Source organism: Ambystoma mexicanum, chromosome 5q (genome assembly GCF_040938575.1).
Source record: "Ambystoma mexicanum isolate Mex_15411 chromosome 5q, UKY_AmexF1_1, whole genome shotgun sequence".
NCBI lineage: Eukaryota > Metazoa > Chordata > Amphibia > Caudata > Ambystomatidae > Ambystoma > Ambystoma mexicanum.
The window spans coordinates 892881871-892953959 of NC_090933.1; positions in this window are offsets into that span (position 1 = coordinate 892881871).

Here is a 72089-nt window from a genome sequence, read left to right on the forward strand (position 1 = left end):
CTCCTAACTGGGTAAACTCATCTGATCCTTTGATTTTTACTACAACCTCATTGATATGACACAATGATCGTATTCTCCTCTCCCACTTTCAACCTTGCTATCTCTAAGTGAATTATCAACAGACTCATGCTGTCCACCATTTGAGGTCTCTACACTGACTGATTCTAAACTGCTTCAACATGGAAGTCATATTTCACCCTGTCTTCTTTTTTGTAAGGTACTTACACAGTCTAAATGCTAGATGACTGAGGGTGGCGGAAAAGTGAAAGGCTACAAGGTACTGTACAACGCTCATAATAGATAGGTGTTTGGCACTGTTCAGAGTTTTATATGAATGGGTTTGTGGTGAAGATTCAACAGAAGTTTGTTCCATAGTGTCAGATTTCCCTTAAACGCAGACCTGTGAGTGGCTCCATGGCCAAAAAGATATCGATGTGCCCTGTACATGCACCTATAAAGATGGTCGAGGCAGTGCTTCTCTTCTGCTCCTCGTTCTTCAATGGCAGCTTCTGTGGCTGAAACTAGTGGACTTGCAGCATCTCCACCTCACTTTCCCTATGAGGGCACTTCTGGCACATGTGGCTGCCATTCCCTTATCTTCTCAGCCTGTGCTCCTCTATCGTCTGCAGCTGGCCACTCCTAATATACATAGTTGCCATTTCTTGATTTCCACCACCCACACTTGTCCTATTCTTGTCAGCATCCACTCTTAGCAGAAGGGGCAGCCATTATTGGGGTACCCCTGCCTTGATAATGGTCCACATTGTCGGCAGCTACTCCTGGCAAATACAGCCACTGCCAAGATCACACATTTGTCTTCTGTTCTGCCTGGTCCCATTCACTAACAGTCAGTCCTTCTGCTCAGGACTTCCTGTTTTAGAACCTCATTATCCAGAATGTGTCTGACTTTGAAGGCTCTGTAGTTAAGGTAGCTGTATGAATGTGTATGTTTATGTGCACAAACCAGGGATAAAATGCAAGCCTCGCTTTCCTCTTCTCTTTTTGGCCTTCTAGAAATCTACTTAACCTAGCCCAAGGTAGGCCTTTCCTCCTCTCTGATTCTTCCTTTAACTGTGCAGAGCCTTAGTAGGTGAACCTCCTGCATGGGATACTCTCAAAGAGCCTGTCAGGCTGGAAGCTCCCTCCATGATCCTGTTAGTGGTGCTGCTTGCCACCTGGGTAGATGTTGGGGCGTAGAGGCTCCCCAAGACATGGGAATGGAAGCAAGGGTTCACTCATTGCCTGGAAACATGCCGAAGAGCTACCTTTTATTCCCACTATCCCACTAACCAACTGGCCATGCTCCATTCCCTTTAGGTCTTCCAAACCTCTGCCCATCCTCCTTGCCCCTGGCTCCTGGGGCATTCCTGTTAGAGGTTCAGACCCTTAGGTAGGTTTCACTTCTCTGTAACTGGAAAGTGCTGTTCTGCATGGGGGTATCTCCTCTGCAAAGCCTTGTGAGTCAATTTCCAACACATAGGGAGACATCTTGGTGATGAAGTGACCAACCACCACACCTCTCATATTTTAGCTTTGGAAAGACAACATGTTTTCGGAATTCAACCTTAGGCGTTTGGCCGGTTGGTAGGAAGGTAGCATGTTGGAGATGTAAGGGGTACTTGCAGATGGATAGTTTTCTGGATAATGTTCAAGATCTTTAATTTAACTTGTTGTTCTGTCAATAGCAAACAGATGTTTTTCATGGCCTTTGAAGTATTGTTTAATTTTTACAGGAATAAGATGAGGTGAGCAGCATGATACTGTGCATTCTGGAGATCATGAAGCATTTTTACAGAGAGCTGCTGCAGATATCTTGAGAATACCTATGGTGGAACATGACTATGGATTGGGAAAATGTGATGTATTTATTTGAGTTGTAAAGTGCAGGTCATAATCAAAGGTCATGCCCAGGCAGCAGACCTGGGATTCTGGTGTTGAGGATGCACCCTTTGAAAGGGGTGTGGGTGGGTATTACAGTGGCAATTTGTCAGGATCTATTTCCCCATAAGCATGATTTCAATCTTAAGGGCTTTTTGCAAAGCCATTTCGATGCCAGTCACCCTTGGATCTGCCTGCATGAAGCTATCGCCCATTGTTTAGGACTTCTGGAGGTCTTTCAAACTTTGAGATTTAGCCTTGTGTCATTAGCAGACATCCATATGCAATCCCATAATTGAAGGGGAGTCATATAAACTATTAGAGAGAGCTGATCTCTGGTATGTTACAATAGCTTCTTGCAGAAGGGGACATAAAAAGGACTCCAATGGACATGGTGAATGTGGCCTTGCAAGAAATAATACAGGAGAAGTGATCTCAAGGGTATGCCACAACGGATTCTGACAGAAGTGGACAGAAAAGGACCCAAATTAACCTCACGAATGTGGCCTACCAAAAATGAGGCAAACAATTTGAGCGTGGTGCCTCTGATGCCATCAGGTCTTCAGAGTACTGTGATAAGCTACCATAATGCATTGTATCAAAGGCTGATTGAAAGTCAAGAAGTAACTGTTTCTCTCAATGTTTGCATAGAGCTGCCCTGAAATGACAGATCCAGGCACTTTGGTCACACACAGTGTCCTGCCATATTACAGGGGCTTGATAAGTACTGGGTATCTTCAATAGGTGTTTTCAGAATAGGGTGATGATGATGTGTTTAAAAGGAATACAAATGAGTACTTAAAGTGGTGTAATCACATTCTTGATCATTGCAAAAGAACACACCACCTTCAAATTTCACATTTCAGCTTCTGCATGGTTACACGAGGAGGTGTTTGATATCGATACATCCTCGAATTTTGCTATCCTATCTTATTCTGTCATAAAGTCATCTTTCCTTCTGTGAAAGTGCCTTTGTTTGATAATATTTTGTTTTCATCCTTCTCTGGGTCTTTGTAGAGTTGTCATGTTTCTCGAAGACCTTGTTCTTTGAAAATGATGTGTTAACAAAGGTTTGTTTTCCCTTCCAGAAATGGCAGGTGTCAGAAGAGGAGCTTCATATGTCTGATCATACACTACTTCCACCTTTCCCTAAATTGCCTTTGCACCCATTCAGCATCCATCCTAAGCAGAGTTAAGTGTGCCGCACCTTAGGGTGGCCTCTTCAATCCATAAATGTTACAACATTTAGGTTCAAAATAATCTACACTTCATGTTGACAATTATGTGCATTTTATTGCAACCTCTGTTGTTTTCGCAGTTTAATATCTTCTCGATAGGCCATTAAAATATCATCCAGCATTGAAAAATGTTCTTGTTTACATCAATGTCCTCAGTAGATCAATTTCATTTTCCCTACTTAAGCCTTTTTCCATGTCTTAAGCATCCTAAGCATTCCAATGACACTTGTTTAAGGTTTGGATCCCCCCTTAATAGCTGATCCTTAATGCTGATCTCTTTCAAAATTAGGAAACAAATACACACCGCTAACTCTATAAATTATTGGATGTTTGTCATCCCTCAAAATGTATCAATCTGTTCTTGGATAACACAGAGAGGTTCCTTACTTTTATCTGTTCTCCTCGGTTATCCACATTTTGCACCAGGTAAGGCAAATAATGCTTTAACTTATTATGTACATTTATTCATATAAATCGAAATAAATGTTAAGTGATACATATTTTTTATGATTTTCATTTTGCTGCAGAGAATAAATGTTTACTAAAAGGTTAGCAACAAAGGTTGACAGGCAGGTGGGTATGGTTCAATGGTGGTTTACTCCAGTGTCCTAATTCCGCACAGCTCAGCAATGTCAATTTGATCATGTCGCCGCCTACATGTGCTGGCCTGAAGTTGAGATGGTAGTCTGGATTTAACTAGAGCTATATTTATTAATTATTTATTATGTATTTATTAGTCATTGTTTCCAGTTGTACTTTAGCACACACCCTGCCCATGTACCTAAAACTCTCCTGAGCATATCTTGTTTAAGTCTCTTCCTTCATTGTTGCCTGCTTGGCTGCTAGGCCACCTGGTGTCTCTTTTGTGCACTGTGCAGCTCACTATTCTGACCATCTCCCGCCACTACATCGCACTATCTATCTCCCTTATCTATTCTAACTGCTATTATATCACCTATCCTAACTCTCTCACAATGTCTGGAAGAAAAAAGCATAAAAAGGCCTGCTGACCTCTAATCCAGGCCTACCTATTGCCGATACCAATGTCAATGCTTTCAGGCATTTTATTACTGACCTCCTCCTTTCTGTCCCCTCCCAGGACCAATGGACTCCACACCTGGTCTCCAATCTCTCCCCTTTCTCCTCTTCATCCATTAATGGTGGCACTAAATGGGAAGTACTCTTGGGATACATGTCATCTTCTAGGTGCTTGATTAACATCTATCACAATGCGACTATCATGGCCCAAGCTTCTCAACCTACTCTCCTCCTCCTTGACTGACACCTTCCCTCTCTCATTAACTTCCTCCAATCTCCTGCTACTCTTCCTTCCTCCTCTCCTCTAACCTCTTCGCCTCCGCTGTTAGGAGTACCATGCCCTTATACCCCTCCTCGGAAAACTTTCAAAGGTCGTAATCAGCTTCACTTAGCTACTCTGAATGCTTGTTCTGCTGTCAAATACTCCTCTGACATCTGTCTCCATCTTGAAGACTTTGATCTCGACGTCCTCGCTCTTACCGAGACGTGGTTCAATGCCAGCGCTGTCACTGCTCTTGACACTCTCTTTGCTGTGGGCTACAAAATCCTCTCCAATACAGGGCTCCACAGCTCTGGAGGTGGAGTGGCCCTCATTTTCCCTGAGTGGGTCTGTGCCTCTGTCATATCTATGCAATCCTACCCTTCTTTTGAATGCCTCGCCTGTAGGTTTGTGGTCTCTCCTACTTCCCTTGTTACCATCTACAGACCCCCCAGCCCTATCTCCCTCTATCTCACTATCCCTCCTTCCGGTCCGACCCATTCAGCCGGACACACTCTGTATGCCTTTATCTACGGAGACATTCCTATTTCTAACCCGGTCACCACCCCCCTCTCCTTGAACAACCACTCTTTTTTCTCCTCCCACTTGGGGCCCATCGGCCCACTGCCTGAGACTCCCCCCTGCAGTGCCAGCCTACTTTGCTGTCATTCGACTGATGAAGCGAGTATCAGTCACTGCTTTTGCTTTCACCTTCATCCCCACCTCTGACCCATGCCTCTGACCCCCTCTCTGAAGCTGTCCTCTCTAACCTGCACCGCTCTATCTCCAACATCCTTGACTTCCTTGCCCCTGTCTTGAGGATTCACCTGAAACCTGCCTTAAAGCACAGCATTGCTGAACGGAAGTGGCAGACCTTGGGTACATCCTCTGACAAACTGGCCTCCAGCCTCCTCCAAAGGCAATATTGTTACTCTATCCGCTCCAAGAAGAAGGCCCACATCCAAGCCTGCATCTCTGGTGCCACTTACAACACGGCAGAACTCTTCTAAAACTGCATGGAAATTGCCAATCCAACTACAGTCTGAACATCTCTCCTTCCTTCAAAGGATCTCTGCACTGCTTTGGCCTCCCATTTAACATCTAAAACTCAAGACATCCTGTTCTCACTTTCCTCCACCACCCTCCCCACTCATGTTGTCTGCTCTATGAAGGTGTCCTCCAAACAGATGCTCCCCAGCTCTTCTAGAACCATTGAGGACAACATCTCTTCTCCCGCCCTGGCTCTTGCCGACTTTTGTAACCATTTCTTTGCCTCAGACTCTCTCCCTTTCGCCCTCAAGCACTCCCTTGTTCACCCTATCTTAAAAAATCTGTCCACGATCACTCCTGCCGGCTAACTATCGCCCACAAATTTCCACTACCCCCTCCCTGGGCAAACTCTTGGAGAAGTTGGTCCTCCCACAATTGACCCTCCACACTGCACTTGTTGGTTGCCTCCATGACATCAATCTGTATTCCGGGCATCCAGAGGCATGGAAACTTCTCTCCTCAACACCCACGAAGACATGCTCACAAATCTTGACTCTAACTCTCCTGCTGTTCTCATTCTCCTCGATATCCCCTGCGCCATGGACATGGTCAACCATTGTATCCTCATAAAACGACTCTGTGACAGATCTCTTTAAGTTACGGAAACTTCTCAAAACTCTGCTTTTCTCTACCTCCTTCCTTGCTAATCACCCCACCACCGCTGAGACTGTTGGCCTGGTCCTCATGAATCTCACATGATACCACGCCCCCTACCCAATCGACACCAGCACCCCGCCCAAACCCTCACTCAGCACTGCCCCCTGTGGGCCATCTGCCTGGCAGCTGGGTATCCCACCCTAGGATTCGCCCGGCCTAGTACTTAGCTTGATGCTCTCCCCTGGCTCCCCTTGGCACTTCCCTCCTGGGCCCCACCAGAACTTGTCCATTCCTTGATATAGTCCAGTTTCCCAGGTACGTTATTTTGTTTTGTTTATAAAGGGCCAAAGCCCACAGGTATCAGGGGGCTACATATACACATCAGACAAAAAAATACTGGACAACATGCAGTTCCGGGAGAAGGTGGCAACCAATCAGGTAGATAGCATGTGTAGCATCAGTCGAATAAGTATGTCTTTAACTGCTTCCTAAACACCTCCTATCTAGTTTCTAGCCTTAGAATTCCAAGGATGGGCTGAGGGTATGTGAAAAGATTGACCAAAGCCTCTGCATTTATTGATCCTTGGTAGAGTAAGCATACCCCCAGTACTGGAACGAAGTTGTGTATAGGGGACATATGGTTTCATTTTTTCCTTTAGGTGTGTAGGGGCTTTTCCATGAATGCACTTATGGGTCAAAGTGAGTGCTTTGAAACGTATTCTAGCTGACGCCAGGAACCAATGCAGTTTTTTTGTCTGCCACCCGTAATGTGTTCCCTCTTGGAAATATCATAGATGACACATACAGCTTCATTCTGTACTATCTATAGTTCTTTAATGCTACAGATGTTGGCACCAAGCAGAAGGGCGTTGGAGTTATCCAGACGTGGCATAATGATTGCCCGGCCAACGTCATCTGATTTTTTTGCAACAAAAGAGGTTTGGCCTGCCTCAGCAGTTTTAGATGGTATTATGTACTGCTGACTATGCTATCAACGTGTGCTTCTGAACTACAGTGGCATTAATGTGTACTCCAAGTGTTTTAACTTTGTCTTTAATTTTTATGTGGTTGTTTTCGATACTCGTGTGAGAGGACTCCAAACTAAGTTTGGCTCCAACTTGTATCAAACCAAAGATCATCAGTTCTTTTTTAGATGGGTTCAAGCACATCGAGTTTTGGGTCATCCAGCCATTTATCAGGCTGCAGATATAGTTGAGCCGTGCCAAGTCAAGTTCGTGGTTTCTGCTCAGTTCCATGAGGAGCTGAGTATCATTTGCGTAGTTAGGAAAACGTATGTTTAAAGCCGTCAATAGTTCACAGAGGGGTTTGATATATAAATTGAACAATGTGGGGTTTAGGCAAGCTCCCTGTGGGACACCATCATGTACTGATTCGGATTTTAAGCCCTTGGTGTTCTCCTATCACGCTTATGGTTAAATACACAATCCATCTTCCCTGGTGGGGACTGCAGTCTGCCTTCTCATGTTCCTCGAGCTACACCTGAACCAAAGATGCTTGTTCTTGGATGGGTCTCACTTTTGGAATTGTCTTCTCTCCATAGCACAGCATTTGAGCCACTAGCTAAGCCTAACATAAAATGTTATCTTTCAAATGTTGTTCCTGGGTTAGGATTACCTCTGCTTGTCACCACAGTGAATTGAGTGTTTGATCTATGTGTTTTGCAGTTTTTCATGCTTTTATCGTCCTTAATTATGGGCCAAGATTCCTCCTGGTGGAAGCATGTTTCTTTTCAAAGGATCAGAAGATTATGTAATTGTGGCACCTTGAGGCCAGGTTACTATGATCTGGTGGAATATTGTGAGGTGGAATGAGGTGTTGTCAGAAGTGATGACAGAATGGAATAGAGTAGTATGGTCTGACTGAGGAATTGCATGATTGCCAGTTGAAGATAATAGTCACTGGGAATAGGTGGGCTGATTGGAATCTAAGATCAGGAACTTAAGCGTGCAACCCATTACCAGCAGGTACATGGCAGGCAGCTGTCAGGGAAGGTTCTATTGAAGTACTTACTTGCATTGAAGCAGGTCCCCTGACCCTTCAATAACACCAGCAGGACTTCATTGCTCTGTGGAGGCTAGAAGTGGCAGGGGAGAAGGACTGTGTAGTATGTGTTGCAACAACGAGAGAAGAAGGATGAAAATGTTGTGGCCCTTGCTTAAGAGCACTGTGGTACATGCAGGCCCAGTCAGTAAACTGGAGGTTTCTGTAGAAGAGGTCTACTGTGATTGGCATGTTGAATCTGGGGAAAAGCAGTGTGGTAGCCCAATATGCATTACATGAAAAGCATGAGAAGTGGCTCGCACTGCGGGCAGGGGGTACAGACGGTAATATGTTTTTGAAAGTGGTAGCCCAGTGTGTGCATACATTCGTTGGAAGGAAAGGACAGCAGATGGCATGGATGGTAGCTATGGAGACTGGGGTATGTGGTCTATTGTTGTGGGTCTTGTCAATGACAAGGCAGGCGTATTCCATTAAATGCCTGATGCCTGTATGCTAGATGAAGTTGCAGTTGAGGATATGGGAAACAACGTTGTGTCGTATCTCAGGGCATATACGAGTGTTAAAGGAGTACACGTGGATGTTCTGTGGCAACTCATCCAGAACAGAACTGCGAGACTTGTCCTTGGCCTCAAGCCCAGGGACCGTATCTCTCCAGGACTGAAATCTCTACACTGGCTCCCAGTGGCTGCGAGGATTAAGTTCAAAACCCTCTGCATTGTCCACAAGGCCTTCTGGGACCTGGGGCCTAAATACCTTCAACTCTCACTTCCTAAATATCTTCCTTCCCGAGCCCTTCGCTCATCCATCTCCAACTCCCTCAGGGTTAGCCGCTTCTCGAAGCAACGAGCTGGGGGTAGATCTCAATCCGCGGCAGGGGCCTCTCTCTGGAACAGCCTTCCTGCCTCCCTGAAACTTGAGGAGAACCATCTCCGGTTCCGGAAGCACCTCAAAACCTTCCTCTTTGCCTCTGCTTTCTCTCTCCCTCTCCCCTGCTAAATCCTTCACTGAAACTGCACTGAATCTGCAACTGGGCCACTCTCACCGACCTCGGTCCTGGGCCCAGCCACTCTCCACTTGCACTGCCTCCCTGGCAACCGCTGAACTGCGGGACTGTCTCTGTATCCCTACAGCCCCCCCTTCCCAGCACTTGTCGGCACTTACTTTGCACTTGCCACCAGCTGGCCCTATTTATTTATTTATTTTATTCTACTTACTTGTACTGCACTTCCCCCCTCCCCTTCCCCTTGCACTTTTCCCTTCCCCCTACCCCTGCACTTGCACGATCTGAATGACACCTGGCCTAGTAGGATCGTTGTCTGTCTTCCCCTTGTTTTCCCCCCTCCCTGCCTCATCGCGCCTTGAAACACTTGTGTATAGGCGCGTTACAAATGCCATATCATATCATATCATATCATATGTTTGCCAGTTACACAATGTTAACCAAGCGAGTGTTCATGACATGCTGTGCAGAGAGCATTCCATTGCTGGACGTTGACATAAATTCATCATCTTTTTGGGGACTGAAAATAAAGCTGGAGGACCAGTTTCAGGCTGCCTTTGTGTTCAAGGGAGGGCCTGCACAAGCAAAGGGGAATGTGACTGAAAGAAGGGTACATCAGCCCCTGGTTTTGGAACATCATAACGTATAAGAAGTTGTCTATGAAAGCAAGTGTTCCTCCAAAAGTGATCAGATTAAAATGGTATCAACATCCTCAGATTGTATACCATTGCAAATGCTCATATTCCTTCATTATGCATGTTTGGTTTAGGTGCAGACCATTCAGATGTTCGGGAAGCCTTGTAGTTGGCATACCATTAGCTCTGGATCTATATCTAAGTTAGTCCTATTAGCATCATGTGTACATCTGTGTGTGTGTGTGTGTGTGGTTTGGGTACACATCTGTGTAAGTTCAGGTTGTCTCACCTTATAGGTCTGGTTGCTATCGCAACCTATATTCATATTTTTATGTTATGATGCACATCAGCTGAGATGTGGTCTGGTTGTGCACATGTTAGTGCATGCGATCATTGTGACATGTGCAGGGTTATTGGAAGTTGTGTGCACTTGCCGAGATACCGTCAGGCAGTGCAAAAGGTAGTCAGAGTTACTGTTGTGGTGGATATATGTTTTAATATGTTATCCGGGAGAGTCTCGACCATGCTTTAGCTCACTGCGCGTTTCACAGAGGAGAAATATCCATATGCATATCAGTCTTTGTCCCACCCAAAGGCAGTCCAGCACCGAAATGGTAGGCAAACCTCCTCTGTAGTTCACTGTGCTCAGAGAGGCACAGCTCCACCTCACTGATGAGGCCCAACTAGGCTGAAACACGTGTCTGGGGTTACTGTTGATACTCTTGATCAAAGGATGATTGCCTAGCATTTCAGTGCTGGACTGTTCAAGTGGGCAGAACAAAGACTGATATGCAAATGTGTGTTCCTCCTTTGTGAAAGGTACAGTGAGCTAAAACATGTGGCTGCGGACTTTGATTAGGTACATTCCCACAGAACAGGTTATCATGCTTTGTTCTTTCTTGCAGAGGGGCGCCCTGACCTCTTTTTGAATGTTATATTATATGTCTGCAAGTATGTTTAGTATGCGTAAGCTGGATCATGTGACCTTAGGGGTGGGTGTGTGATATGTTGCACATGTATCTGGTGCAATACAGTTGAGTTACACAAGGTGGTACACGCAACCATTGTGATGGGTGCATTGGGTGTGAGGGCCTATTTTGGTAGTAACGGATTTATCACCACTTTTACCACATGGCCACATGTTCAAGATTGAATGTGAAGTTGAGTCATTAGCTCTAAAATATAACAGAAGGTAACACCTCTTGTTGAGTGACAGATGATCATGGCATCCATAGCCACTTCCCCTCCCCAAACCCAACATTGCAAAGGGGAGAAGCATTACTAACTAAGTCAACTGAACCGCTCATATCCCAGGCTGGTACAGCAGGAGATGGACATAGATTAAACTGAAGATGGCACAAGTAAAACCAAACTAACGTTGCGTTATTACATGTGCATGTATTAGACATGAAGCAAATATGCACTCACTATGAATAATCTGCACACTAGGTGAAATATGTATTGATATGATATGATATAATGTCGCATTTATAATGCGCCTGTACACAAGTGTTTCTAGGCGCGACAAGATAAGGCGGGGAAACAAGGGAGGACAAAATAACGATCTTACTAGGCCTTCTGTCATTCAGATCGCAGAAGTGTGAGGAAGAGAGAAGGGCAGAAGTGGTAGGGGGAAGGAAAGAGGGAAGTGCAGTTAACTCAGAAGTGCAGACAGCAGGTAGCTAATAAGCGCAGCGAGAAGGGACTTTAGGGTTGCAGATACAGACCCTTAAGTGCTGGGGAGCCCGGAGGCCATGCAAGGGCAACTGGAAATGCAGGAGCCTGGGCCTGAGTTCAGAGGGTGAGCAGGTCACCAGTGCACGGAGCAGTCCGGTGTATCAGCAGGGGAGAGGAAGAGAGAAAGCGGAATTGAAAAGGAAGGTCTTGAGTTGTTTCTTGAACCGGAGGTGGTTCTGCTCAAGTTTGAGAGAGACAGGGAGGCTGATCCAGAGGGAGGCTCCACCCAAGGAGATAGATCTGCCTCCAATTCTCTGCTTGGAGAAGGGTCTGACCCTCAGAGAGTTGGAGGTGGATGAGCAGAGAGCTAGAGAAGGAAGATGTTTTGGAAGAGAATCCTGTAGGTAGAGCGGTCCCAGGCCCCAGAAAGTCTTGTGGACAATGCAGAGAGTCTTGAAGTTGATCCTTGAAAAGTCTCTCAGTCCTGTACTGGATAATTTGTAAAGGTCGAAGAGTAGAAGCAGGAAGATTTAGAAAGAGGCTGTTGCAATAGTCCAGCCTAGAGAGGACCAGAGCTCTGGAATCAGTGACCTTCTGGGAGAAAGTGAGAAAAGGAAGAATACCTCTGAGGAAGTGGAGCTGATAGTTTGACTTCTAAGAGAAGTTAAAGATGTGAGAAGAAAAGAAGAGGGTGGAGTCGAAGATGACACCAAGGTTCTTAGTCTCACAGGAAGGAGCAGGAAGAGGGCCCAGAGTGGGCAGCCATAGAGAGAGAGGAAAGGAGGCAACAGGTCTCCCAATGAGGAGGATCTCAGTCTTACTGGCATTAAGGGCAAGATCATTGGTGGCACACCATTCCTGAATTGCAGCCAGACAGTCTGGTATGAGTGAAGAAGCAGAGGTGGCTGAGAGGAGCCTGAAAGAGAGCATTGAAAGTTGGAGCAGAAAGTAGTGTTGCAGTGGGAAAGAGGTGTCAGGTAGTGGTTGAAGAGACAGGGAGAGAGTATAGACCCCTGGGGAACACCACAAGAAGAGAAAGAGATAGAAGAGAGGAAAGACCCCAGTTGGACCTGAGAGGGTCGGTTGGCGAGAAAGGAGGTCAACCAGGCAAGGGCCTGATCAGTAATACTAAGGTTGTCCCGGAGACGATGGAGCAGGATGGCATGGTTGACCTTGTCAAAAGCAGAGGATAGATCAAGGAGAATGAGGACAGAAGGGAGATTAGATTAAAGATTGGAGAGCAAGTCTTCACGGGTGTTCAGGAGAGCAGTTTCCTTGCTTTTGGCAGCTTTGAAGCCAGACTGGTGGTCATAGAGGCAATCAAAAGATTCAGTATGTAGATTAAGTTGGTAGATGGCCAGATTTTGCAAGAGTTTGCCCAGGAAAGGAGTGATGGAGATCAGGCGATAGTTGGAGAGACAGGATCGGCTGAGAGCTTTTTTAGAAGGGGGGGTACAAGAGAGGGCTTAAGGAGGAGGGGAAAGTTCCAGTGGCCAAAGGAGTGATTGCAGAAATCGGCCAAGGCTGGAGCAAGGTTGTCGATGTGGTCCTTGATTGTTCTGGATGAGCAGGGGAGAACCTGCTTTGAGGAGACTTTCATAGATCGGACTTGTCTAGAAACATCATTTGGGGTGAACATGGGAAAGGAGGAGAATGGAGGAGGAGAGACGCCTCAGACGGGCCAGGAATGGTAGAGGAAGAGACAGTAGAGGAAGAGAGGGTGGACAGGATGTCCTGAGAATTAGTAGTGAAATGAGAGGCCAAGGCCGTGCAGAGGGCCTTGGAGAGAACAGGAGAGGTAGAGACTGCAATAGGATTGGCCAGCTCCTAGTAGATTTTGACAAGTTTGGGCGAGTTATCATATGCCGCAGGGATGCAGGCTTGGATGTAAGCTCTCTTCTTAGAGAGGACAGAGAGTCTGTACTGCCTTTGGAGCAGGCGGCAGGCCAGTTAGTTAGGGGGTGCGCCGGAGGCCCTCCACCTCTTCTCAACCACCCTACACTTAAGTTTAATTGTGGCGAGGTTAAACGTACCAAGAGTTGCACTTGAATTTGGGCTTCAAGCGGATCCTCATGACAGGGGCAAGGACATCCAGAGCGTTAGCGATAGATAGATGAAGTTTAGAGAGGGCTGTGTCAGGGTGTGAGTCAGCTAAAGTTGAAGCAGGAGGAGAGAAAGTGGGGGCAAAAGCCTCAACTGACACACGCTTCATGGTTCGGATGGCTGAGAAGGTAGGTGGCAGTGCTGGAGTCAGCTTGAACTGTGGGGAAGAGAGAGAGAGGTGAGAAGAAAGGAGAAAGTGATCACTCCAAGAGAGGGGAGGGTTAGAGAAGAGGAGGTCTTGGAGATCAGAACATCCAGGGTGTGCCCTGCAGACTGAGTCGGACCAGAGGGAAGAATATATAGAGAGAGAGAATTGCAGAGGGTATGCAAGAGTCCTGAAGAAGGGCTGGTAGCATCCAGGTGGATGTTCAAGTCTCTAAGGAGGAGAAGTTGGGAGGTAGAGGCAAGGAGTGAGGATGAGAGGTCAGCCCACTCAGAGAGGGAGAGGGCAGCTTGGCCAGGTGGCCTCTAGAAAGTGCTCACAGTGAGAGAGAGGCCAGGAGAGATGGAGAGCCTGCAGACGAGGCATTCAAAGGAGGAGTAGTGCTGCATTGGAATGATAGAAGCAGGGATCCACCCTGGGAAAATCAGGGTTACACCCCCACTGGGACGGTTGATTCTGGGTTCGGAGAGTATCTTGTAGCCATCAGGAAGGAGAGTGTTGAAACCCGTGACAGAGCTGGCCGTGAACCAAGTCTTGGTTAGACCGAGTACACCCAAATCAAGCTCTTCCAGGAGATGGCAGATGTCAGAGGAGTGTTTGACAGCTGAACAAGAGTTGAGAGTAGCGATATGGAGCAGCTTGCTACATTTGAAGGACTTCCACAGAGAGGTACAGGCCAGACGTACAGCCTGCAGAACTGTTGGAGGTGCCCGAGGATGGGCAGAGGAGGAAGGAAGAAAAGGTAGGGTAGTCAGAGATCAGAGAAGGCAGAAGAGAGTGCCAGAGGGGTGCAGAGGATGGAGGCAACAGGGTGGCCGGAGAAGCATCAGGAGGTGCCAAAGAGCTGTCAGAGAAAGAGGTGGCAGAGGAGCCTTATACATGAAGAATATTAACAAGGCATCCATAAAGACATGAAGAATGCTAACATAGGCAATGTATAAACTGAATGCAACATGAGTAACACGTGAATATAGCTCACCTACATAGAAACGCAGTAGTAATGGGCAGCCATCTGTTCCAAAATGGAAGCCATAACACAATTTTAAGATAAATAAAGACATCAAAACTTCATGAGAATTTAAGATACTTAATTCCCAGAAATATAGATCCATGCAGAGCTCGGGCAGTTGCTGGTAATTAGAGCCAAGGTTACTGAGAAATTAGACAGGGTCAGAATGCTGTAGAAAAGGCACAAGATAATAGTTCCCAGGACAAAAGAGTACTCCCTGTCTAATTAAAGTTTGGAAGAGCACAAACGACCATTGTGAGCCAGGTGCGAGCAAAGCATAAAGTTAAGAAGACCCCATTATGAATAACTCAAGAGTCTCCCCAGTGGTAAAAGGAAACATAACACTTACACTAATATTAGCTAAAATCCAACTCAATGCAGGGTGAAATTATTCCAAACGCGGTCTCATCACATGTTACCCATAATTGAAGAAAACTCTCTATTCATTAGCAACAAACACAGATAGGTCACCTGCCTCGCTCCTCACGCATATTCCCAGACACCAGGCGTCACACAAGGTCAAATACAAAGATATTTCTCTGGCTCAGGGCCTAGGAATAGGGGATGGTAGCCTCTTTAATTCAAAGGAAAGCAGTCCGTAGACCTCTCTCCCCCTACTCATGTATGGTTCATATCTTGATGACCTGTCAGTAATCGGTTGGTCAGTACAGAGCCATCCAATCAAGACCCCCGATGCTAGGCCACCCAGTAATTATTAGGCCAATCAATAGACTTTTCTAGGGATGATGCCTTTTTACTATTATCAATTTAGAGGTGGTGTCAGGGGGAGCCATCAGATTGTTGTTACCCAATCAGAAGTTTAACCCTTATAGAGTGTATTTGTAGTCAATCCCCTTAACCAATCCCCTCACCCATAGGTTTTAATACAGTATAATGCTAATTATGATGAAGGATCAACTTAAGAGCTGGGTTTTTTTTATAAGCACATGGAGAGCTTCAGGATTGATATGCTTTTAAGCTGTCCCTGCTTTATTTTGGTATCAATAAAGCTGGGTTTTGCCTTGCACTTTGTCTATTTCTGTGTTTGTGTTTTGTTTGATCTAGCACCAGAACATCTTTGTAATTCTGGGGACTTCCCGTCCGTCTTTACAGATGGTAGCAGAGGGATGGGTAGCTAGGGATAGTCATATTGTTCAGGGATCCCAGCCATGGGCCGAAGACTACAGAGGTGGCCTTTGGAGAGCAGAGTATCAAGCGCAACAGAGAGAGGTCAACAGGAGCCCCATGGAGAAAATTCCTGTCTGATTCCTGCAAGACTCTGCGCAGGTTGGAGTATAGCTAGCTGGTTATGGGCAACTCGATACCGAAGACCCTCAGTAGATCCACGCATGTAAGGCAAAGACCAAATGGTGCACCTCATTAAGAGGTAATAATAAAGGAAATGATAACTTCACCAGGAGTTGGGAAGATGCCTGTCGTGTATTTATTTGTGTAGTGATTGCTGGTGCCATCCTCAGGTTGGAAGACAGTTTAGGTTTTGAGAAAAGTTACATTTTTATGTATAATAGTATATATTCCGGAGGGCGTGAAGTTGTGGCGTGGACCGAAGAGTGTGGTCTGGTGTAAGGGAAGCGAGGTTGGGCTGCTCGGGGTGAGCAGTGGTTGTGGTATCACTCACAATGTTTTGAGGGACCAGCGAGGTGGGTCTGTTCGGGGTGGGCAGTGTTTGTGGTGCTGCTCTGAAATATTGGGTGATGCAGGAGGCGTGGTCTCAGAAAGAGACAGAACTATTAGGTGCAAAAGTAGTATTGTTGGGGAATGGTGTGAAAGGGAGATAAACCAGGATGAGTTAGAATTGAAATAACAGATCTGCTAAGTATCGGTAAGTTCAATTGAGAGGTATCATCATGGGAGACACTCCCATTATACACCTGTGTCAAGCATTACCCCGGTACAAGGACAAAATCCTTAAGCAACATACCCACTGCGTTTGGGATACTGCGGGCAAAATGTTTATACCTTGGCCACAGGAGGGCACTCATTCAATTTAGAACTGCAACACTTGGGCACATATTTACATGCTGTGCATAAAGGTAAACAATTGCAGAATAGATTAGCTGTTCTGGAAAGGTGAAAAATGTATGGGGAGGAGACCGAGAAGCCACCCATGCAAGAATGGATGCTTAATCAGCATGACAAAGGGAGCATAGCACCCATGGCTCCTCCTCCTCCTCCCCAGAGCAGTGATCAACCTTCCTAAGCACAGAAATTATATCCATTACAGGCATTAAATGCAGCAGCAGGGCACACTAATCCCACATATGCACCCTGTGGGTACAGCAGTGAAGACAATGTAAGTAGAGAAAAAATAAATAAGCAAAGGCCAGTGTCCAGACATGTGGAACATGACGAGCGCTGCGAGTTAAAGGCAACACTGATAGAAGCCAAGGAGAAGCGTCAGAGAGAAAGAGGAAGGTAGGGCAATAAGGATGAGATGGTGATCATGCCAAATGAATGGGTAGGAGGACAAATAATATTCAAATTTGATGGAAAGGGCATGAATGATTTTAAAGAAAGGGAAAGGGAGGTTAGAGAAAGAAGAAGAGAAAAGGGAACAGGAGAAAGACAAAGAGAGTAGAAAAGAGAGGAGAGAGAAAGAAAGAAGGAATGAAGACAGAAGAGAGAGAGAAAAGAAGCGAGAGGCAGACAGAGATAGGGAGAAGATACAAGAAGAAGACAGAGAACGGAGAGACAAAGAGGTGAAGAAAGAGAAAGAAAAACAGAAGAAGAAAGATACAGAGAGAGACAAGAGATAGAAAGAATCAGGGAAAGGTGGAGAAAAGAAGTTGATGATATTATTAAGGGATGTACGCTCCGAGATAGAGAAAGAGAGCAAAGACAAGAGCAGGGAGAAAGAGAGAGGAGCTTAGAGAGACACCGAAAGGAAGTGAATGAGATTCTTAAAAAACATACTCTTCCAGATACATGAGAAGAAGAGACCATATGACGACCAGGTGGCAATCTTTCATGGAGCAGAAGGAATGGCACTAGCAGCATGATGGGAAGTAGAAGAGTGTCCCTGCAAGATGAGGGCAGGGATGTATTGGAGGAAGTGATGAGTGAAACGTATAGTACAAGAACCCATAGAAGACAGAGAAGATGATGAAGGGGATGAGAGTGATGATACTTTGCCTGAAGATGAAGAGAGGCAGGAAAGCAGAGAGTAGGAGGCCACACAAGCCCCTTCTATAAGCATGGGGATAGGAAAAGAGATAGCGTTGCTAGATTTGGAAGAACCAGTGAGGAGGACAGAGCTTGTTGAATATCTCGGGTGCCGAAGGCACAATCAACTAGTTTAGAAGAGAAGAGAAAGCGCTCTCTGTAAACGGACTAAGGGATCTACCAGGATGAAAGAGGATTAGTATGACAGGCCCAGTGACAAAGACCAAGGGTGGCTGCACTCAAACAGGGGGCTGGTTTTACACAGTTGCCTTTATTGAAGAAAGGGGGGGGGGGGCTGTTGCAATATATTCTGTGACCACAAATGGATATAAATGATTTGATTTGTAAATTGACATCACTGAAATCAAGGGCGGGTAAATGGATTTATAAACTAGAAAGAATGACAACCAGAATGACTATTGCGGTAGGTGACATAAAAAGCCAGCTTGCTGCCATAGTAGGCGAGTGTGCAGACATTTGGAAGTGGGTGGGCTATCCTTGAGTAATAACACAGAATACTACCCATGAGGGAGCACCATTTAACAATTGTTGTGCTGACATATGGAGAGCACTTAGGGTTCAGTACCCAGACTCAACAAACATGAGCACAATTAGGACTCGTAAAATAGCAGTGGACAAAGTTCTGAAAGCTTGTATTCAGGATATTCAGGGAAAATGACGGTTAGAAACGAGAGAACCGTGGGACAAAAACATTACTATATTTTATAATATTTTATGACAGGGACTTCTCGGAAAGTGCAAAGACAATTGAAAAAGATTGTGGTAATGGAAGCAAAGCCATCGGCAGAGATTTTTTCTTTTTCTTTTTTTTTATAGTTCGCTACAAACTTTTAAAATATACAAACCTCTTCACATTTTAACTTTTATACTCATTGTGCATAATACTAAGAAGTAAAACGCAAAGTTAAAAAATGAGGAACAGATGTAATCATAATGTTAATAATCATTTCCCTCACCCTTAATGCTTTAGCACTGCATTAATGTTTTTATGGTATGTGGTCATGCCATCTTCTTTGGACTTTTGCTTTCAAACCACCATTTTCTAGTTAACTTCGACCTGCTTTACTACAAGGAACATTTCAAGTTTTTCTAAATAGAATATGAGTGCAAAAGTCAATCTTTGTCAGAGCCTTCCATCATCAGATTTCACCAGTCATCTCCACTCATGTTAGGTCTCTTTGTGACTATATCGCCCATATGTTCTGTTCTTAGGTCACTTAACTTCTTACAATACAAAACAAGATGTTTCAGTGATTCAGTTCCTCCATCATAGAATCTACAACAATCATCAAAGGAGGTTTCTTGGTATCTTATATTCATAACCGCTTTGGTTTGGAAAAGATTTAGCCCGAATTTTAGAAAAATCTTCTGCTTCTTATTTGGAAAGTTATTCAGGTATTCAATTTGACTGCATTCAGGTTTTGTATCAGGGTTTACATATTCACCTGTAGTTGTACCAGTGTAGTTTCACAGAGTTGTTTCCATTTATTTAAAATTGATTCCTCAGATAATTGATGTGCCGTGGAGCTGAGAATTTTGTATTGTTGCAGATTGTCAGCTCCACATGCTTTCCTGTATAGAGAAAGCATCTTCCATATGACCTTTGCATTCATAGAGGTGAGGCCAAGCTCGTATATAATACAAGCCGTGGGGGTGCTTCTTGGAATTTGTAAGATTCTTGTCCAGTATGTATTTTTGCACCAGGTCCAAGTTGTATAAGGGCACCCCAATATTGCTTCTCCTCCGAATATCAGCGATGGAATGACTTTTGCTTTGTAAAACTCTATGGCAGGTTTCAGAGTGAAGTTTCCATATTTCTTGTTAATTCCAACTCCCTGAGCAGTCAGGAATTTGCATTTTCGTTGAATTTTCATGACCATAGGGTGATCATTGGTGTGTGAATTTATTAGTACACCTAAATAGGGTTCCTCTGCTGCCAATCTTATTTTCCAATTGACCATTTGAATGTCTTTCTAATCTATTGTTTCCGCCTACCAAGCTCTCTAATACTAGTATCTCAGTTTTTGCACAGTTAATCGTTAGACCATTCTTGTCTGTATATTGTTTTAAGGCTTGGAGTTTTCGCTGTAAGCCTATCGGTGTGACGTCCAATAAAACAATATCATCAGCGTAGATCATGTGACTTATTTTATTACCGTTGATCTTGGGCGCGAATGAACAGACTTCAACTAGCACGTGTTCAACATCCGCAATAAACAAGTTAAATAGGGTTGCTCCCAAGGGACACCCTTGCCCAACTCCTCTAGCTGTCCTTATTGCGGACGAAAGGGTTTTATTTCAGTGTGCGAATACAAGGCTTTAATGGCCGCTAGCAAACTAGAAGGACAATTTAGGCGTTCAATCTTAGTCCAAACTAAATAGCGATCAATACTGTCAAAGGCCTAGGCTAAACCAACGAAGGCCAAATATATTTTTGTTCCTTTTTTAATGGCCTCCATTTTCAACAAATTAATGAGAAATAAATTTAGCCCACAGCCAATGCCTTTGACAAATCCAGTTTGGCGAATGTCAAACGCCTTGCTTTGTTTTATCCATGTTCTCAGCCTCTTAAGTAATTGAGAGGTGAAGAGTTTACCCACAACGTCGAGTAAGGCTATTGGCCTGTAGTTTTTTGAGTCATAACGCGGGCCTTTTTTGAAAATAGGCAATATTATAGCACATTTCCATGATGCTGGCAGCCTTTTTTCAGCCGTGATGTTATTAAACAGTTCAAAACAAAACTCTGCCCATTCTTCCGGATGTTGTTTCAGGATGTAATTCGTCAGGCCATCTGGACCGGGTGCCCTAGAGGAACTCAGTTTCAACATTTTTTCCAAGATTTCATCTTTAGTAAAGACGATGTCCCAAGGGCCCGATAATTCGGACTGTTCGTAATCAATTCTCATTCTTTTTGTGAACAATACTTCATAATGCTCGGACCATTGTGCTTCCAACACCATGTTTGTTTGTATGGCTTATTGGGTAGCTTCCATGTTGTTCACGATTTCCAAAAATGTTTGGCTATTCTTCTGTTTTATGATCTTTAACATTTTTTCAGAGTCGTTCTGTAACATAATTATTTTGTGAGAGCGTAGCCAGTTTCTATATGTCATTTGTGCTTGCCTACGTTCAGCTTCATAATCACAATCAGGATCCTTCCTCAACCTCCTGATTGTTTTTCTTAAATTTCTTTTCTTAGTAACGACTTTGATGTCATACACATGTTTATTCTTAAAGTAGCTATCATGCTTGGGCCTTTGTATTTCCACATATAGCTGCAAGATTCCAGTGTATTCTATACAGCCATTTGTCACATTTTCGTGATATCCACCAAGAAAACCTGTTAGTTCTCTGATTTGTGCTCTATACATTTTTACTCGGTTTCTCCCTGGCATTACATTGATGACATGGTTCCAATTGTTGAGGTGGCACAGGTTTGTGCACTGTAACTCAATTTTGACCAGATTATGATCACTATGAGCCATCAAAACCACATTTAAATTTTCAAATTTTCCCATTGCGTTCTCTGAGACATAGAAGTAGTCTAAAATAGAGATGGGGTTTTCACGTCGCCAAGTGGGTTTAGGGGATATATCATCCTTGATGTTACCATTTAGTACATACATTCTTCTGTAAGCCATTTCCTCATTCCAAGCCATCATCATTTTTTCTTGCTGTTTGGATCCAATTGCCTTTACTTTACTCTTCTTTTCTGATGGCGTTATAAGATCCATGTTTAGATCACCACATCGTATCATTTTTGCTTGGTCGTCATTAGCCAGGATGATGTCTGTTCCCTCGGCAATTTGATCTAGAAATTCCCACTCGTCAGATGACTTTTGCTGCCAATAAATGTTGATTATATATAGCTCAAACTTCTCAACCTGATGTTGGCATTGCATTTCAACATTTACTTGTATATAAACTGAGTGATTTATTGCCTTTAATATACGTAACCCTTGGTGACGCTTGATCATGGTTATCAATCCAGCCATCGGGCAGCCTTTTGCTTTCTCAATGCAGGGATTCAGGGCAATCTCGAAACCTTCGGCTGATGGTAAAGCTACGAGCGAGGTCTCCTGGAGACATGTGATAGCCAATACATCAATTATTCCTTGCTTGTTATTAAATAGATGGGTATATCCTCTTGTATTCCAGGAACCCATCTGTAAGTACTGTATTTCTTTAGTTTTTTGGCATTAAGTGTCACTTCTTGAATTTAGGCTTTCTGCAAGGCAATTCCAGTTTTCTTGGCAGTTTTTCTCATTCGTTGGTTTGCCGTCTGTATTGGATGTGGCAGGATATTGCACATTGCACTCTATCGTGATAGTTAGTGTTTTTTATCTTTCAGTACCTAGCACATTCAGTTTACAGGCTTCATCCACACTTTCTTCTGGGTTTGACAATTTTATTGGGAGCGTTGTAAAACTTTTCTTCCACGGTGGTTCGTGCGTCATGTTATCAACTTTGTTCATCTGCAATTCGGCGTTGACCCAATTGCTGTTTTGCTTGCTATTTGCAAGTCAATTTTCTTGTTGTACTTCTTTAATGTCAAAGCCAAACATATTTAGAGAACAGGAATTTGATAAGATAATGGGCCTCATTGCAGCGAGGGCAGCTGCGGAATGAACGGTACCAGTAAGGGACCGGCACCGTTCATTCCGGGCCGCCACATTACGAGGTCTGCAGCGGGTCCCGCTCTGGATGCCTGGCCAGACCAGACGTTCAGAGGGGGACCCGGTAGCAGTCCAGCATGCTAACAATGGGCCCGTCATTTATGGACCGTTTGTCGGCCTCCTCCCCATTCCCATTGAGCCCTATGGGGGCTATGGGAATGGGGATGTACCGGGTCCGGGTCCCCCGAAAGGGAATTACCAGGCCCATCAAGGTCAGAATGGCTCGGTAATTCCCCATTTTTGGGACTCAGACCCGGTACCCGGTTTGGGGGTAGCCATGCCGGTAAGAACGGCATGGCTACCTCCAAACTCCTAATGAGGCCCAATGTCTCTTATCGCTCTTGAATATATATGCAGGCGGACTCGATCAGTTGTTTTTTTGTCAACAAATCTACAGTCTTAATATCATTTGTTAATACAGCTCTCAATTGAGGAATATGATTGAATAGTTGTAGAACATTGAATCTATTCAAAATTAAACGGTCTTCTGCTTGAAAAATCCTTTCTAGTAGGTACAAAAATTGGCAGTTATTGTATTCCACTTTTTCTCCTGAAACTTTGAGTTTACAATGGGCAATCTCTTATCTTCCCGCCAGTCTTTAGTTTTCGTGCCTTCTCTAGTTGGTTTTATTTGGTTTTATTTGCCAGTTTTCTATGCCGCCAGTTGGATCAACTGAGCTGAGTGACTTGCTCTGTCTGTTTTGAATTTTGTAACCATCTTCAAACTGGACAGCTGATTTTTTTACCATCTTTGAGGTGGCCAAATCCCTCCTCTCATCGAATGTCAGAAATGTTTTCGTGGAGGCCTCATTTTTGTTTTTGTTCGTGTTCACGTTGATTTCTTTCTTCGGGGTTGTTTCAATCGTGCACATTCTCTTGTGGACGCCTCTCTGATTTGATTACTTCTGTGCCTCACTTATTACGCTTGGCACCAGAACGAGTTCCTCCTCATTACCATCCTCAGGTTCATCTTCATTATCATTACAATCCTCCTCATGAGTGCAGAGATTTATTAACTGTCCCATTATACATTCTTCTTGTTTTCTTTCCATTTCAGTTATGGCTTCCTTTGCTCGTGCTTCACCCGGGAGTTGTATGCTTTTGTATTGGACTTTCAGTATTTGTTCCTTACCAGGTCTTGATACATATTTATTTGCCTCTGTTTGTATGGTTACATTTAGGGCTTTTATGTTGCTTAGAAATTTACAGGAGTTCCTCAGGTTACCATTTTTTGTTAGGCATGTTTATCATTTTTTTTGGTCTTTTGTCAGACTGCTTAGTTCTTTCATCATTTCTTAGGGAAATTCGATGTTTTGAGTTGTTCAATATTGCATACGTGTCATCTTTTTTGTGGGCACTTCCAACTTTCTTGATCATGGGGCATTTCGGGTTGAGCAATTTGCTATCTGTGTTCTCCGATGTTGACGGCAGCTGATGATTTGTTACTTCAGCTATAATCTCGATATCAGGAGAAGCTTCTTCTGTCCGTATAATTGGAAAATCAGTTGGAATATTACGCTCCTTGTTTGCCTTCGAGTTAGTGAACGAAGTGGGTGGTTAAATTTGTGCCGTCCTTGAGGATTAATTTCGGACCAATTGGATTGGCAAGCAGGTCCCCAATCCAGCTGCAACCTGTTGGGGCTCATCTTCAATCAAACAGCTTTCACTTGCACCGCTGTTCACTTTAGTATAATTGTTTGTCTTACTAGCTTCCACATCATGAGTTCTCTGTTGTCTATTTAGGAATAGTACTGCTTCCCTGGCTACTTCTGCCAATAATTGTTTCTCCTTTGCGTTATTCTTTAGGTGGTTCTTTAGCTGACTGGTGGAGCTTTCGTTGTTTTTACAATCATTTGCCACTTGCAGTTTAATTTCCTGCAAAACTTTTTCCATGTTGGCTATTTTCGAAGAGACCAGGGCTATAAGCGTATTTTGATCTTTGACGATTTCGCTCAAGTGCTCATATAGTTTCACAAGGACGCAACCCTAATCGTTAGCGGCGATAAAATGTTTGGGCGTAATTCGTTTATTACTTGCTCCACCATTACTGCACACTCAATTCGCTTTGTCACTTGACGGGGAGGGTTTTGTTTATTGTTTCCATGAGTTGACCTTCTCGCTTTCGGAAAATCTCTTTCCATCATTGAAGAATCAAAGTCAGATGAAGAAGCATTGGTCCCATCTGAGGTTTCAAGGCTCAAACTTTTTTGCATAGTTCTTGTAGTGTTTTCCGTTATGGTTTCTCTTGCTTTTTGCTTTTTATTTGGCATTTGCCTACTGAAGAATTTTGTATTTGGGGAGCATCTAACATCAGCTCTAGGGCTTTGACTGGAGTACAGACATCTTCTTTTGTTAGGACGATATGACTGTTGAGGGCACGTTTCATCCTTTCCTGCCGTTTCTTTCGCATTATAGTTGTTTTTGTCGAGCGCTCCCTCCTTTGTATTCATACAATTGAGTTTTGGTGCTATGGCTGGATCGGCAAGCGGAGAATATAAGGTTAGTGAGGCGTTAATATTTCTTAGATCGTGGATTAGTTTTTCTATTTAGAAAAACCTCATCTTCATTTGGCATGCAGTGCGTGGCGTCATCCAGCCTTGTAACCTCCAGTGGGTTACTACTCAAGTTCAAATCATTTGCCTTGATTATGGCTCGCTTCGTGCTGCTTTTACTCGTTTGATTAATTATGCAGAATGCTAAAACGCAAAGAGATGGCAGCTGTCCTTTTATTTGTTGGGGGCCTTTTTTCAAAAATGTCATCGCCCCAGAGCCCAATCCTAAACTGTTGGGCTCTTTAAGGAGAGGGCTGCTATTTTTTGCGATCTCACATAGCTCGTTTGACACAGCTTTCAGCTGCGTGTGATGATTCATCCAATGCACATGTTTCCCACATTTTGTACATTCAGCACCCATACCTTTCAGCCCGATTTTTTCAACCGCCAGGCATGTAGTCAGATTGTCACCCCCCGGGATTCTGCATATGCACGTACATTCAATGTCAACCAAAAAGTTTCTACTGCACAGCAAAAGAACAGAAACTACTTGTTCGGGTAACCGGAGAACATGATTTTTCACCACAAAGACAATCAGATAGGAGTCAGGGGGAGATTCGGGACTGCACTCATTGCCTGTATCGAGCAGGTAGAGTCCATTGAGTCATATCTAGCATTTAAATCATATCTTTCATCATAATCAACCATATTTACCAATAAACGTTCAGAACTTGCGCATTCAGGCAGTTCAGACAGTACCAAGTTGTTAAAAGGATTTCCAGTTTCAGATTGAATTTTCCACACATGGGCCCGTGTGAGCAGATGCGGTGAGATGTAAGTGAGGGCGGTGACTAGTTCCATTACCTCACACACCTTACATCGCCCTACAGCAAACACACGGAACACTCAGAGACACTCTGCAACGCTCAGTGTTGGAGTTCAGGTTTTAACTGTTTAGCTCCTCCTCTGGTAAAAATGGTGAAAAGACTTCCCAAAACAGCGATCCACAGGCGAGTCTTCCGAACACACGGAACACTCAGAGACACTCCGCAACGCTCCGTGTTGGAGTGCAGGTTTTAACTGTTTAGCTCCTCCACAGGTAAAAATGGGGAAAATGGTGAAAAGATTTCCCAAAACAGAGATCCACATGCGAGTCTTCCGAACACACGGAACACTCAGAGACAGTCCGCGACGCTCCGCGTTGGAGTGCATGTTTTAACTGTTTAGCTAATCCTTTGGTAAAAATTGTGAAAAGACTTCCCAAAACAGTGATCCACAGGCGAGTCTTGCGAACACACGGAACATTCAGAGACACTCCGCTGATATTCAACTGAGGACTGTGCACCATTGTCAGTTAAAGCAAGAGAAAGACAGAAAGAAAAGTGAGGACAGGAAGATTGAGGAAGCACGATTAGTTAAAAAACTGTTGAAATTATCAGTGGAAGAGGCAGTATTGACAAGTAGAGGGGAGACTTTAACAAACAACAGGTACAGCCAGCAGCAAATGGAAATTTTGCAGGCAGAGGAGAGTCTAATTATGTTTCACAGGGGTGATAGGGTTTGGATTTTGGGGCCCATAAGGAGGAGAGTTTAATAAGGGGCAGTCCAGATTTGGGATACATACAACAGTGGTGGACATGTGGGAAGACGGGGCATATTTTACACCAATATAGAAGTAGAGCAGGGATGCAACAGAATTGCCAAGTAGCTGATCCAAGAGGGGGGACAGCCTATCCCCCACCATATAGCACAGAGCCTTCTGAATATTATGCCCAAGATCACACGCGGTATCAGACACAAGCACCACAAATACAAAAGACACAACAACAGATCCCACCCCAAACACAACAAACACTGATGCAAACACAGCAGGCTACAATACAGATACAGCCAACACCAATGCAGACACAGACATTAGCACAACATAATGCAGTAACACCATGGAATGCGAACATATTGCCACAAGCACCCACATCAAGAATAGGGTGTGTGACAGTAGTAGGGGGGAATCCTTTTGCCAGCACAGGACTGGACCTATACCCACAATAAGACAGCCCACAGAAAGATTTCATGTGCTTTATCCTAGCAGTTACACCAGACCCACAAGAGGAACTGAGAGTCAGGCTGACCATAGGTGACAAAACATGTTCCTTTCTAGTAGATATGAGAGCGACTAGATCCTATGTTAGAGAAGGGAAATTCCCAATGTTATATATTGCCACAAACACACAAGGATTTTTCTGGGGTGACAACTACAGTTCCTTTTACGGACATTTTACCCATTACTATGGGAGAAGAAGACATATATATGCCATTATTGTATTCCTGCAAGACACTAGTTAACATTTTGTGGAGAGGCTTAATGAGCAGATTAAACATGACAATGGGCCTCATTACATGGTAGGCGTTAAGGGAAGAATTATGCCGGTAATCCTCGCTAACCGCACCTTCCAATTACGACCCACCTACCCGCTATTAGCGGCACCGCTAAGAACGGTGCCTCTAATAGCGCCATGGTCGTGGGCGCACGACCCTTCATGGCGGCAATAGTGGCATGGCGGAAATAGGAGTCCATTACAAGACATGCGAACATGCAAATAGCGGCATGGAGCAGTCTCAAAAAGCCCATACTGGCATGTCGGAAATAGCGGCATCGCGAACCACCCGTAAAGGGCCATGTGCAGTGTTCCCAACCGCCAGAGGAGCCCACAATCAGCACAGGCGGAGGCAATGGAGACTGGGCCAGCACAAAAGGAGCACACCACACCCCTTCCCACACCCATTCACACACCAAAATGATTCCAATACTAGCAGCATTACATGGGCTGGAGGACATGATTGCATTGCAACAGCAACAACAACAGGCAGCACAGAGGAGACGCAGGAGGAGCAGGAGGGCAAGACAGGCACAGCAAGCCCCACCAGTGCATCTAGTTGTACCACAGAGGCAGCCACGAATACCCAGGATCAAAGCCAGTCCATTCAACCTAACCCCTGAGCAGATACACACCCTGTACTGTCTGGACCGGGATACCATCACCACCATTGTGGACATGGTACACAACGACATAATCAGCCTCATAGACATCCGTACTGCCATCCCCCCTCTACTGAAGGTGGTAACTGTGCTCCACTTCCTGGCCACAGGCACCTACCAGCATACGGTAGGGCAGATGCATGGCATATCACAACCAGTATTTTCACGCACGCTGAAGCAGGTGCTCGATGCCCTCCTGCCACGGACTGCCCAGGATATCTCTAAGACCAAGGTTGGCTTCCATTCACTAGCATCGGGGCCATTGACTGTACCCATGTGGAATTGGTTGTCCCACATGCCAATGAGGCAGCGTACCGAAACAGAAAGCAATGCCACTCCATCAACATCCAAATGGTATATGACTCCAAAAAGATCATCACACATTGTTGTGCCCGCTATCCCGGATCAACCCATGATTCAATGGTCGTGCGGAACTCAACGATACCACGCTACATGGAGTGACATGCTGGACAACGTTCGTGGCTACTTGGTGAGTAGCATGGCAAGCACATGGCATTGTGATGTGGGCAGTACATTCGGGGGGGGGGGGTGAGAAGCATACTCCAACCGGGTGTGGTTGGGGGGAGAGAAGCATACTCTAACCGGGTGTGGTTGGGGGGGAGAGAAACATACTCCAACCGGGTGTGATTGGGGCGGGGAAGAGAAGCATACTCCAACCGGGTGTGATTGGCAGGGGGGGTAGAGAAGCATACTCCAACCGGGTGTCATTAGTTGTCATGGTCAACTATGCCCATACAGAATCACACCACTGTCCCCCGAGGCAGCCCACACTGGACCTGACACATGGAAACCACATGCAAGTAGTAAGCTGCACAACAATGAAATAAACCCATTAACCCAATCATGCCATATCCTTCAACACGCACATTGCACATCAGACCATAACCCCTATAACACAGCTACATGCAGCCAATATGGACAATGGAAACGTACGCTGAACTGCATCACAACGGAAATGCGACCTTGAGTGCATAAAAAGTGATTACCTCTATCCATCATACTGATGCACACCCGTACACCACTACAGAAGTGCCACATGACAGCATGGGGACATCAACTTCGGAATGGCAATTCACTAGCAGTGTGGTCCAAACGGTGCTGGGGCCAAAATACACGAATGACTGGACCTCACCCAGTACATGGCATCAACTGCCGTAGGCATGCACGGTGCATGTCCACTTGCAAGGACTACATCACCTTCCCACATTGCAGTTATTTTAATTACCTCCATGCATGCAGGGATTTGTGGATGTCATTCACAATGCAAAGTTGATTTGTGTGATATGTACAGGTTTCACTTGATCTAAACACTTACACATACCCACTGTTGCACCCATGCAGGTGATGCTGGCTATCCCCTGAAGAGGTGGCTCCTTACCCCTGTACGGAACCCACAGAACAGGCACAAAGAGGAATACAATTGTGCACATACCCGTACCCGTCTGGTAATTGAGCAGACATTTGGCCTTTTGGAGACACGGTTCCGGTGCCTCAGCAGGTCAGGTGGGGCACTCCTGTACGGGCATGAGAATGTGGCCAACATCACCATGGCATGTGTCATGCTGCACAATATGCGTATAAAACGGAATGTGCCACTGCGCCCTGACATTGAACTGCAACCACCTGGTGAGGATGATGATTGGGATGAGGAGGGAGAAGATGGGGCTGCAGGTCATGCAGGTGGCGATGCCCAGGATGGACGTGCTGTGCGCCAGCATCTGATAGACCAATATTTCTAATACACATGGATGAATAGTGTTCAATGGATGTGGGTATTTGGGCACTGGGTTTTGTGGTGAAATGTACACTGTGCCCTGTCCACCAGTAAAGCACACATACACAATGAAATTGTCCACTCCTGTGATTTGTCATTTCACCAGTGTGTATTAAGTATTGTAAGTAAAAGAAGTGCATGGACCGAACAACACAAACACCCTTTCACCCCTCCCCCCACAACACATTGGGGGGGTGGAGAGGAAATGCGCCGCATAGCCCGCAGGGACCTGCGCCGGCGGCTGGTCTGCCTTGAGCTGGCAGAGGAGGAGGTGCACGGTTGGTCTGGTGCCGGTGGGGGGTTCTGCCTGTCCATCGCGTCTGCTATGCGTGTGAGGTCCTGCCTCACAAGTGACATTTCCTCACATAGCCGGTTGGTGCTGGCTTCTATGGCTTGTCTGATGCCCCTTGCATGCTCCCTGCACTCCTCCCTCGCAAGTGCAGCCTCGCCCACATGCTGGCCAACCAGCGCAGTGATGTCTTCCTGCCGCTGTCTGATGATGGCCATGTCATGGCCTCTGTGCCTGCGTTGTGTGGTGGGTGCCGCACCTTGTGGTATTTGTCCAGCATCAGGTGATGTCACCGGTGGACTCCAGCACCCTGCCACAAATTCATCCCCACACTGCTCATGGATGCTGGAATGTGAAGTGGGCCGTGGGCTTGGCTGTTTTGACTGCTGAGAGCTGGGTGTATGGTGTTGAATGGGCGAGTTACAAGTGTCCTCCACATCGGATAAGGGTGCCGTGGCAGCTGCCTCGCCTATGGAGCTATTGGCAGCGGACAGTGTCCCTTCCGCGGGTGGATCGTCCGTGGGGGGGATTGCTGGAATGGGTGCTGCAATTGGTTCAGGCGGACTTTCACGTCTTGGTGACGTGGGTGGCTTTGTGGGTTTGGCCCTCTGCGGGAGTGCACTCTTTCCAGGGCCCCTCGACGTGCTGGCCATGTTGCCTGATTCCATTCCCTTGGTCTGTTTCTTAGCGGGTGTGGCCTGCATCGCAGTGTCCTGCTCATCGCTGTCAGTTTGTGAGTCTGTGGGGGACAAAGAGAGGGATATCACTGGTGATCGGTCAACATGCTTCATGCAGATGTTGTTCCTGCTGTTCTATGCATTCAGACTTCATGTTTGGCCATACAGGTCGTTAGACAGTTAGGTGGGTCAATCATTGAGTCTGGGTGACACGTCTGTGGTGCTGCATGCATGTGTTTGTGTTGGGATGTGCACTGCATATGGGCAGGGTTGTGTGCATGTATGTTTGATGGCCCCATCCATGAGATGATTTCAGGGTTGCATTTGGGGGATTACCTCATGTAACAGTTAAATGTTTTGGGTGGACACTCACCTCCATCTGACGATGTCGGCACACCGGGCTCCATTTCGCCTACTCCCTCGATTGATTCGACCCCAATGGTGCTTGCACAGGTCTCCTCCCACTCCTGCAGTTTTATTGGGGATCCTCCACCACTTCCTGTGCCCATGGCCAGCCTCCAGTTGGCAGCCAGGATGCTGCGTACACGGAGGCGTAGATCGTCCCACCACTTCCGGACATCCTTCACAGTGCGGGGGGTGGAGCCCACCGCACTGACTTTACGGGCCACCTCTGCCCAGATCTCCTTCTTCTTGATTAGGGTGGGACGCCGCATGTCATTGGCAAACACCACATCTGCGTTGGCAGCAAGCGTGTCGGTTAGCATTGCAGCTCTTCATTTGAAAAGCGCTCCTTGCGCTGCCGCTCAGCTCCTTTTTTATGGCCTTGGGCATTCTCAGTGGGTCTTTGGATGATTTTGGAAAGCTCTGGTGTGGCTGCAGGTCCTGGGGGCAGAGGATGGCAATGGATTGTGTTTTAAAAGATGGCCGCCGTGCTCTTTTCCGTCCCTGTGCAATGACGCTACTTCTGGTTCCGCTTATTTACGGTCACCGCTATTAGCGGTCACCGCTAATGCCGTGTTGTGGGAGGGCGGAAGTGCAATCAGCACTTTCCTCAGTGCCGCTAAGGGAATTTTCAGGGCCTTTTGCGGCATGGCAGTATGGTCCTTACCGGCATGGCGCTAAGCTTGTGCCTGCGTACTCGTGATGCCACGCAATTAGCGGCCTGCTTCCTACACGGACACGTTATTAGCGCCATGCCAGTAAGGGCCGTAACTTACCGCCTACCGTGTAATGAGGCCCAATATCATTTACTGACCAGGGGATAATATGTTCCACCCCTTGGGATTAATTATGTGAATGCACAAGAATTCATAACAGTATTTGATGCTCAGGCAGCACTAAGGGGCATGCCATTAGACCTGGAAGCATTCCTTTAAAGAGCACACATATTGTTAGCATGGCTTCCAAGCATACAAACCAGACTAATGCCATTACCGACAGAATTTTTGTTTCAACCAGAAGTACCTATGGATGTGGAAGAAGGGCAGAAAATCACAATTGAATTAGAAGCAGCCATAGTGATGGAAGACAGAGCAGTTGTGCATGAAGGTGATGAGGAAGGGATTCACCGGAGAACAGTGATAGCTCTTGATGAAGGTCATCGACTGACTGACTTAACAGATGAAGACTTGTTTACAGATGATGATTTAGATAATGAGGTGATGTTTAAGATAAGCCTTACTTATCAGTTAAAAATTTAAAACAGTGAAATACCCCATAGAATGTCACTAGTAAAAAGAGTTTTGTCTTTTCTCCAGGAAGATTTGGCACCTGTACCAAGAACACTACGGACTAGCACTACGGACAAAATTAAATTGAAGCAAGGCGATATTTGACCTCAGGTAAGACAATACCTCATGTCAAAAGAAGCTGACAAGGTATCTATGACACCATTGCTGCCCTGGTGCATCAAGGGATATTAGTACTATCAGAATCCCCATGTAACACGGCTGTGTACCCAGAGAAGAAATCGACAGTGGGGTTCTGGTGATTTATTCAGGACTTTCACCCTCTGAACAATATTGTGGAGGCAGAGTTCCCATTGGTTCCGAATCCAGCCACAATCTTGTGTAACATACCGTCCAAAGTGAAATATTTCACAGTTATTGACTTAAAGAATGCTTTTTATCAGTTCCATTCTATGAAAAATCTCAGTATTTGACCTTGTTTACCTATCGCAGAATTAAGTTGATACATATTCGTTTGCCTCAGGGGTATTGAGAGTCAGCCTTGGTTTTCAACCAAGTGCTGCAGATGGACATGCGAGACGTACCCCTTGACAGCACAGTGATATAAGATGTAAATGACATTCTAATGTGTAGCACGACAGAAGAGTGCTGAAGGGACTCAATAAAAGTAATGACAGTACTGACAGAAAAAGGGTATAAAGTTGGCAAAGAAAATATGTAATATTGCTAGGAAGAAGTCCTATATATAGGTCAGGTAATATCACAAGACGGAACGAAAGTAACACCTGAGAGATGAGAAGCAATATTGAAAATATCATGGCCAAAGACAGTCAAAGGATTACAGCAATTTCTAGGCCTTTGTAATTTTGCAGGGCATGGGTCTTTGACTATTGGACATATGTAAGGCCACTTCTAAAAGGACTCAAAGAGGCACTGAGAGAAAACAGTGACATAACCAGGAGAGGCAAGTTGATAGATGTCTTTAATGAATTGAAGATAGTATTCAGCACAGCTACCGTGTTAGGGATCCCTGATTACAATAAAGATTTATTGTTATACTCCCATTCAAATGCAGTAGCAGCTGTCCTCACGCAGATAACTACCATGGGGCACAAACCATAAAGCATTCTACAGTGGGATCTTAGATCCAGTAAGGAAAGGTCATTACCCATGTGAACAAGCATTGGCGGCTGCAGCCTTTGCAATTGAGAGATCTGCCAGAATAACTATCAGAATGCACAGTTACATTATATGTGGAGCATACCCTATTTGCCGAACTTGAAAAGCCGAAAAGCATATTGACCACACAGAGAGTCTCCAGGAATGAAATAATTATATCTAACCCATCAATTCATATTATGATATGATATGATATGGTATTTGTAACGCGCCTATACACAGGTGTTTCAAGGCGCGACGAGGCAGGGAGGGGAGGAACAAGGGGAGACAGACAACGATCCTACTAGGCCAGGTGTCATTCAGATCGCGCAAGTGCAGGGGTGGGGGAGGGGGAAAAGTGCAAGGGGAAGGGGAGGGGGGGAAGTGCAGTACAGGTAAGTGGCGTAAAGTAATAAATAAATAGGGCCAGCTGGTGGCAAGTGCAAGGTAAGTGCAGAACAAGTGCTGGGGAAGGGGGGGGCTGTAGGGATACAGAGACAGTCCCGCAGTGCAGAGGGGTTTCAGGGCATCAGTGCAAGTGGAGAGTGGCTGGGCCACAGGACCGAGGCCGTTTAGAGTGGTCCAGTTGCAGGATCAGTGCAGTTTCAGTGAAGAATTAAATTGCTGTTCAGCAGGGGAGAGGGAGAGAGAAAGCAGAAGCAAAGAGGAAGGTTTTGAGGTGCTTCCGGAACCGGAGATGGTTCTCCTCAAGTTTCAGGGAGGCAGGAAGGCTGTTCCAGAGGGAGGCCCCTGCCGCGGAGAGAGATCTACCCCCAGCTCGTTGCTTCGAGAAGCGGCTGACCCTGAGGGAGTTGGAGGCGGATGAGCGAAGGGCTCGGGAAGGAAGATATTTGGGAAGAGAGAGTTGAAGGTATTTAGGACCCTTGCATATTGCAAGGTGCTGAGTGGTAAATCCGTCCAGAATTATAGCATAACCAGTAAAGGAAGGATATAGCGTGCATGATTGCACTAAGCACACTAAATAATATGATGAGATACCACATGTCAAAGAAAATGACAATTATTTACATTGACAAGTCATTGTCAATAGACCAGGGCATGGGTGGAAGGCATACTGGGATGGCAGTAGTGAATATAAAACTGAATGACAGCTTTAAGACAGTGACAAGTGCAAGATCTCCATCGCATTTCTTGGCACAAGCAGCAGAATTGGTTGGGCTGATTTTGGCACTCAAGACGCCTGAGGATGAGGCGGTAATGGTGTATTCCGACTCTGCATATGTGATTTCAACAGAAAATGAAGGACTGTCACGTTGGAAGTGGCGTGGCTTCTTACACGCAGATGCCACACCAGTGCAGCATGCGCCGCTGCTTGACAGGCTCATAGATGCACTCCAATGCCCATTATCCATCACCGCGGTGAAATGTGCAGCGCACACCAGAGGTGCAGATTTGATTTCTCGCTGCAATGAGGCCGATGAACTTGAAGCAAAAAGAGCAGCATATTTTCCTGAAATATTTGATATTGTAACTGCACTGAAGAAATGCACACATGCACGCAGATGGTAATAAAGGAGGGTTTTAATATAATACACATGGGCCTCATTACACGGAAGGCGGTAAGGGTTAACGGTCACCGGTAATGCTACCGGTGACCGTTAACCCTTACTGCCTTACTACGAGGTCCCTATGCCGGACCCGACCTTAACGGCTGGTGTAGACCAGCGTTAAAGTAGGGACCCGCAAAGGGACCTTGGTGCTAATTACGGTACCGCAATTTGCGGTACCGTAATTAGCGCCTTCCCCATTCCCATTATGCCCTATGGGGCAAAAATGGGAATGGTGAAGGACCATGGCGGCATGGGGAATTGCCGCCCCACCAACCTCAGAATGGGGTGGTAATTCCCCATTCCGCCATGGCAGAATCGGTAAATTACCTGCATGAACCATGGTGCTAATAGCACCATGGTTTAGCACCTACCGTGTAATGAGGCCCATAGTGCAAATTACTGAATTACAGGGAAGAGCACCACCAGAAGAGCATGGGGAAACAAACGAAGGTGGTGCTCATTGTCCCCCACAGATGCAATGTGGCAGCAGGACAACACTGGAAAACCAGTTATGCCTCTAGGGTTGCTCAAAGTAGCACTAGACCAATTGCACCATCACCACACACATCGAGAGAATGGCCCTCATTACGACCCTGGCGGAAAGCGACTGACCGGACCGCCACAGCGTAAATAGCGTTTCCGCCATTGCAAGAAGGAGCAAAGTGCGGCCCATTCCGACCCATCGGGCACGAGCACCACGGCATGGCGGAAGTGCAAAGTCCGCGATGGCGGAAATGAACCCAAAACGGCCCACACCGCCGCCGTACGGCGCCCTAGGTGCAATACCGCCACCCATCACAGCGGACACCGCAGTGTGCGCCTACCGTAAAGTACGGTGACCGGAAATATACGGAAACGGAAGTTAAAACACGGGCCCGGAACGGGAAACAACCCGCCGTACACCTATAAAACCACTAAAACCACATAACCACTAAAATCACTACCCTGAGACACAACCCAACCCGTCATCCACCCTAGCGAAACCAAGAAAAATAGGAAAAGTAGCGAAGAAAGCGTGCGACCGCAAGCGGCAGGTCCACTTCTCCCGTGAGGAACTCACCGTGCTAACAGAGACCCTCCAGGAGAATGCTGCCGTCGTCTTCTGCACGCAAATGACCAGGACGGCACTCGCAAACAAGAAGGCCATATGGGCTCTGGTGGCACAGCGGGTAAGTGCGGTGGGGACCGCACCCCGCACCCCACAGCAATGCCGTAAGCGATGGGACGACCTGCGGATACGCGTCCGCAGCATACTCTCTGCCAACCGCAACATTGCCACAGCCACCGGGGGAGGGTCGGAATCACCCATCAAGCTGACCCCCTGGGAAGAAATCTGTGCCTCCACCATCGGAATGGAGAGCATAGAGGGAGTCGGAGGGATGGAGAAAGGAGTGCAGACATCCGAAGAATCAGGTAGGTGGCCCAAATAAAACAATGCTAAATCCACAAAGTCCATCCATGTGAAGCACCATGTGTCCCCATAGTGCAACAGAAACACATGTCCAGGAGAACGTCCACACACATCGTCCTGATAGCGCACGTTAAAACCCACAATAAATACATAAATAATTAAAAACCCCTAAAACACGCACTACACGTGCAGCAGGCACACCCTAACTGCAGGCTGCCAAACAACTGCACCCTCACTCCACACACAAATGGAAGCACCTCCAAGGCCCCGACCCAAATCACCCTCAGGTACCACCCCAATGCATGTGATACAATGCCATTCCAATTCCCACAGACCCACCAATAACCCTCGCCCTCCTTTACTCCACCACAGGGTCCGATCCAAACGACGAGCTGCAGGACACCCCTACCAGCACACCTGCAAAGAGGGCCAAGACCAACGGCCAAAGACCCTCCACCTCAGCTGCACGCATCAAGACACGGCAGCAGCACAAATCAGGTGGCAGCACAGAGGAGGGAACATCAACAGGCACCCCAGCAGCCAGCATGCCCACAACACCACCACCACAGGTCCCCCCAACGGATGCCACAGAAGGCACTGCCTCCGGTGGCAGCAGCACCATAGGTGACACCCCATTGATGGCAGCATGCTCCGACACAGAAGACGGGGATGTCGAAGTCAGATCCATCCATGACCTGTCCCAATCCCCCTGTCTGTCCCATCCCGTACTACATGAGGATACCACGCAGGGGCACCCACAAGACGACGACTGGCCATCCCCCACAAGCCCTGTGGCAGGGCAACATGAGGACAACAGCCCCTCTGTGACACCCCCGCAAATGGCCATGGCCCAGCAGAGGCAACAGTCCCTCGACCAGTTAATAGTGCAACAGCAGCAACTGGCCACGCTCCTCAAGGACCATGCCGATGAATGTGGGGGCACTAAGGCAGACATAGAAACATCAACTGAGACACTTAGGGCAGAAATGGAGAGAGGTACAGAGACACTAAGGGCACAAATGGAGAGTAGCACCGAGAGCCTGAGAGTCCAAATGGAGAGAAGCACCGAGAGCCTGAGGGGGGAACTGCATGCGACGTCCAAAGACGTATGTGGTGAACTTGCCGCAGTGCGCCGTGTGCTCACTGAGCTCTCGCAGACCCTTAGGGACATGCATGGACGTGAGCAGGCAGAGACATCATCCGTTGCAAGTTCCGTCCAGGGCAGCTCCCAACGTAGATCTGGGAGGAACCTGCGCTCCACAGGCAGGGGTGCCCCTGATACCCGCAGAGGGGGCTTGCAATAGCGACTGCCCACTGACGATGAGCATCTTTGGACACTGGTGTTGGGGGGGGAGGTGGGAGGGTGGAGGGGGTGCGTTGGGCTCACTTGGGTGGCGGGTCGATAGGGTGTACAACATGATATCACATATGCCATAAAAAGTGCACGATCAACCAATGAGATGTGTGGACATTGATCTTTGTGTACTAGGCCATCATAGGCGTACAGTCCATATTGTGCATGTCCCAGACACACACAGTGCCACGAGTCCCGTGTCCATGTATCAGCCACCAGGCGTGAGTGCTAGAAGCATACATCAATGAGATGCTGACGAATTTCACGGGCCTCCTGTGCCTCGCGGACTCCTTGAGGTGCTGCCACATCCCCACCCTCATCATGACCATCATCAGGTGCTTGCAGTTCTGCGTCAGGGGGCATGGGCACATTTCTACGTACGCACATGTTGTGGAGCATGACACATGCCATCACCATCTTTGCAACCTTCTCATGGCGGTACAGGAGTGCCCCGCCAGACCTGCTGAGGCAGCGGAAACGACCCTTCAGTAGGCCGAATGCCTGTTCAATGACTACACGGGTACGTGAGTGGGCATGGTTGTAGTCCTCCTCATGCTGGTCCCGTGGGTTCCGGACTGGTGTGAGGAGCCATCTCTTCAGTGGATATCCAGCATCACCTGTATGTGGACGAGAAACGTATGATGTGGAATGCCATTGCTACGTACGCACACCCCCCCCCTTCCTGCCAGGTCATTGCCGAATCACATACCCCACATTATCATGCATGAAATGAGACTCACCGAGTAGCCAGGATCTGTTCCCTGCGTGTCGCTCCATGTAGCGTGGTATCGTAGAGTTCCTCAAGACCATAGAATCATGGGTTGATCCAGGGAATCGGGCACAACAATGTGTAATGATCCTGTTGGAGTCACACACCATTTGTACATTCAGAGAATGAAATTGTTTTCGGTTGCGGTACTGGGCCTCCATGGCATGTGGGACGACCAATTCCACATGGGTGCAGTCGATGGCACCAATGCAACCCGGTATGCCGCCAAGTGCATGGAATCCCACTTTCGTGTTGGTAATTTCCAGCTCCGAGCGTGGTAGGGAGATGTAGTCGTCTGCGTGCTGCAGGAGGGCATCGAGCACTTGCAATAGTGTCCGTGAGAACAGTGGCTGAGAAATGCCATGCAACTGTCCGACTGTGTGCTGGTAGGTGCCTGTGGCCAGGAAGTGGAGTACAGACACCACCTTCAGTAGGGGTGGGATGGCGGTTGGGCTATCTATCATGCTGACAAGGTCAGCCTGTGTCATGTCCACAATGGCGGCTATGGTGTCCCGGTCCAGACGGTAGAGGGTGTGGATCTGCTCATCAGTGAGGTTGAACGGATGTGCTCGGAGGCGTGGGATTGCGGGCTGCCTGCGTGGTGGTAGTGGCTGTGCTGGCGGCCCTTGCTGGCCCTGCCTTGGCCTCCTCCTCCTCCTGCGTCTCCTCCGTGCGGCCGGTTGTAGTTGGTGTTCGTCTTCTTCTTGGAGTTGGAGTACTTGCAGTGCTATCAGGTCCCCCAGGGCCAACATCGCGAGTCCTGCCGGTAGCATTTCGGTGTGGTTGTGGGAGGAGACTGGCTGTGCAATTTATGTGTTTCCAGGCTGAATGGCCTCCACCTGTGGTGATTCATTCCACCTGTGCAAACTGCTCTCCCCTTTGGCCGAGCACGTCCCGCGCACAACGCTGCAATTCGTGGAATGGCATCTTGCTATTGCAATCTTGTATTTGTACCCGATGGCCGTGTAACATTGGTTGATATGTTCATTCTGCTGTGGTCCCATTGTTTCACATACTATCTGTGCAGTTGCGAACAGAGTTGTGAAGGGTCAGTGGAACGTAGTACTCGAGTAACGGTGGGCCCTCATTCATCACTGTACCGAGTTGCAACGACGGGCGGGGCGTCCCATTCGTGGGTGAAGGCAGTTGCCATTTTCACACACAGCCGCACTCGATGGATTAATTAGTGTTTTCAAACGGCCACAGATGCCTCTTCGACGTGATGTTGCAAATGAGGAATTCGAAGGGCGGCGCTTTCGGTTTTCAGCTAGCGGCGAGGAGATGCCCACAGGTCTGACTGCAAATATAACGTTCTATTGTTCAATGTCCTTGGGACAGGGGCCATGGCGAGAATGCTATGATTGATATGAATAGTATGGGATGCGCAATTGCGTAGTGGACGATAAGGCAGGACGTTCCCAAATACATGTTACTTCACTAGACTGGAATTACGGGCTGGGGCACTGTGGATTTTGCAGGCTGCATAACGCACAGACTCAATGGATATTTCTAATGTAATGTGAGTAAATATTCAGGCGTTTTCATTGCGGGATGAGGGAATGATGAATGGATGCATGGGCAGGTGATTTGATACAGAGTTTGCCATGTACAGGGCTTCTTGGGATCTGTCCGCCCCCCCTGCGCTATGTGATGCAGGGCTGCCATAGTGGGACCATCGTCTATCTGGCCTTGTTGAGCCCTCCCTGTCTCGACGCGCCTTCAGACACTTGTGTCCATGCACGTTACCAATCCCATCTGAAGGATTCTGTTTTGACAGACGCATGCACAGGTACACTCGTTTGTGATGGTGTTTTCACCTCGATATAGATAGTTATGATTCGCAAGTGGTTTTGGGGTGGTGATGATCCTTTGGAGTGGGCTAGCATGCATATGGCTGTGGATTTAGTGTGATCATTGAAGTGAGTTGTTCGAATGTAGTTCTGATGGCCATTCTATTCTTTTTCTTTTCTTTTGGTTGACAGGTATCTCCTCCCCTTTTGCCACTGCCATCTGTATGCCACTCCTGCAGATGGGTTTTACTCCCGACACCTGCTGCTTCGTGTTAATCAGTGGAGCAGCATTACGATCTTATGGGACGATCGCCAATGGGCCACATGCCCTTACGCAGTACTGGTGGCTCGGAGCAACATTTCGGCCTTTCAGCTGGACTAGTGCCTCCCCATTGGGACGGCCCTGCGGTTCTGTGCGCTTCCATGTTGCCTTTTCGTACGTGAATGTGGCTCTGTGTACCATGAGGGAACAGGGCGTCACACAAGTGGTGGCTGGTCATTTCTTGCGGATGCAGCCCACAATGGTGAAATGTGTTTTGGAGTTCATGGCCTGATGGCTGTATGGGCTTGGTGATATTGATGTGCATTAAAATTCTATTCTGATATGGGCCGTGTAGCGTTCTTCTTTGCAAGTGATGTGGCATATTCCTATTTGGGGAGCGATGTCTTGTGAGGGGATCTGCATTGGGTTCCAGCTTCGGAGTTTTGTTGCGTGGTCCTGTACTGGGCGCGTTTGCCTACGAAGCCCGTGAGGTCAGGGATGGGGGCTGCCAATATGACAGTTTGGATGTTGTCATGCTCAGGGGCGGGGGATTGGGTTTTGTGTGACAGATGCCGGTCAGCCAGGTGGACTGGTGGAATGTTGTGATTTTCTGAATGTTGCTGGTCACAGGTGCCTGTGTTTGCGTGCGTTTCTTGGTGGGGGACTGTGGTCATGTCCATTGGGATGGCTTCTGTATTCGTGCCATCTGTGCCCTGCAGCTCCCATTGGCCCCTCTTGAGGTTCATTTGTTCGTTGGCATGCATGGGTGACTTGTGCATTTCACTGGTTGCATGTGGCTTCGTTGCACCTACGGGGAGTTGTACTTTGTGGGCAGGGAGCGGTGTACGGGCAGTCAGTGGGGCCGTTTACGGTTGATTCGCGATGCCGTACTTCTCACCATGGCGGAATGGTGCATTCCGCCATGCTTGATGGCGTTAGGTACATGTCCGCTAGGGTCGGAATTGGCGTACCATTGCGCCATGGTGGTGTTTACGGTTTGGCATGGCGCGCGCGCGCGTGCTTGGTGCAGTTAGCGTTGGCGTTCACTACGGTGTCGCTAATGGCATCGTACTTTGCGGTGACGGGTCATAGTCGCACCGAGCGCTATTCGATGGCGGTATTGCATTTCCGCCATCGTTTTCCGATTTCCGCCAGGGTCGTAATGAGGGCCAATGCCTTGCAGTGCTCATTCCAGAAGAATGGTTTGCCCCAAATTTTCCACAACATGTTGCAGATTTACTTGTAAATTGCCTGACATGCCAGCAGTTTACTGCTATACACACTTTGCAAAAAGTGAGAGGCGCAATACCCCATCCTACTGGACCATTTCAGCATTTGCATATTGATTATGTAGATATGCTCCGAATTTGTAATGGATTTATTTATTTATTTATTTAAAATTTTGTAACGTGCCAACATGCCCCTGGGCCTCAGGGCGCACAAAGAACAGGAACAAGACAAAGACAAACAAGCATAAGAGGCAGAGGGAGAAGCGAGTCGGGAGATTATTCCAGGTTAAATAAGTGAGTCTTTACGGCACGTTTGAATGCTGTATAGCTCTGGATCTGCCATATACCAGATGGAAGTGTGTATATGCTAGTAGTTGTATGTCCTTTTCCTCGATGGATCGAAGCTGTCCATGCACATATTCTGATGCCACATGTGCTGCGAAATTCCTCATACATGAGATATTTCCCAGGTGGGGAGTGTGCAAAGTGCTCTGATCTGATAATGGACCACATTTTACAAATTAGGTATTTGAGCACTTCAAAATCCTGTTGGGTATCAAACACAGCTTTTCGTCTGCTTACCACCCAAAAAGTATCAACCTCTGTGAGCACCTCAATGGCCTCATAAAGAAGCAGATTGCCAAACTAAAAGTGACACTGGAAAAAGGTTGGCTCCATCGCCTTCCTTTAGCCTTATTTGCATTATGCAATGAGCCTGGCTCTGACCACCACCTGACTCCACATGAGCTGGTATCGGGACACTGTATGCACACACCCCTTGCTCCTCCCACTCAAGTTCAAACTGATGCAGAGAGTTCTTGTACTGCGTTAGGGCAAGAAATGCATAATTATTCAATGACTGTGATGGAGTCTCTTAAATGTATGTCTCGACAGCTACGAGCAGAGCAGGGGCAGTCGAAGGAGACTGATGAAGCAAATTAACAAGTTGATATGGAAACGCTGCTGACGCCACCAGTCCTGTTCACTGGTGACAAAGTCTTATATAAAGGTTTTTCTAGCCAATGGCATATACCACCTTTTCAGGGACCATATATAGTTGAGGCAGTTACACCAAAGGCAGGTAAAATTCAAGGAAAGCAGGCCTGGTTACACCTCACTGATGTCAAACTCTACAAAGGATAAACTCCCCCTGCCTGCCATCCCTGATTGTGAAGGTGAAGAAGAGGAGAGAAGAGTCCAGACAAGGTCCATGGCGAGAAGCAATTGGCTGCAAGGAAAGTAAACACATTGGGTCTCATTACAGGTCTGGTGGTAACCATGCCGGTGCTACTGGTAATGAAGTCTTTATTTTGTTATTCTCATGGCATTGAGAGAATTGGTCCTGCACAGAAATATCACTACTGTTGCATTGATAAGTGAAATGACAACAAATAAATTCCCGATAATAAGCACACAGATGAAAAGAATGAAAAGAAGTGTGCTAGATGACTCCAGACATCTGAGAAAATATATTACTGATTCTGTCTATGTCGCTAATAATTGGTGAAACCAACTCATGAGCAAACGGGGGAGAGAGGCATCTGATGAGAGCTGTTATGTGTGTTCCCTCATCTCCCTACACCATGAGTGCTTCCAGGAGATATGTAGCCACAGAGATACTAGAACATAGAGGACACTGCCTAATGCCTCGCACTTTGCACATCTAGGGGGCAATTTCAAGTAAATTGCAGGAAAATGGGCTAGCTTGTGATGGATGTCAAAAAAGGTTCCCTTATGACGATAGTGACGTAAAAACAAAGCTATGATGGATGATCCTTGGAGAAAAAATATGGCTGATGTAATATATATTAGAAGACCTGAATAAAGGAGAAGTTAGAGTAACAGACCATAAACTATTACAGTGCATACATTCTGCAGAGAGAGAAAGGCCTGGGATACCTGGGTGCTGGGAAAGACCCCAATTACTAATACATGGACAGGTATTTAGCTCCGAAGATTGGGTTGAAGGAATGATGGGGTGCAAAGCACAAGCACTCCGGACAGTACCAGTAGAGGCGGTGCAAAATGCAAATGATATATGCCTCAAAGAATGGACTGAATGTTCCAATTTACCGACATGGGTAGAGGAGGAAGCGGGCCTTCGACCCATAATACCTACAAAAAATGCCACATTATGTTTTAAGACTACTGGCACGATGAAGGTGGGAAAAACAAAGGGTGCAAATGTATATTCGAGGTGCCAGGCATGAAAATAGGCACCACTGTTTTAATGGACCACTATTGGGCCTGTGGTTCAAGAGCTTATTTGCAGCTTCCTCCAAGCTGGTGAGGATTGTGCTGGTGGTGATAGGTACACCAGCCCTAGTAGTACCTCAAAGTGAAGCGCAGATTAGTGATTTCCCCCGAATGGATGTACACAATAATGGGTCTCTCATCATAAAACGCAGAAAGAAGGAACATTATTTTTTGGCCAAATCAGTAGAGGCCTACCACGATATATACCAGATGAACATAAATTGTTCAACAAGAGGGCAATGTTTTTTTGTCACTCTTTATTCCTGGGCTGCAGACAGCTGTGACTGCAAAGTAGTTGCAAATAACAAAATGGGGATTATTGCAATAAATAATGCAACCTTGAAAGTCTTTAATGCCATAAGAGCGGAGTTGAGGGCAGTAAGAATTATGACCATCCAGAACAGGTATGTTCTGGATCTCATAACAGCCATGGGGGATGGCATGTGTGCAAAAATTGGGCCTTCTTGTTGCACAGATATACACCCACCCACAATGCTGAAAATGCAACCCTCTCAGAACCCATAACCACCTTAACAGAATTGCACACAAAAATGTTGTAGGAGGTGAAAGAGATTGAAAATGATGGCTAGTTCAACTACCTGTTCTCCTGGATACCCTTGCGGCTAGCTAATGTGTTCAAAATACGAATAGCCATAGTATTATAAATATTATAATATTATAAATACTACAGGATTTATGTGTTCTAAGAATAGATAGCAATACATGGTTGCAAAAAGGCTGCCAAAGGGGCACTTGGAATGGAAATAGTAATACACTTGAATGATCATTCACATGAGTATACCCAAACAGATGACCTGCCTCATACCCAGGCATTGGAAAGTACTATCGCCCCTCCAGGATCAATGTTTACTTATCCTCAGGGCGCTCATAATTACACTGAGCATTGGGTATATTGTGATTCGAATGGGGAATGCTGCTATATGACCTTGAGCATGGACAAACGTGACATACAGGCACCAAAAGAGCACTTTATGGGGAGGGCAAAGAAGGTGGCTGTGGTCGAGGACTCGACCAGAGGGGGAATGGTGTGAGGCAGATGAACACATCATCCATAGTTACTGCCCCTCCCCACGCCCAATACTCACTAAAACAACCATAGCACCCATATCCCAGGCAAGTACTGCAAGAGATGGACACAATTTAAGCTGAAGATGGCACAAGTAAAACCAAGCTAACGTTGCAACATTACATATGCATGGATTATACACGAAGCACATATGCACTCACCATGAAGAATCTGCACACTAGGTCAAATATGTATTATTTACATGAAGAATATTAACATGGCATCCATAAAGACTTGAAGCTGAATGCAAAAAAAACAACATGTAAATATAGCTCAATAATAATAACAATAACATAGAAATGCAATAGTAATGGTCAGCCATCTTTTCCAACATGGAAGCCACAGCACACTGTTAAGCCAATGAAAAGCCTCAAGACTCTAATGAGAATTTAAGATGCCTAAATCACAGAAATACAGATCCATGCAAAGCTCAGGCAGTAGCTGGTTATCAGAGAAAAGGTTACTGGGAAGTTAGGGAGGGCCAGAAGGCTGCAGAAAAGGCACAAGATAATAGTTCCCAGGACGTAAGAGTACACCCTGCATAGATACATTTTGGAAGACAACAACTGACCATTGTGAGCCAAGTGTGAGCAAATCATAAACTTAAGAAGACCCCATAATGAATAACTCAAGAGTGTCCCCAGTGGTAAAAGGGACCATGACACTCACACTAAAATTAGTTAATATCTGAATTATCACATGTGACTGATAATTGAAAAAACACTGTCTATTCACAAGGTCAAATACACATAAATGACTCTGGTTCATGGCCTAGGAATAAGGGATGGTATCTTCTTTAATTGAAAGGAAAGCAGTCTGTGGACCTTTTTCCCCCTAATCCTGTCTGCCGCATCTCTTGATGACCTGTCAGTTGCCCAATGTTGGTCAGTATGAAGCCACCCAATCAAAACACCCAATGTTACGCCAACCAGTAAGTATTAGGCCAATCAATAGACTATTGTGGCGATGATGTATTTTTACTATATTCAATTTAGAAGTGGTATCAGGGGGAGCTCTCAGATTGTTGCTACCCAATCAGAAGTTTAACCCGTATAGATTGTATATGTTATCAATCCCCTTAACCATTCCCCTCACCCCGTAGGTTTTGGTACAGGATGATGCAGTATGATGCTAATTATGATGAAGGATGGACTTAAAAGCCATGGTTTTCGATAGGCACGTTTGGAGCTTCAAGATTTGCATGCTTGTATGCTGTCTCTGCTTAATGTCAACAAAGCTGGGTTTCGCCTTGCGCTTTTTCTTTTTCCATGTGTACTTCCCAGGTCGTCTTTACACTATACCTCCAAATAACTGAGGATATACTGCAGCAGGTGTACCACTCATGGCAAAGTGTCAAAATCCCCATCAAGTCCTATGGTCTCCAAAAAATGGAAAGTAACTCCACTCATAATCTGGTAGTAATTACATGAGACTAAGTTGCAACAAACAAGTTTGGCAGTCATTTTTCCACTGTTAAACTTGCAAAGAGGCCCTATGCTCTGTGTATCTGTTAGGATATAGTCAGATTGCACATGGTAGTAGGTGAGTATGGTGAAGTTATGCTACTTCTTAGGGTTTGGGTGAAGGTTCAAAATGACACCAGTTAGGTTGTGGGTTACAGGTCTGTACAACTGCAGCACACGCCATGCACATCAGCCAAGTAAGTTAAGAATGTGTGTGTGTGTGTGTGTGTGTGTGTGCGTGTGCGTGTGCGAGTGTGTGTGTGTGTGTGTGTGAGATACCTACATCAATTGTGATGATGTAATCTGATTGGGGAATTTCAGGAAAGTGCAGGGAAGGTAATGTGCTCAGGGGATGGGCAGACCTCTTGGCCGATCTTCTGTTCATTAGAAGGCTAAGTGGAATAGCACTAGACACCCCCGCAGAGTGAACATTGCCCCCATTACAATTGCCTTGTTCCTGCCTGTGCCTTCCTCACATGAGGAGATTTCTTCTAACGGGTGTTTGAGGTATATCTTTCCTGAACACCTGATTCACATTATTATGACAAATGTATTGTAAATGTAAAATTAACTGGACATGACATGAAGCCATCAGGGACCACCTTGATAGATGAGGTACATCTATTATTCTTTGATCGGTTTTTTGGTTCGGGCAAGCCTTCCTAATCATTTTATGATTTGCTACACCATGAATATGGCCCATTTTCAGGCAGAGACAAGGGGAGATTTGTATTCATCAACTGGTCTGCTAGTTGTGCTTACCCCTTCTAAGAGTGTAACTCACTACCACCAGTAGGAAATCTAGGGCCATTACCTTTTGGATCACAGGTGTTTTCTTTTGTAATTTATCTTGATTAATTAAACCTTCATGGATGTTTCTACAATATGTGTGTGTTTATTTCTGCCTCTTCTTTAAATCCTCATGCTCTGTAAGAACTAAGATGGGTGATATACTGAGAATACAATGCCTTCATTTTCTTCCAATTGTACCTTCCTGGTCCCAGTTCTTACATACATGCGGTTTGTGGTGTGATAAAGGCTGAGCAGTCATTTTGAATGATGAGCTATTGATTATTCCAGCCCTAGGGGCAGGGAAGTGTTTGTTCTAATTAAGAACTGGGCCTCATTATGAGTGTGTTGGTATCTGACAAAATAGGAGGCTGTGGTATTACGTCTGTTTTTAAATCTTCTTTATTTTAAATTGCAAACCCATAGTGAGACATCTTCAGTGTGTGCATGGAGGTATTACCTCAACAAAATGCAGGAATTACCGACAGAGGAATTACCTCGGGGGGGGGGTGGGTTAATTCCTCAATTCCTCATTGGGACTTCAGAATAGGGACAAACAAAAGCACATCCATTTGGGGGAATCAGCAGTCCTCATATCTCCAAGCTCATAAGATGCACATACATTCGTTTTTCTCAGATAAGAGGGTCTCAGGACTTGTGAGACAGCTGTACTGTGGTTTTAGCAAAGCAAATTGCTCAGTGGTAATTTACTTTGACAACATAAATCTGTTGGGGAGTAAATTGATTTTTTTTAGGGTTTGTGGGTATAGAGACCGTTGAGGGGGTGGGTGATAGTGGGGGCAGGGCATATCTGGGAGCCACGTTTTTTTTTCTTTTATGAAGTGTTTTTGCCCAAGTAAATTACCATGGAGTTATTTACTTAGATAAACCCACGTAAAACCAGAAGACCGAATCAGAGTAATGCTGGTTTTCAGTAAGTAATTTCAAGTGGCAGAGCTGAAAAGAAAGCTTCAAGTTCTTCCAATATGAATCACCACGTGATTGTTCTCTTCCTACAGTGCAGAGTATGCTAAAAACATAATTTTTTAACAGGTCACATTTTGTCTCCAAGTTGGAGCCCTATTTATTTTCTATGTGTGTTAAATTCAATTACTTCAAACACTCAATTTAACTGAGCCAATAATATATGCATTACACCAGGAATCTTAAAAAGAGTTACTGGGACCAAAACAAAATTTATTTGGCCATTACATTTGCCTTAATACCTTAGAAAATCTCGTTTTGAAGTTATACATTTGAATGTTTAACTTGAACATAAAACACTGGCTTAAATTATTACAACAACGTCACCTTGCGCATAATTCTGACCTCTGGAAATCCCCTTTTGTGATCAAAACCACATGTGGAACATTATTTAGAAGTCAGCATACACTGCAGCCCGGTTTTATTGGAGGCGCGGGCAGGCTCTTCAGAGTAATTGGGACATGGAATGTGGAAGCATTTTTTTTACAGGAAAGCAGGGAAAGGGCCTCCTATGGCCAGCCTCCGGCAACACAGAATAATGCTCAGAACTTGATAACAAGGTGCGTGCAGGGCCTGATTAAGGTAACATCACCTTGCATGCACAGTTGTTTACAGTACATTCATTTTATTGTGGATTCATAGGGGGAAACTGCGTTCAGATTTGAAATATTATTTGAACCCACTGCTATTTACATTTGTGTTTTAATGTACAAAACTACGTCAAATCTGATCTTGCATAGTGGGAGACTGACTGTTTTCCATTGCTTGTGGTATAGATTTCCAGTTCCTTGCTTGCACTGCTTGTCAGCTGAGATTTGCATTCTTGCAAGCACCCTGCTGCGTATCGCAGGCATGGACATTGACTTTGCAAATCTTTCATCTCTGTCCATTTCCAACCAAGGAAAAGCCCAGCTACAAAATGAGGTCGCAAATACCTAATGCAGTCGGAAAAATGTGCAGATTGCGGCTGTCGCAATTTGGTCCTGATTCCCAGAACAGTATTACAGGTCATTGGTGAGCAGTTTCATTACCAATATTGTTACCAAGAGTAGCTACTCATTAGTCAATTAATATTTCATATTTAGCGCTCCTTTCTATGACATATTTCCAACATCAGAATCTTTTTTAAATATATTTTATTTTGTATACCTCCTATATATCATTCTCTTAACATGTTTGTGCATTGGGAACTAAGCATGTGCACAGCTACGATTACCCTGAGACAGGGCTAAAAATGAAGCAATGGCAATAACTCCAGATTACTCTTGCGGCCTCATTTTAAATGGGGCGGCTGGGAAACACCTGTGCCCCATTTGCAGCATTGACAAAATGGAGTAGAGGCATGGAGAGGAGATAAGATCTCTGCTGTGCAGTCCTCCTTTGTCTCAAGAGTGTATCTCATTGTGCACCTGCATGAAACCTCATGCAGGCACACAACAAATGGGTTTCTATGGAATCTGCCTCGGTTTTGCCTCGGTTTGGTCCCTGGTCAATAGGAATTCATTTGTAAACGTTGTAAGATTTCACTAATTGTAAAAATGTATACATGCTTTCCTTATACATGAGGGAGAGCAGACGCAGACAGATAATGAGAGGGCAGGTGGTTCACATGGAAGACGGTATCATGTGTAGATAGCTGCAGCTATAATAAAAACCTGTGTCTCTGAAGAAAAGACAAAATTCAGTTCCAGTGTTTCATTTTGCCTTAAAGTTATTTTCTAAACACAGGCAGGAATACAAATATGTATTTTCCCACAGTTGGCACCCCAGATGGAACCTCATTGCAGTTAAGGTACAGTTCGACTAAACGTGCCATGGTCAGTGAAATGGGAAAAGGTGGGAGTCGGTAGTGGGGCACACTGCTGTCTTTCTTGCAGCCACACCATCACTCACCAGTGGCGTCTTTGACATGATTGATCCCTGCAACTGAGGATCCCTGTTGGGGTGAGGAAAGGATGTTTACATTCCTGATGAAACACTGGCACAGAATACTGCAGAAAATTAGGTGAGACTGTTCCAGAATTATATTGAATGGTTTGATGTTATGAAAATGAAATGTTGTATTCCCTGTGGAAAGCATACTGTTAGTGAGCCATGGGGATATGTGCTTATAAATGTAATGCTGTGTTCCCTGTGGAAAGCATACTGTTAATGTTCCATTGGGGAATGCGCTTAGAAATGTAATACTGTGTTCCCTGTGTAAAGCATACTGTTAATGAGCCATAGGGAAATACACTTAGAAATGTAAGATTTGTTTCCATGGAAGCTTACTGCTAAAATGAACCATAGGGAAATACACTTGGTGTACACAGTTGAAACCATGGAATGGAGGACTCGTGAAATGTGTATGTAGACTGTATTGATTGTGGCCACACTGCATTTAAAGTGGGACATTATCAAAGCAACCTTTGTGATCACAAATGAAAAGGAGAAACAAAGCAATTGATAACGAGATGGGATTAAAATGTTGTAAGAGTCAACAGAACAGGAATTAAAAAAAATATGTGTCTATTCCACTGGAAGTAATGCCAGGGTAGGAGCTAATGATTAAAAAAAGGCTTGGTGGTAGTGTTGTTTTTGCAAAAAGTAATGGCATGAATACACTACAAACAACCCTGATTTTCAATTCCCAGTGTAGGGGTCTTTTGACATAGGAAAAAAATTGTATATTTAAGGGAAGTGTTAACTGCTAAGGGTGATAATGCTATCAGACCCCTACAATGGGAAGTCTACAAGCAATGGAAGATTTATTTAGACAGAAATCTATGAAGGAAGCCCAGATTAAAAAACATAAACCACAATCTGAAAGAGATAAAGCATGCAGAGTTGATCATAAAAAAAGAAAATTTACGATTATGAAGAGGGAGACCGTGAAGATTTAATAAGACTGAATGCTGTGTTGTAGTCAGGGCTTATCCCTCAGTCCCAACACCTGAATAAAAAAAAAAGATCTTACAGGATAAAACAGACCCATTTTTAGAAAGTTTAATGGTAAAAAACTCCTCCACCCACCTACCGGGCACCTGGTGATGAGGTGATCTCCTCGCCACCTCATGCCCGCAGGATTGCAGCTCATGACACAGAAACTGCAAAAAAGGTAGTCTTAGCATGGATAAATAAAATGGGATACTAGGAGTGGCACAGGCTAAAGTGTATGTGCCCCAGGAATGAGATAAACTTGTATTTGCAATAATACAAAGCCTGGGCAAACATATGTGGGAGCTGATTAAAAGGTTAAATGTTAAGGAGGCAGTGTATCCCCTGTCAGATAATTATGAGCACGTAGACCAAGCAGTTAAGGAGTATAAACTTGATACAAAATTCTGTCCTGCAATAGTGTCAACATTTTTATCATGGATCATAAATGCTCCATCAAAGTCTATGGTAACTCAAGCATTTCCAATGAGAGCGGTGCCTGAGCTTGATACTGAGAACCTGACTCACCAGGTTCATGTCAGTTGGAACCGTATGGAATTACTGTCTTTTATCAAAGATTATCCAGATATTAGACAAAATCCAGAACAGTGGTCACCCAGACAGACCGGGTACTTAAAACAGGTCCACTCACACTGTGGAAATATAGATCCGTTTTTTTCATGTATTGTGGCAGCATATATATGGTGCCAATACGGAATGTAAGATAGTTTAGATCCTGTCATAAAGTGGGATGAACTGACAGAGGCAGCGAAATAAAGGGGAAAGACTGGGGAATTGTCCAACTAAATTATAGCTTTCCCAGCACTGCTAATAACAGGTAGCCAGCACGTGGTTACCCTCAAGCAAATTAATTGGGATACATTGACTGCTTGTAGATAGAAAGAAGGGGAGTCAGTTGGAAAAAAATGATTTCATGAAAAGAAGAAACTTTTACCTCCTTTAGTGGAATGTACATGCTTTGCCAGAGGGACAGAAAGCTTTTTGTTCACATTTTTGTAGAGGGATTGTTGCCTCATCTAAAGATAATTACACGGGGGAGTACTATGGCTAAGTATTATGTCAATCATCATGCCAAATATTTTCATCCTAGGCAAGGCCAGCAACATTCAGCTGGGAATCATTATGAAGATGACTATAGCACATTAGACTGCACAGCATAGAGCCGGTCCAAGGTCCAATGTCTGATTGTGTACAGTTCATTATAGGTCCTATGTCGTGCATGGCCCAGCTTGTTGTCACTAATAAATGTGCTTTAAATCTGTTGGGAATGGATTTGCTAAAACACTTGCATGCAACTCACCCCAGTTCCGTTGCCATGGAATGCTGCTGTGCAAGAAAATGCTGATGTTTTAATTCACCTGTTTTAGGCACACTTGATTTATGTTGTATGTGCACGAAAAGCAAGGCTGTGCATTATCTGTACTAACTCAAGAACAAGGGGAAAAAACAGACCGTTTGCATATTTTTCTTCTACAAAAGCACTTACGAATTGTGTACGGGGTGTAGTGGCTACAGCCCTTTCTATGAAACAGGCCGATGCCATAACATTAAGACACCAAGTTACATTGTTTGTGCCACACGGAATAGATATTTTATTGAACAAAACAAAAATACAGCACATGAAAAATGTCAGGTTAAAAAGATATGAGCTGATGTTGTTAACTTCAAACGTTACCATGTAGCGTTGTAATACTCTAAATCCTGCTACCTTGCCACCCCTTCCATGAGATTAATTAAAAGTAATGTTTTTGTTGACCAAATTGCAAAAGAAACCATAAAGTCTCTGTACTATACATGGATGTTACACATATGATGCAGCCAGAGGAAATCATATGTTGATACATTTTTCTTGAGATACTGAAAACTATTTAGGCTGAAGCCGCTGAGCAAGAGCTTCAGGAATGGAGACAGACTGAAAAATATGGAGATGGTTATTGGCTAAGAAATGTAAGATGAGAACAAATGGAAATGAACACTTATGAATTTTCCTTTAATGTTGGTCTATGCTCTGGGCCCATCTTATGTAGGTGTAGAAGAAATGTGTGAGGTTGCTCAATACAAGTGGGGAGTAACACTAAAACCTTAGATCAGCCATGGTTGTGTATTTTAGAACTGTTTCGTATGTATGTCCTGTAACATTGGTGAGAGTGAGGAAACCCAAAAGAAAAAAACGGCATTATTTAGCTAGCCAAATTTCTTTTGAAGCATTATTACATCCAGAGTTTATTAAAGTTGCCTCCCTGTCAAAGAGAATTATGTTAGTAATAGTATGTTAGTATGTATGTTTAGCAAATAACCAGAAACATTTGCCAGATGAAACAGTACTGCAGTGAGCATTGGAAAAAATACACAGAGGGGTATTTACCCCAATTTGGCTTGCCTTATACTGCATGGAGCAACAGCAATGTAAAAATTGTTAAATGTTGGCATTCAGTGTTTAGACATTCTCTTCATGGGCTAGTGATTGGCTGCCCAGCTACCAAAACGTGTTTTATCCGCTGTTAATCAACTACTGTAAGAGTTAGCTAAACAGGTGCCTATTCTCTGCAAACAGGTTCTAAAATACCATTGGAAGCGGTCAGGACACGGTATCCAGACTGGTGAATGGGTGTTTGACAGCATCAAGACTGAAGCCCAGTTGAAAAAAGGGCATCGCAGGCACGGCTTACCACTCAGACGGTAGCGAAAATATTGTGGCTGCTAGTTTTAGATCCATGCTTTTATGCTGAAAAGCAAGCATCATCCTTCTTCTACCCGTACCATTGCCTGATCTGTCTGGTACTAAAAAGGTACCCTTTCTGTTGAGACATTGGACATTTTCATCATTGCTGTTCTTCAAAAGACAATTGTGAATCACAACATACAGGACCCTGGAAACAGATCTGGGTTGTGCCTGCAGTACTGGTAAAACTACATGTTTTTAGATTAGGTGAGTAGGTTAGTATTGGAATGTTATGTAGCACTATCCTTGTTTAGTGTAGTAATTCATGTATCCAATGCTTTCCTGTCACAGATCACAGGCAACTTTAGAATCCGCTACAATTGTTTTATTATGCAAGAAAACATGATTAGAAAACGGTTAGCTATAGACAATGCAGATTAAGTAGGTGTTTAAGAGAACTATGTAAAAATAAGGATCGATTGTGAGCTGTGTATTAAATATTGTAGGCTTTTGAAGCAGTTTTGACATAGTTTCTCTAAAACAGAAATCTGCTTTAGAAATCCTGAGCTTGCATTTACAGTGAATGCCTATGTGTGGATTCAGCTGCCCACTTGTACTTACAGAACAAGTTAAGCGAGTTATATAGCTGAGGAGCAGCTGCAAGAGAGTAAATTGATGCCCTGGCCACTTCAGATTTAGCCAGGGTCAAATATGTTTTTTTTAGACTACACTAATTGTAAAAATGTATACATGCTCTCCTTATGAATGAGGGAGAGCAGACACAGACAGATAATGAGAGGGCAGGTGGTTCACATGGAAGATGGTATGAACATGTGGAGATAGCTGCAGCTATAATAAAAACCTGTGTCTCTGAGAACAGGACAACATTCTGTTCCAGTGTTTCATTTTGCCTTAAAGTTATTTTCTGAACATGGGCGGGAAGACAAGTAAGTATTTTCCCACCATCCCAAACAAATAAAATGCACATGTCCCTTAGGGAAGGAGGTCCTGGCCTCCCTCTATAAGCATAAAGGTATTTGTCACAGAGTGAAACAAGAGTGTTAGAATAATCTCACCTCTTTGGGTAATATGCTCATGCAGCACTGTACATTTCAAGCATCAATATTCTGAATATGCTCAGATATTGCCTTCAATAATTCCCCACTACAAATCACGACCACAGACTCTAGTCAATAAAAGGCTCTATTTCAATGATACTTTTGAGTTTGATTTTGATTTTTGTGTACTGTGCACCAGGCAGAACTAACTGCATTTAGGCGCAGATCTTATTTTTAGCATTAGTAACATGATAAGTACTCCCAGTGGAAAGCATCAGTGAAACAAATATTAGTGAGATTTTGTTTCTTAATTCAGGGGCAATGAATTTCAGGACTGCTGGACTCTAAGTCATTTCTTGTTCTCAGATCTTAGTCATTTGGTTGGAAGACAGCAAGAGATATTATCGGTTAGCCAAGGAGCTGCCAATCCATTGATACATTTATAGATCAGACACAGAATCTTAAAATGTATCCTTTGGTCCACCGCCGACCAGTGTAAAGAGCATCGAAGACTGGACACTGTGGTGCATTTAGATCCTCAAAGACAATCCTAACTGCTGTGTTTTGGGCTACTTGCAGTCTCTGTAATTGGTATTTCGGGATGTCAGCAAGAATTTCAACGGCATAATCATATTTTGAATTTACCAATGACCTAACTACTACCAGAGTATCTGGTGGATCCAAGTATGGGAGAACTGTTCACAGTTGTCAAAGGGTGAAACCCTGTGAATATTTGAAGGAGGAGAACAGCAGTACCAATGCAGCATAAGGGATCTAACCCTGTGAATATTTTTGCAACAATTGGGATCTAACCCAGTGAATTGGACAGTTTGGGATTTAACCCATTTATTCTTTTTCTTTTTTCAGGTGGTATATTGGCCAGGAATTGGAGTGCGCGCCTCACCCCTCTTTTTTACATGTAATTCATGGAGATCCGGACACCAGAGGCTGCAGCACCGGCGAAACTTTTCCCTACAGTGGAGAATCATAGTTATGGTTTTCCCCCCCTGCCCCTGCTAAGGGTAAGATGTGTGCTCCTGGAGGGGAGTCTTTCCTTGGTCACCTGAATTGAATAAATGATTTTGCTACAGCTCCCATAATTCTTAGAGACTGCATTAGTTTTAATTGGATTCACCTGAAGTGAAAGGCAACACAGCTTCCCTGAAGAGTGTTGGGGCACGAAAGCACTAGGAGGAGGAGAACAGCAGCCCAAATGCAGCATAAGGGATCCAACCCTGTGAATATTTGAAGGAGGAGAACAGCAGTGCCAATGCAGCATAAGGGATCTAGCCCTGTGAATATTTTTGCAACAATTGGGATCTAACCCAGTGAATTGCACACTTTGGGATTTAACCCATTTATTCCTTTTCTTTTTTCAGGTAGTATATTGGCCAGGAATTAGAGTGCGCGCCTGACCCCTCTTTTTTTACATGTAATTTGTGGAGATCCGGACTCCAGAGGCTGCAGCACCGGGGACATTTTTCCCTGCAGTGGAGAATCATAGTTATGGTTTTCCCCACTTCCCCTGCTAAGGGTAAGATGTGTGCTCCTGGAGGGGAGTCTTTCCTTGGTCACCTGAATTGAACAAATTATTTCACTACAGCTCCCATAATTCTTAGAGACTGTATTAGCAATTTAATTGGATTCACCTGAAGTGAAAGGCAACACAGCCTCGCTGAAGAGTGTTGGGACACGAAAGCGCTAGGAGGAGGAGAACAGCAGCCCAAATGCAGCATAAGGGATCCAACCCTGTGAATATTTGAAGGAGGAGAACAGCAGTGCCAATGCAGCATAAGGGATCTAGCCCTGTGAATATTTTTGCAACAATTGGGATATAACCCTGTGAATATTTTTGCAACAATTGGGATCTAACCCACAGCATTAACGCTGCATTACCAAGCCACCGGGCTACAGGTGTGGTGCAAAGGTGGAGGATTTAACTCCTGCAAAATGCTGGAGGATTTGGTAAATCCTCCACCAAACCACCAAATAATGGCAACATTGGCAGAACCACTGTCAGCGGCAATTCTGCTCAAAATCCTCTTGGAGTCCTAGAGACTCAAGGAAATGGCAACTTACACCACCTACCACCACTGACATTCTGCCATACTTGTAATGAGGATCTAGTCTTTTCTGGGCCTCAGGGGATTTACCTCAGATCTGAAAGCAATAGGGAGTGCTTTCTAGAGGGCTTTCCCAGCGAAGTTGAGTGTTTTCCCACAAGGCTTCTTTTGCCTGAAAGTCACCACTACAAGGGTCCTGGAGGTAAGAGACACTAGAAGCCTGGTTAATACTTAGATAGCAGTAAACAATACATACTTTGGGGCCTCATTATGAGGTCGGCGGTAGAACCTGACGGTAGGTGGCGGGCTACCGCCAACCCCGAAACACTGTTTCCACAGCCTGACATCCTGGTGCTACCAGGATATCGTGAGCAGCGGCGGAACGGTAAAACCCCATTCCGTGGAGTGCAATAGGACTCCACGGAATGGGGACACTCAAGCACCGGCATCAGTATTAACGGTGCCAGTACTTCAGTGAAAACACTGCCGGTAGGAGCCTGAATTCCAGGCAGGTCAGGCCTGCCGGGAGTTCTGTGCCCCTACCGGCAAACTTGCAGTTTGGTGGTCCAGAAAGGGTGCCGGTACGTTGCTACCGGCACCTGTATTTCTGGACTGGCAAATTTGCAATGAGGCCCATTAGTAACTGAAAAAGAAGCTGCATTCAATGTATACATAATAAAACACCGTGATGCCTCGATATTAGTATTCAGTATGCATTCCCAACGATTCACCATTGTCTTTTTGCTAATCACTATTAGCATATTGCAATTCTCAAAAACATCCAAAGCACCCTAATTGCTAAGCTAGGCCTCCGAAACACTTGATTTGCCCTTCTGTGTTTCTAGCAATATGAGCAAGACAGTTTCTTACACATTTTCACAACTGTGGGGCTTTCAGTTAAAGATCTAGAGTGGGAACTCCTCGCCTGGCATGTTGCCTTGTTTCCATCAAAGTCAAAAGAATAAAAAAGATCAAAGTATCTCAGGATGTTATCCATTAGTATAACTCCTGACTTTGCCACAGTTGCCTTGATGCAGATGGGTTTATGTGGTACCATTTCCCATGCTGACCGACAGTCAGGCGATACAGGAATTATTCAAAGAAAGCAATGCCAGGGCTTTCTTAAAAGATGATGAGAGCAACCTAGAAATGAAGTACAATTTTACACGAATCACACACTTGTTTATGAGAATGCCAAGCTTTAACTCATTTTGTTTGTAATTCAAGTAATATGCCTTCAATCATATTTTTGTGGAACATTTTGTTTTAATGGAACATATAAAGACGCACAGCAACATTCTGCAGAAAGCAATTATTTACAACAAAACAAATAGTCTGTCCTAGGAATTTGAGTAGTTAAATAGAAAGATATTCAAAATAATTTTCCCGGAAAACAAAACCCAAATTGAGGGCACATTGTATGCCTCAAGATAACAAGCTATTTCCTTAAAGAGCAAACATACAGCAAGACTTGATAGTGTGTGGAGGGATTTGGGATGGCAATTGCATTTCCGTTTCGTTCATTTGTCTGGTTTGTTGGTACACTTGTTAGGACATGGAAAGAGATGATACAGGGGGTTGCAGGTAGGGGATGCAGGTTAGGAAGGGAATAGCTGTCTCATTCTTGCTTGACTTGTTGGTGGATCTGTTAAGCCTACAGTATGTTCCTGGGGGTCTCACACAATCTCACCTTGCACTGGTGGGTGCCTGCATCAGTCGATCCCTCTCTTGCAGTGAATACAAAAAGGAATAAATCGAGGAACAAAATTGCCATTATTAGGGAAACCCTCATTAAACTCTGATCAGATCTGTATTTGTCGAATGTTCTGTAACTGACCAAATAGATTGGCAAATGGTTTGTTATACCCATTCCAGGCTTGGTTTAGATTAGGAAGAAGGAAGGAATCAGTATGGGTACCTCATCTGGATAAGCTTCCCTTATGAGCTGATGAACTCAATGTCTTTGTCATTATTCACTTAGACTTGACAGTGGCTTTTGACTCAATGGTACATAAAATCTTGTTCAGCCATTTGACCAATTCAGGGATCGGTGGCATTTCATCTTGGTGTGTGTGATTGCTTGCCGTTTTTCACCACTCCTCCCCAGTTGCATAACCAACAATGATGTGCACTATTTGCAAAATATGGTGAGGGCTCCCTAAGCTTAGTAGCATCCAGAGAAATATACAGAGTATAGGCCAATCTGCTGCCCCTTGGATTGCAGGGTCCCCCTGCACGGCAGGGGCTGCAATGGTGTCTATTGCACTCCTGGCACTGCATTAAATCAACATCCCTACTCCTTAGACGCAGGATCACCTGGGGCTCCTCTTTGAGCCATTTTCTTTTCAACATTTTTGTGAAACCTATCACCCCTGCTGTCACCATTTTAGCCACCAGTTGTATTGATGCACAGATCTTTCAAAGTAATTCATGATCCCCATACTTCCCCTGCAATTACTGCATGTAATTGCCTGACTGCTCTACAATGCTGGATTCACACCAAGCACCATAAACTATAACTCAAAACAGATGTGTTGAAGCAAGCGAGGTAACAGGTAATGGTTTACAGATGTCTTGCCACCTTGGGAGGATACCTCAGGGGCAACGGGCTCACCTTGGAAGCAAAACAAAACAGAGCACCACAGGTTCGATCCACGGGTCCACGCTTAGAAACCTCTGGGTATTAAGCGCATTATAAATAACCTATCATATCATATCATATCACCTTTTCTAGGGCATTCCTGTTTGCTGTGTAGGGAATCTGGGTGCCAAGCTTGACAATAACCTCTCTTTCTTTCAGCAGATTGCATTGCCTTCCTGTGGCTCAGAGGGTCCCCATATTATCCCCATATCTGCTCCATTCATAGGGTCTTTGAATGTTTACTCCATTTGTTAATGGGTAAACAAAAGCAACAAAAAAATTACATTAAAATAAAGCTGATGCAAATGGCATTGGAGGAGGTTAGATTCAAACCCAGCTCCCCTGGCCCCTCCCTTTTGAGCAGCGAGCATCCAAACCACTTCAAAACCAATGATATAACTGAATTGTCCATAAAAGTATAAATAAGCATTAGCACATCATTATATGTCACCATGCAATCAGCATGACCAAAAACCTTTATTGGCAGCAAGTTTACATCCATTGACACATCATGGAAGGAGTGGAGAGGTGCTGTTATGTTCTCTCTGCATTTTGCAGAGAGAAGATAAGCATCTGCTGCTGGAGCTCCATCTGTCTTTAGGGGTGGGGGGGGGAATTGGCCACCCTATCCATACCCTGTGCCGACATCTCACATGATGCCCCCTGTTGCTGTGCAACAGCATACATGGCTTGCTCCCACACACACGGCCACAGCGTTGCTGGACCCCACACCTGCCGGACCCAAGGGTATCTGGCCCTTGCTGCGCTGGCGCTGCCTGTGGCTGCAGGACGGCATTCCTCCCTTGATCAGCTGCCCCAGGAACAGGAGCCAATACTATGGAGCGTGACCCTGCAGCCATAACCACTACAGACAGACATTCCAATACTGACTGGCCCTGTGAGGGGTCTACCCCCCGTGCAGGTGTTTGGGACAGAACAGCACCCACAGTAGAATCACTCACCTGTGTCAGCAATGAGGCTTCCATGTCTGTTTCAGCACCAGAGGCATCAGCTTCCTCAGAGGTGTACTCAGACACACCCCTGACCAGTATGGTCTGTAGCACCAATGGATTCTCATGGGCTGCCACACCACGTCCACCACTGGTGCCTGGTCGTGCCTCAGAATACATTTCCTCTTCCACCATCTCCTCCTCCTCCATGTCCTCCTCCACTGCATCCAGTGTCTCATCGCCTGCACGAATTCAAAAAAAGACATGAATACACATGTAAATAGCATAGGCCGCACACAGAGGTATCACAATGTTGTCAGCCAACACATAAACCTGCCATGTCACACATGTCACAAACTCAGGCACGCATGCAGTGTCAATGAACGGGAAGGGCAGCATGAAAGCAGACATGAATGTGTGTCAAAGGGCAAAATATCACATGTAGTGCATGGTGCATGGTGCATAGCACCTGCTTCACACATAAGCATGTGACTGGCATAGTCCTGGCACAAACATGACTGATGCTAAGACACAGGTGGCACATAGCATAGCCTTGCCAGAACTGTCAACCAGCCTGAGATGGAAGTTGAAGACTACTGTCCATGAGCCATATACAATGCATGTCTGATGACATGACATGGAAATCACAATTTGAAAACACACATGTGTCACAGGGTGCAACGACGCTAGGGTGGTGTAATACAGTGAAGGCAGGCACACTGATTCCATAATGCTAGGTCACATTGACATCACGCAAGTGAATAGGCATGTTGAAGGAGAGAACAGGGTTTTGAAGTGTGAGGGTGCAGTACATGGGAACGGCCTCAACTATGAATAAAAATACGTAACCAGTAATGTCAATGTTGCGGCCTGATGGCAGTGTAAGAGTAAGTGCAGTCATCACGTGTAAAGTGTTGGAAGTGGGTTGTAGGGATACAGTAATCCCCCCGGCTCCCAAGTGCGGGGATGGCTGGGAGGCAGTACATGGGTTAAAACAGAGGCTCAGAGGACTGTGTCGTAGCTCACAGTGTGGGCAGGTGACAAGTGTATTGTCTCAGTCATCCGGGACCACAGCAGGGGAGAGGAGGACAGAAAGCACAACACATGAAGCATCAAAAGTGCCTCTAGACCCGGAGAAGCTACACCTCCAGTTACATAGAGGCAGGGAGGCTGTACCATAGGGAGGCCCGAGCTCAACACAGACCATAACCACAAACTAATTGCCATGAGGAGCAACTGACCCTGAGGGAGTAGAAAAGGGATGATCAAAGACCATGAGAAGGAAGTAAATACTGGAGATGGAGTTGAAGAATTGCTGGCCCAGGACCCATAGTGCATTGCTGAGAATGCACAGGGTTTAGGAATGAACACTCGTAGCCACTGTGAGCCTGTGCCATCATCACAGTTCTAGGGAGATACCTGGCACCAAGCCTAAATGACTTTTCATACAGTCTAGGTCTGGCTGAGCTGCAAAGGGAAGAGTGTAGAATAACAGTAATGCTGGTAAAGCCCATTGCAGTAGTCTGCCATAGGAATTACCAGTCCCCTGGAGACAGTGAGCTGCTGGGGGAAGGAGAGGAAAGGAAGAATGCCTCTGAGGAGGTGCAGCTGGCAGGGGGACATCTCAGATACATCAGACATGTGACGATAGAAGGCGAGTGTTGAGTGGAAGATTATCACAGGCTATCTGCCACCACAGGTCGGAGCAGCAATAGGGCCAAGAGAGGCTGGACAGAGAGTGCCATGGAAGGAGGGAGCAGGTGTGATGAGGATTGTCTCTGTGTGCAGCACATCGTTTGTATGCAGCTTGCATGACAACAAGCACGTATCAGTCCAACATTACATAGTTCACACATGGCAGTCATGTCAATGTAGTCTGAACTGGCAGCCAATCATAACACATCACCCAAGCAACATACACATGGCCTGGACACACACGCATCACCTCGCACTGGACATTGCCTCATACATCGGCAGGTCTGCCACGCCTTGGATCTGCTCCACTGCAATGAAATCCCTAGCAATCTCTTCATGTCCAGTGAGTTCATCATGCTCTGGTTGTGACCCACTGCCAGTCACCGGAGTAGAGGCATACTTGGTAGCCAGCTTATCTTTTGCCCGGCGTCGGAGGTCATTCCAACACTTCACAGACATCACATAGCCCAAGGTCCACGAGGCACTGCCAGTGACCCATACGCTGAGCAGCCATATGTGTGCTCCCTGCCTGCACCAGCAGGTCACGGCCATGTTCCAACGCGTAGTCCACAAGCATGTCCAGTTGCTGATCACAGAAACTCCTCTTCCTCGACATGTGGGACTCCTGTTCTGTGTCTGGGGTCTAAGGATGTACTGCTACGGCATGCTTTTGTTTCTTGCGAGCTGGTGCAGACCCTGAGTGGCTTGTACCACTCGGGTCAGTAGGGCATGCAGTACTGGTGGACTGGCCCATGGCATCAGCCACTAATGTTATGACAGAAGGTCAGCTTGCAGGTATCGGTACCTGGGTGCTGTTGCCAGTACCCTGCGCCGCAACTGTCTTGGCCTTAGTGACAAGGGAATTGGCCCCTGAGTCTCTCTGGCCCGGGCCCGGGACCAATATAGTCCTGGCTGGTTGACCCTGAGCCAAGGTGGCAGTTGCTACAGCTGCCCCTGCAGCTTCCTGACCCTGGCCAGTGTGGACAGCAGATGACACTGCTGACCTTGCACTGCACGTGTCTTGGCCTTCGGGACATGGAAATCGGCCATTGAGTCACTCTGGCCCTGGGTCGGGACCACTACAGTTCTGGCTGGGTGACTCTGAGCATGGGTGGTGGAAGCCGCAGCTGCCTCCACAGCTTGTACACCCTGGCTGCCCTGGACAGCAGATGACACTGCTGGTGTGTGACCCTGGGTGCTGGGGACGTGAGCATCAGCTGCATCTCCCCTACCCTGTTGGGTGGGGGCATAGCTCTCCCTGCGCGGGCATGGACACCCCGGACACCTTACCCACCTCTGCCAGGTTGTCCACCTCGGCCACCTTGACCACCTCTGCCAGATCGCCCACCTTGGCCACCTCAGCCAGATCGCCCACCTTTGCCTCCCAGTTGTGGCACTGATGGACTAGCGCAATGTGAGGTGCAGCTAACAATTGTCCTGGGCAATTGGAGTAAGGGGGCAGGGTATGTGATGGAAAATGTACCTCTATGTAACCCCTGGAGAAAAAATAACAGGTTGCGTAACACTCAGACACCCCAAAAACAAAAATGTATTTGTAAGTGACCCCTCGGTAGCCCACGTGTGAAGGGAAAATGTCCCGCAGTACGCTGTGGCACCCAGCAACACAAAAAATGCTTACGCCAGGTACACGTAGGATACTATGACCTCGAAAATGGGGTACAAGACACACAGGGACAACCACAGTATGAAAAATGCATGCGCGACTCGCCGTCTTCCCTGTAAAAAGAAAAAAATATCACACACGTAGGCAACTCCCCCGCCAAAAGAAGAAGTACGAACTCGAACAATAGTGAACAATTCGCGTGGGACCCTAAAATACTCCGAAGTCCACTCGTCCCTCTGCCACGAAATGCACATACATTGCAATGTTGACCTATGCACACCATTATCCCGATCCTGAACGCCAACGCCCAACATTTAGCACGTGTCACGTAATTTATGTGCCTCTGATTACACGCTAACGCTATTTCCGCACGTGCAGAGTCACTCTGTTTCCGGCTGGCCACGCGAGTAACACGGAAGATCCACACTCCTGCCTACCAGCCAATTTACCTGCCAATTTACCTGCCTCCTACAAGCCATCTGCTGCTGCCAGCCCACTCTGTGCGCCTGCTGCCCACGTGCTCTGCATTTTTGTGCCTGCTCATCAGCCATTGCCAGTGATCCTGTCGTTGTGACCACCTCTGCTGATACTGAAGACTCCCGACTGCCATACCACTGCTACACAGCCCCACCCCAGGACCACCTTGCCCACCCACACCTGCCTCGGGGGTTGTCATATCTGACACAACACCATCTGAGGCAAGTGTCAACGCTCTGGCAGAGAGGCAGAGGGCTGTCAGCTTCTCATCCAGGGAAGTTGGCATCCTGCTGGAGCAAGTCCTGGTGCATCATGATGCCCTCTTCCCCGGCCCATCGCAAGTCGGCAATGAAGGATGGAAGAAGATCTGGGCAGACATCGTGGGTGTCATCAACGCGGAGGGGGTGGCACCCCGCGACTACCAGCATGTCCACAAGCGCTGGGAAGACTTCAAGTCCAGGACCCTCAACAAGGCCTGGCTCCTCCTCAAGGCTGGTGATGATCGAGTGCGACGCCGGGGCCGGATGACCACCAACGAGATGAGGGTCCTAGAGCGCTTCTACCCAGCGCTGTACGCCCAGTTCTTGGCATTGGTGCTCCGTCTGGAGTCGACTGGTAAGTGTTCATGTGTTCTTGTCCACAATAGTGCATGTGCATGTTGACGTGTGGCTGGAGTGTGCACCTTGGCCTTATGTCTGGCATGCCTCCTGTACTGATGTCTGTGTCCCTGATTTATAAATTGTTTTCCAATGGGATTGCATCATTGTAAAAGGCTTTTGTAAATTAGCTCTATTATGTCTTAGAGACTTGCTTAACAATAACGATTTTCAAATTCAACTCACCATGTGACTAGCTACTATTCCAAACTATTTGCGCTGCTCCACCAAGGTTCAGGGAAATTAGTACACGTATATTCCTTGGGAGTATGTGTTACTCTCCTTTCAGAATAATTTCTCAAAGCAATTTAAAAATATGCCAACTGGACAAATGAACAAATACCTCTGAAGGTTTTATGCAGAGGTGGTGGTCATTAGTGCGAGGATAGGGACCACAGGAAAGGAAAATACATTAAAATTAATGAAAGAAGGGGTGACATGTTCACATAGGAATTCGCTTGCTGCAATCCATGCAGGCTTTGAAACTCCCCAGCCCCCACTCCTAAAACCTCAAGGAAACGCACTTCAGATGTACCTACCTTTAAAAACAATGAGCCCAGTCCCACATTCTGCTGCTTCCGGTATGCAATGATCAGGTTGCCCTTTGTCAGCCTTTACACATCATACTGCCACCAAAAGTCAGTTGTTAAAGTAAAATTCATTTTATCAACATTATTGTCTTCAATTAATCGAATTACATTACTGATATCAACTCTCATGCTATATATTGTCTACAAAAGTTTCTAATAGACTCCTAAATCTTGGGTGCAAACATTGGCCCTCATTACGACCTTGGCGGAGAACCATGGTGCTATTTGCACCATGGTCCATGGCGCTAAGCTGCCAACTCCGCCATGGTGGTTGGCGGACTTACCGCCCCATTCCGACCTTGGCGGGGCGGTAAGTCCCCAATCCCCATTTACCCTTCCCCGTTCCCATTTTTGCCCCATAGGGTATAATGGGAGTGGGGAAGGCGTTAATTACGCCACCGTAAATTACGGTGGCGTAATTAACATCAAGGTCCCTTAGCGCCATGGATTTTAACGCCTGCTAAAAGCAGGCGTTAAAATCACCATGGCGCTAAGGGAACTCGTACTCAGGCGGAAAGGGGCGCCATGGTTTACGCCGGCGTAAACCCCTTTCCGCCAGGGTCGTAATGAGGGCCATTGTCTCCTAGAACAATAGCTCTTCTTTAGCTTATGGCCTTGCCTTGTGCCATAACTTGTGGGTGAGGATTTATCTTACAATAATGACCTCTTCTAAGGTCCATTAGATTAACTTAGCATAACTAAATAATTACTTGCATGTAAATAACTTTCTTCTGCACTTAGTATATGTTATTATTATTTATAAGTGTTCTCATTATTATTATTAATATTATTATTATCATAATTATTAATATTTTAAGAAAAACACTTGGAAAATGCAAATATAGCGATATCTTGGTTCAGTACATAGAAATAGGCACCTCCCATTTCCTAATGCTTTTCAGCATAATTACCATGTCAATTCCGCTCAATCGGTGCTTAGCGTTCAACATTTCATCACGCCTCCAGTATCAGATGAACTGGTCAGTGATAGGGTGAGAAGCATGCGCTCTGTCGGACCTCATAATGATGCTGCTTGCAAACAAATACCAAGCAATAGGAATTTAAAGACATTTGTCAGGTCCCCAAAACGTCAAATCCGGATCAATCATCATGGAAGGCCTTTGTAGAGTAAAGGACCCTCACAAAGTCATGGGTGAAGTCTTGCGGGACCAACCGCGAGATTACAAGCGGGAGCTTCCCACTCCAAGCATTACGAGCGAGGCAAGCCACGCATAGGCAGGCTGCCCAACACTCTCCCCTGCAACCTCCTGATCAGGGGCCTACACATTTACCTCAATACAGAGACTGCCAGCAGGACTCAACTGATGAAACCACCCATTGCTGCACTGTATGCTGAAAGGTAATTTGAGGGTGAGAGTAATGGTGTTGTGCTACTAAATAACACTAACTCAATCTCTTGCCTGGTGTGATCATTTACACAGTCACAACACCCTTCTAAGGTTTACATTTCCTGGCAGTGAGTCTCTCATCCCTAATATTGCACGCTTGGTGTGCCTGCATGCAGAAGAGGCTTCACTGATCAACATTCAGAGTACTTTGTGTTGCTTGAGGATTCACATTGGATTTGACACTACCCTTCCAGGGGCCTGTCCAGGGAGTGACCTGGGGTGGCATGTGCTACCTCTGGAATCTTATTGGCCACCCCAGGTTACACCCCATTATCCTAAACTGTGATTATTATGTGTGTGTGTGTGTGTGCTCTCTACTCATGCCACCCCTGCATATGTCAGTATACCACTTGTGCCCCTGCAGCCAAACGAGTCTGGACACCCCTCTGGGATTTGATTTACTATGGCTGCTGAATGCATTGGTCCACTCAGGTGAACTCATTGCCTGACATGGGTTGTGTTGTGAGCCATGCTAACAACCTTAATGATTTAGGGTTGCATTGCCCAGATTACTTACCAGTAATCTTCATTACTCTTAGTCCTTCTCTTCCTCGTCCCAGCACTTATTAATGAGGTGTCCCCCCTCTTCACAAACACTCTCTTTCTACTTCTAATTTCTTCTGGCCCGCCCACTCCACCTCCCACCAACAGGCATAACATCCTGCCTTCCCCAAGACCCAACAGTATGTAACACTGCCCAATAGGCCCATTCAACACGTGAAGGGTGAGGTGGGAAACTCGTGCTGGGACTAGGAAGAGAAGGACTAGGAGTAATGAAGATTACCCGAAAGTAATCTGGGCATTACCTCCACGTCCACTCTTCCTCGTCCCAGTACTTATCAATGAGGAGTGCCAACTCCAGAGAGTATGGGCTGAGCGCAAAGAAAAACACCAGAAGGCAAATGGAATTTGCAACCCGACCAACATCAATTTATTGAAATACACATATCCAGACAGTGGCAACAAGGTATTTCACAAGAGCGCCACAAACACCAGCACCAAAGGCTCCCGCCTCCCGGCGGTGAAGATTAAAACCATAGCAGTCAATAAAAGTGTTTGGATCAGACCGGGTGGCAGCACTGCAAATGTCCTGGATAGGAACATCACGGCCTCAGCCCAGGACACAGCCATTTTATGCACACCAGATTGAAAGGGCAGACCCCACAGAGGAGTAAGTGAAAGAGATAGCATCCCAGAGCTAACAGCTGATGGTGGGCACAGACGCCTTCCTCCCTGACACCCCCCACAAAGGTAACAAAGAGGCAAGGAGAGGAACAAAAAGCCCTAGTGCGATCCAAATAGAGCAGAACAGCCCGCCACAGATCCAGAGCGGCCCTAGAACCTCCTCCGGGGAGGAGGGAGAGGGGAAGTAGGAAGGAAGAACAATCTCCTGGGCAACATGAAACTTAGAAACCACCTAGGGAAGAAAGACGGATGACACTTAAGAAACAACGCATTGGGGGAAACCACCAGGTAGGGTACCTCAGAGGAGAGGGTACCAAGCTCCCCCAACCGCCATGTCGTAGTGATAGCCACCAGGAAAACCACTTTCAATGTGAGGACCCAAAGGGAAACCTCTGGAAAAGGCTCACAGGGAGAATACAGCAGAGACCGAAGGACAAGTGGGAGATCCCAGGAGGGCAACCCAGAAACGGAGACAGGCCAGGCAAGAGAAAAACTCAGGAGAAGTCGACCCACCAAAGAGTGACCACCCACAGCCGGACCCCCAAAGGAGTGGATTGCAGCCTACTGAGCCTGCAGGGTGGAGACAGGGAGACCCAAGTTAAACCCAACCGAAGAAACTGTAGCACAGGAGCCTCCAAACCCAAGGAGGATGTACCACATGAATCAAACACCAGGACATGAAGTGCCCCCAGTGCCTCTCATAGGCCCTCAAGGTGGAAGGAAGCTGGTCCCTCTGAATGTGAGAAACCACCTCATCAGAGAGCCCCCAGAAACTACGTGTGCCTTTTCAGTCTCCAAGTCCCCAGACCATGTTTATGGGACCCTTCACCCCCAAGGACATGAAGTGCCCCCAGTGCCTCTCATAGGCCCTTAAAGTAGAAGGACACCGGTCCCTCTGAATGTGAGAAACCACCTTGTCAGAGAGCCCCCCAGAACCTAGATGTGGCTTTTCAGTCTCCAAGCCACCAGGCCGGATTTTTGGGACCCTCCACCCCCAAGTGGCCCACCACCAGATCCAGACTCCCAGTGAGAGGCAGCATGGGAGATACAGCCAAGTCCTTGAGAAGGGGAAACCAGCACCTGCCAGGCCAAAAGAGAGCAACGACGATCACCACCGCAGTAACACCTTCTGAATAAGGGGTAGGGGTAGAAAAGCATACAGAAGCCCCGGGCGGCCACGGGGAGGTTAGAGATTCCACCCCCAGATCCCCCAGAGAGGAGAATCTGGAGAAAAACTGGGGGACATTTGCAGACACAGGAGAGGCAAACAAATCCACCTGAGGAGTCCGCAGACCTCTGCAGATACTCCAAAAAACCACCTCCCGCAGCACCCACTCCTCCAAGGGGAACAGTCAGCTGAGGCGATCTGCTACCAGATTGTCCCGGCCCCTGATGTGACAAGCAGATAGCGACTGAAGATGAGACTCCACCCAGGTACAACGGAGAAGAGCAAGAGACCCCCAAAGACCGAGCGCTCCCCTGGCGGTTGATACACGCCACTGTGGCAGTATTGTGAGGGTGGAGGAGAACAGCCTGTCCCTCCAAGACTAGTCAAAAGGACCTCAGAGACCTCAGAGTCCTGAATGCCACCAAGAGCTCCCTCCAGTTGGAGGATCATGCACCGTCCCCCCGGGACCACCTCTCCTGTTGTTCCCATCCCAGGGCCGCCATCCCCCATCCCATCAGGCTGGCATCTGTGGTAACAATGATCGGAGAGGGCGGACAAAGCGGGAACGCTACCGAGAGATTGGGCAGGTGCAGCCACCATCGAAGCAGGTGGCTGAGAGACTGACCCACAGGGATAGGAGCCTCGAAGTCCAGGGACGACTCCTTCCAGAAATTGTGGATGTGGAGCAACAGGGGATGTAGGTGAAGTCTTGCCCAGGGAAAAAGGAAGACACACGTCGCCATGTACTCCTGAGCCTGAAGAAAGTCCCTGGCTGGGGCCGACTCCTGAGCCAGAAGATGCACCAGGCAGTCCTGCAGTCTCTGAGTTCTGACAAGGGGTAGAAGAAAACGCCCCTCTGCAGTCCAAAACCTGACCCTGTTGAACTGAAGATCCTGTGAGGGCTGCAGATGAGACGTTGTCTGATTTTTGAGAAACCCCAGTGAGGTCAGCTAGGAATAAGTAGATTTCAAGTGTTGCAGCAGAAGATCTCTCGACTGAGCCTTCAGGGACCAGTCGTCGAGTTACGGGAATACCTGAATTCCCCAGAGGTGCAGAGTGGTGATGACCGGCCCCAGAACCTTGGTTCAGACCAAAGGGGAAGGTCCGAAACTGGAAATGATCCTTGCCCACTGCAAACCTGAGAAATTTCTGATGGGCAGACCAAATGGGAACATGCAAGTAGGTGTACTGAAGAGCCAGAAAAACCAGGAAATCAGAGTCCTTTACCAGATGAATGACCCACTGAAGACACTCCACCTTGAACCTCTGAGTCAGTATGTGCCAGTTCAGGACCTTGAGGTCTACAATCAGACGGAAGGACCCCGAAGGTTTGGGCACCAGGAAGATAATGGAGTAAACCCCACACTCCTTTCTGATTGAGGCACTCGCCGAAGGACCCTCTTGTAGCGAAGTTCCGTTAGTGCCTGCGGCATGGCCAACCTCTTGAACGGGCACCTGGGAAGGGGCATACGGATCAGACCAGACAGAACAGGAGAGGAGACGATTTCCAACTTGTGCCCCTACCTCACCAGATGATTTTCCCAGGCAAACCCGAGAGCCGGGACCATTGCTTCCAAAAGAATGTCAGATGGCCTCCAACAGGCCTGGCGTCACGACTTCTGCTGGGGAGCGGGCAAGACCAGAGCTGAGCGCCACTTCTGCCCATGCACATACCAAGCCCTACTCCTAGGGTGGGGCCGAACCCACTGGTGAAGGGTCCCCTCGGCAGAACTCCTGCGGGTGGGGACAGACTTACTACGTAATTGGCTAGCATGTTTGTCTGTCTTGAAGTCCTTATAGAGCGTGTCCTCCAGGGAATCCCCAAACCGCATCCGCCCTTCAAAGGGAATCTTCATGGCAGTGGACTTCTGTCAGGTGTCCTTCTTCCAATCCCTGGAAAGAACATGCTGACGACCCACCCAGGATGGAACCCATGGACATGGCGGCCACCTTCACACCATCATACGCCAACTTTGACAAGAACTCCACCTGCTTCTGCTGTGTAAGAGGCGTAAGTGGCAGCCTGTAAGGCCAAATGGGCACCTCCATAAGCCTTCCTCAAGGTGGCATCCACTTTACAATCCTTGGGGTCTCTAAGAGAATCAGCAGAGGCCAAGGTCTACCTTCCCACCAGATGGGGAATGATATCATCTACCATAACCACCTGCGGCAGGACCATCTCCTCCCCCTGCAAGGGATACAGCTTGGCAAGGAAACTGGGGCCCGCTGACTTGTCGGGATCAACCCACTCCCTCAAAATCTCAGTCTTCATGTCAGAGAGAAGCGGAAGTCAGGGCCATTTTAAGCACTTTTGGGGCCATGGGCATGGACATCTTTGGGGCCCCCTCCACCAAACCAAAGGA